The sequence below is a fragment of the Peromyscus maniculatus genome, chromosome 4, assembly GCF_049852395.1.
Source record: "Peromyscus maniculatus bairdii isolate BWxNUB_F1_BW_parent chromosome 4, HU_Pman_BW_mat_3.1, whole genome shotgun sequence".
NCBI lineage: Eukaryota > Metazoa > Chordata > Mammalia > Rodentia > Cricetidae > Peromyscus > Peromyscus maniculatus.
In genome coordinates, this window is record NC_134855.1 from 129,702,213 (window position 1) to 129,773,078 (window position 70,866).

The 70,866-nt window shown below is 52.2% G+C and overlaps 1 protein-coding gene across 1 annotated transcript; it reads left to right on the forward strand.

Moving 5' to 3' along the window:
• Positions 1 to 13,827: 13,827 nt before the first annotated feature.
• On the forward strand, positions 13,828 to 50,892 carry Angpt4 (angiopoietin 4). Its single transcript, XM_006985512.3, has 9 exons — positions 13,828 to 14,294; positions 31,444 to 31,599; positions 33,431 to 33,552; positions 35,612 to 35,850; positions 39,770 to 39,885; positions 42,162 to 42,263; positions 44,631 to 44,797; positions 48,788 to 48,918; positions 50,046 to 50,892. The coding sequence occupies exons 1-9, from the start codon at positions 13,971 to 13,973 to the stop codon at positions 50,204 to 50,206; spliced, it is 1,518 nt and encodes a 505-aa protein (XP_006985574.1). The 5' UTR covers positions 13,828 to 13,970; the 3' UTR covers positions 50,207 to 50,892.
• Positions 50,893 to 70,866: the final 19,974 nt, after the last annotated feature.

The following is a 70,866-nucleotide window of genomic DNA, read 5'->3' on the forward strand; positions in this document are numbered from 1 at the left end:
CTGTTTGGAAATACAGCTGCTGGCCAGTGTGTGCAGTGAGCATCCTAGGGAACTGGGAGCTGGGAATGGGAAAGAAATGGTCCAGGAGTAAGTAGATGCATGAACAGAGTTTTAAGGTTTGCCTGGAGCCCCTTCCCCAGGCGTCTGGCGGGTAGTAGTAGCAGGAAGAGGGGAAGCTGGGAAGGAGGATAGGAGAGTTGGAGGGCTGGAGCCTTCCAGTGGGTGTATTGAGTGCTGCCGATGGGCCAGAGCCATTCTCCCAAGGGAGCTTTATCGTCCCATTTTCCAGATGGGGAAGCCGATCCTAGAGCACTTACCTCCCTTGCAGCCAGCAAACAGCGGCCGCACAAGCCACACAGGCTGGCTGCCACCGCAGCTTGTGCTCCCAGCCGCTGCTCAGCTCTGCCCATGAGCCATGACCAACTGCCCTCCAGTCACCGGCCAAGAGCCTGAAGCCTGGCTCCGGGTCTGCTCTCGTCCCTTCCAGTGGAGGATGAGGGCAGCCAGCAGCCGGTGGCCGCTGAGCCAAGACGCCTGGGAGTGATTAGGACCAATCCCAGCGCGCTGGACACAGGCGCCTTCTGCATTTTAATTGCGTTTTAATGGAGCTCCGGCCATAAAACCCACAGGCAGGTCACTGTTCGGCAGAAGAGCAGGGCCAGCCTTCAGGAATGAGAAGAGAAAGTGCCTCCCCGTGGGAGAAGAGGGGCAGGGCCCAGGTAGAAAGACTTTAGGACAAATAGGAAGACTCAGTCCTGAAGATGTGATCTGTCCCCACCCCAACCCTAGGTTGAGAATCCAAATGTCATTAATCACCCTCCTACGCACTGACTACTGAGCCACCTATCCCCCCCCCTTGAAACCAGAAGGGACCCAGGTCAGGGTCTACATTATCCTGACGACAGCCTTAGCAACAGCCATAGAGAGGCAAGGGATGGGAAGAGCCCACAGTGACTGATCAGCTACCTCATGGTGACCTTGGGACCAGGCCATCCTCATTCCACAGCTGAGACAGGGGCTAAAGACTCACTCAGAGACAGACAGCGGCCAAGCTCAACTCCAGCCTAGCCCCTCCTGAACAGTGAAAAGGCAGGCCCAAAGGGCACGGAGCAGCCCCAGGTCACAAGGGGAGTCGGGGCAGGACTCTCAGACTGTCCCCTTATGTACCAGGCTCTTTGGGAAGATGAGACTGTGGTGTAGGTTCTGGGGGCCTAGATTCGGGCTTGAGTCTCTCTCCTGAGTCGCTCAGCCTCTGACATAGACATGGAGTGAAAACAAGAAAAAGGGCAGGGAGGGACCAGCTTGTCACATGGAGGGCACAGAGACATCCCTGTCTCATCTCCTCCAGTGATTCTCCCTCCTACACCCCCAAGGCTGGCTTTCAGGTAAGGCCTTCTTCCACTGCCGCCCACCAGAGCTGGCCTTTGCCACAGCCCAGGCCTGACAGTCACACTGACTCCTGCCTTCTTCACTCAATCCTATTGCCCTTCCTTCCATCCCATGACGACAAGCTGTTCAACCTCAGGACCTTTGCACTGGCTATTCCCCCTGTCCAGAGCATCCTCCTCACCAGTCTTCCTGGGGTTCCCTCTGCCATAATGTCTAAGCTCCAGGATCACATGTGGCCCCCAATGTGGTGGAGATCCCCAGACCCTTCCTGTCTTACGTCTTAGGGGCTTCATGGCATCCATCCCCACCAAACTCCTAAGGTTCATTTACTTGCCTATATGTTCTGTCCCGCCTTCCCCTGCTGGGCCTTGTGTCTGAGGAGGTCCTGGGTTTTCTTACATTGTCCTCATCCTGTGAGCTTGGCTGCAAAGGTACCAGGTCTTAGCCCACAGATCCTGCTGGCAGCCTGGCCGGGAGCGGGCAAAGGCAGAATGCTCAGGGAAGGCTCCGCCCACCCAGGACCCTGTCCTCTCCTCTGTGAAGCTGCCTGCCCTCAGGCAGGATTGGATGGCCTCAGCCTGCCAGCCCTGGCCCCTGGGTGCCCTTCCATGCTGCAGTGGCTCTGTGATTACCATTGTTATGGTTAGTATCCTGCCTTGTCGCCAGACCCTCTGCCTGCCTGGGCGCCGTCTGGCAGTCCAGGCGGGGGAAGGGCTCAAGAAATGTTTGGCCTGGGTGTCACAGAGCTGTCACCAGGGTTCTTCTTGCCTGCCCCCACCCCCACTGATGCCAGTGAGGAGACCCTGGGATGGGCTGACATCGTTCTGCAGACTTTCGAGGGCTCCAGGCAGAGGGTACAGGGCGACATGAGGAAGCCAAAGGTGCCCTGTGCCAAACCTGCCAGTGTCCAGCAAGACAACCCCTGGAGAAAGAATTAGCAGCCCTGACAGACCCCAGCCCAACCCCCAAACCCTGGTTCCTCAGGCTCCCCCATCTTCCGATGGGCCCCAGGAACAGGGCGTGTCTTGGTTAGGGATTTTATTACTGTGATGAAACACCATGACCAAAAGCAACTTGGGGAGGAAAGGGTTTATTTGGCTTACACTTTCATATCACCGCCCATCACAGAAGGAAGTCAGGTCAGGAACTCCAGCAGGGCAGGAACCTGGAGGCAGGAGCTGATGCAGAGGCCATGGAGGAGTGCTGCTTACTGGCTTGCTCCCCATGGCTTCTCAGCCTGTTTTTTATTTATTTTTTTTTATTTGTTTTGTTTTTGTTTTGTGTTTTTTATAGAACCCAGGACCACCAGCCCGGGATGACCCCATTCACAATGGGCTGGGCTCTTCCCCTTCAACCACGAATTAAGAAAATGCCTACAGGCTTACCTATAGTCCAATCTTGTGGAGGCGTTTTCTCAGTTGGGGGTCCCTCCTCTCAGCTGATTCTAGTTTGCATCATAGCCAGCTCAGAGAGGGAGGCCGGTGGACTGGAGCTCGGTCAGAGACCCCTCTTCAGCAAGGCAGGCAGGGATGAGTCCCAGGGAGACCTGGGTGGGGTGATGCTTCTTTAGATGTTCCCAGCCTCAGTCCTAGAACCGCAGGGTTGCTGGGCAGAGTTTAGAGAGCAAGCGCCCACAGAGCAGCTGCCCGGGGGGCCTCCAGGGCGGGCCCTTGGCGCTTCCCCTTGCCACGGTACCCGGAGTCACAAGTATAAACAGGAGCATGGCACAAAGACTGCCCACCTGCGTGAGATGGCAAAGGGAAGGTTTGAACTCAGGGCCATTTGGCCCAAGAACTCCATAGGGAGAGGGATTAGAAGGTCAGGAGAGGGGAGTATAAGGAAGGGGTGGAGCTGGGAAGGGAAGGGGGTTCAGAGAGGAGATCCTCAACCTTCCGTATCCCAAGGACTGGAAAACATAACAAACAACAAAACACCAGTGTGACTCCATGACCAAGCAAGGCCACACTGGACCTGGAGGCCGGAAGGACTCTGTGCACCCTGGCTTCTGATGCACATTATGCAGCTCAAACTCTGTTCCCAGGGAGATCCCACCCAAAGGGGAAGCCTGGCGGAGCCGAAAGCCAGAGCCTCCGTGTTCCAGGCTCTGTGGTAGGAACTGGCGGCCAGGAACAAGGTGTTAACTATCCCCGCTGACCCGGGATGGGAAGTGCGGCCCCACACCACTCCTCTGTGGGAAGACCCTCCTTGATTCTATGCTGTGGACTGTCCGCACACACTCACCTCCTCAGCAAGGGTGGCCACTCACAGTCAGGTGTGTTTGTGTCTCTGCTGGTCCCATGAGCCATTGTAAAATAGGAATCTGTCCCACAGAGAGAAGAAGCCTCTTGGTTGTGGTGGTAGTTTTTTGTTTGTTTGTTTGTTTGTTTGTTTGTTTGTTTGAGTCAGAGTCTTCTATATTCTAGGCCAGCCTTGAACTTGCTATGTAGCTGAGGATGACCCTAAATTTCTAATTCTCCTGCCTTCACTCTTGGAATCTAGGATCCCAGGCATGCACCACCATGCCCAATTTATGTGGTGGTGGGAATTGAATCCAGGACTTCACATGTGATAGGCAAGCACTCTACCAGATGAGCCACATCACTCTACCAGATGAGCCACATCCAAGCCCCCGAAGGGCTCACTTGATTCAGCATGAGAAAGAGCGGCTGGTGAAGCTAATTAGTGTCTTTCTAGGGGGTTCAGGAGGTGAATCCCTCCGGATGCTTTCTGTTGTCCCCAAGAGGAATCCTGCGTGGTATTGCAAAGTTGAGTTCAGATCTCTCTTAGCTGAGAGTGTGGCCTCAGGACCCAGCAGTTTTGTTTTGTTTTTCCTGTGTGTCCCCCACCCCCACCCCCACCCCCCACCAACCGCTGCCACCAGCCCTGCTTTCTGTCAGGGTTGCAGGATGGTGTGCAATCTAGGCTGCCTACTCATATTCAAGACGAAGCAGGGAGGCACATCTCCAGACTCACCTGCATGGTCCTCGGTCACGGAGTCCCTAGCCCATGGGAAGTCCTTGGTAAATGTTCTAATGGCCAAATGACAATAATAGCAATGCCCAGAGTGTGAATCTGGCCAGCCCTTGTTCCAAGCACTGATGGTGTTGAAAGCAGGTTTACTATCATTCCCCTATAATAATATAAGGTTGGTGAGTACAGGACTAGACCCATTTTACAGGCAAGGAAACTGAGGCTCGTGGACACCAAACCCAATGAGCTGAGAACCTGTTTTCCTGACCTTTCACTCTCTCCCTGTCACTCTTGTTTGTCAGTGTCCAGCACTGACTATAGGAGTACAGCAAATGCCAGCCTCAAATGCCAACACCCAGAATGCCATCTGAGGGCCAAGAGCTGGAAAATGCCAGTGCCTCTCAGCCCCTCGGCACTGCACGCTGCCCCCCAAGAGCTAAGCGGCAGCCTCCTGGGAGAGAAAATGGACTGTGAAGAACCAGTGAGGGCAGAGTACACAGTACAGTCCCCTGGGCAGGGGCTTGGAAGCGGGGCACGTGATAGACCTTGCAGGGACCTAAGATCAAAGTGTCACTGCCCAGCCAGAGCCCAGGACAGATTTCCAGAGAAGGTCTCCATCGTTTTGGTTTGGTTTTGGTTTTGGTTTTTCAAGACAGAGTTTCTCTGTGTAGCCCTGGCTGTCCTGGAACTTGCTCTGTAGACAAGGTTGGTCTCGAACTCATGGGGAGATTCACCTGCCTCTGCCTCCCGAGTGCTGGGCATAATCTATGAGGTTTTTTTTTTTTTTTTTTTTTTTTTTTTTTTTTTTTTTCGAGACAGGGTTTCTCTGTGTAGCTTTGCGCCTTTCCTGGAACTCACTTGGTAGCCCAGGCTGGCCTTGAACTCACAGAGATCCGCCTGGCTCTGCCTCCCGAGTGCTGGGATTAAAGGCGTGCGCCACCAACGCCCGGCCAATCTATGAGGTTTTTAACTGTATGATCCACTTTGAGTCTTGCTCTGGGATATGGAAGCCCCTGATTTTGCTACAGTCTCCTATCCCACCGGGAAGAGGAGGCTCCAGGCAGATAGAGGACAAATCGCCACAGGCATGGGTGGGGAGTGGGGAGTGGGGAGGGGGCTTCTGGTTCAGGCGGCGGCTGTAGAAGAATCTCCCCGTGGCCACCCACCACACAGGTGTCTCTCGGTGTCTGCCCCTCTCCTCTGTGTAGAGTGGACATTGCCTGGAGAGACGCTGGGCCCATGTGGTCGCACAGTCCGCAACTGAAACAGAAACAGGAGTGAATGGACATGACATACTGAGCCGGTGCCCAGGAAGCCTCACAGAGCCCCCCCCCCCCCAGGGGCGGGTCCTCCCTCCTCCCTCCTCCCTCCTCCCTCGGTAGCCATATTAGTCAGTGGATTTTAGCGCATCCCTTTCCCAGGCTACCTGAAGTGCCACTGAAGTACCACCTGAAGTGACAAAAACGGGGTCCCCCCGAGCTTTGGCACCAGAAGTCTGTCGTCACGGCGCCTCTGTTCTCCCTCTGGGACTCAGACCGTCCCTCCCTGACTCTTCCCAGCCTCTGGTGGTGGCCATGGTCCTGGCTGCCTAGAGCGTGCAGCCCCATTGCTCCATCTTGGGTGACGTCTTCATGGGCAACCCTGTCTGCTGTCCCCTTGCAAGGACACCAGGTGAAGGGTTAGGGCGGTGAAGGGGGCGGGGTGACGGCTGTTGAGCCCGAGGAATCACCGGGGTTGCATTTCCACGTCTGCACCTTCCAGAATACTTAGTCAGGCAGCAAGCTCCGAGCAGAACGGTCGAGAAGCAGCAGGAAGGTCACTTGTCATGTCTGCAGCTTGACAGTGACAGGAACCGTGGGGACTGAGTCCGCCCTGCGTGACACCCACATGCACCGCTCACTCCTCCCCAGTGACAGCTGGTGGCATGCTTGTGTTCACCCACTCACAGAGACCGAGTCTCAGCCTGTGGACTGGCTGGCCAGAACTGCTCTGGCTGTTTCCTCACAAACCCCCAGGGTGGGTGTCTTGAAGAACCAGTGTCCTCCTCTGTGGTCCACGTGGGCTCCACAGTTCAGGATATTCTATCCAGGCTGTCAGCCTAAGGCAGGGTGATAGGAACACTTACTTGGTCATATGTCTTGCCCTCTGGCAGGCTAGCTCAGCCTCACTCACAAGGTGGCCACAGGGTTCCAAGGAAGCGGCCAGGCCTCTGCATGCCTCTGTTTGAAAGTGTCCCCTGGCCAAAGTGGGTCACGGGGCCAAAGTCAGACGCTGCGGAAGAGGGCCTACCTCTTGATAGGTTGAGCCAAGGGCATGGGGGCAGGGAAGAGGAATGCTCTCCTGAGCTGCGAGGAAGTCTACCACAGAAATAACCCACTGTCCAACAATAGGGGCCACTTAGAAAACTCCCACTGGAGGCTTGGAGGCCTAGGCCACTACGAACGCAGTTATAGAAGACTGTGCTCAGGAAAATAGGCCCTTGTGTGTCATCGAGTGGGAAGAGAGAGCTAGAAAAGTGCCCAGGTCCTTTCCCAACCACCAGATTGTCTCAAAGGTAAAAGCGGACAGTACCAGCGGCAGGTGGAGCCGTGGCTCAGGGCAGTGGGAGGAAGTAGCCTGTGCAGCCGCATCCTAGCAGGACAACCCTTCACTCAGGCCCTTAGACACTGAACCCTTGCTCTGGGTCAAAAGGCTCTGGAGGGGAGCAGACACAAATTCACTAGGAAAAGCAAAAGTTCCTGAATGGAGCCAGCATCCATCTGCCGGACTGAAGGAACACAGGGAGGGTATAATTACAGGACGCAGCACCTCCCAGCAGGAGGGAAAATGACCCAAGGCTTGGGGCCAAGCCAGGATATGCGATCTAGACCGACCTGGAAACAGTGAGCTGGAAACAGCGGGCAGAAAAAGCACATCCCACAGAAGACTGCCTGTCTGCCTTCCGAAAATACAAAAGTGTCTATATCAATTGCGCGTGTCTACAGGGACCGAGCGGCTCTGTAAAGGTGCAAAAGGCATGCCTGCGTAGCCTGACTGCTTCAGTCCTTTCAAAGTTGAAGACAAATACAAAAACTCCTGATCTAAGTGAAGGGTGTGTGCCCTGCGGGGTGGCTTGTTATGACGTTTTTCCAAAAGATAAATCTGAAGTAAGTAAAATAAAATTTAAAAATGGTTTAGAGACTAGCCCTCTGCATCTGCGTGTGCATGTACGAGAGAGAAAGAGAGAGAGAGAGAGAGAGAGAGAGAGAGAGAGAGAGAGAGAGAGAGAATGTGTGTGTTTAGAAAAACATCACTGAAAACCTATGTGCATGGAGAAATGACTGAGGGAAATGACTGTGGAGCTGCCCATGGACTCTGCCCCAGCTGGGGAGCACTTTCCACCAGGGACATACTGTGCTTGTTAAATGAAAATAAACAGAATCCAGAAGGGGCTGGTGGTTCTCTGGGTCACAGGCTCCTCCAGACCTCTGCAGGGTCCCAGGTTCCAAAATAGATCTATACCCGCCCCCCTACCGCCACCCCGACCTGGCAGGCCTGGTCCCCTCATCCTGGAGGAGAGCCAGAGGCAAGCTGGGGCTGAACTCCTGGCCTGAGAAAGGACAGCCATGGCCGTGGCCCAGGCTATCCAGGGCCGAAAAGACACACGCCTTCCACTGTGGTCTTCGGGGTCTCTGGCTTGGCAGGACCAAGGTAATGCTATTGCTCAGGAGTTCAGGAGGGAGACAGAGGCCAAGAGGACCTTCCACAGAGCTCATTCGGCTGCTCGCAGAAGCAATTGTGTCTGAGGCCCATCTGCCTGGGTTGGTGCTCATCCACTGGGGAACTTGGGACCCAGCAATGCAGTCTCTAGGCCAGTTTCTCCAGCAGCGTACGTGGAAAGAATTCTACCTTCTATTCACCTTTGGTGTCACGGGGACGATTTGGGGCAGAGACGCTGGCTCTTTCCAACACCAACCCAGGTGACAGAAGGCCATCTGGAGTTCTCTGGTGCTGACACTTAAGTGGTGCTGCCTCACCCCACCCTGGGGTGGCCAACATACCACCCAGAGATGGCATGGTACCTCACATCCTGTTCCTCACTAAAGGGTGGGTCTCCTCTGCTTGACCTTAGCTACAAGGCCTGAGGGACTTGGCTGCTTTCTCTCTCACCCTCCCCGGGATCCTCTGCCTTGGAAACCAAAGGGCTGCCATGTATATGAAGCCTAAGCCACTCAAAGACCAGACTGTCTGGGCCAACAGCTACAGGTAAGGCTGCACGTAGTGAGAGAGGAAATGCTTTTTTTCCCTCTCTTTCTGGTGTGTGTGTGTGTGTGTGTGTGTGTGTGTGTGTGTCTGGAGGTACTCATGTGACATATTGTTGTCCTGGGTGAAAGATTATCAAGTACAGCATGGTGCCTGCTGCATGAAACTTGGCCCCTGGCTCCCTGACACTGACAGACCATCCTCCAGGGTTGTCACCACGCCCAGAGCTTCCTGCCAGGACTTTACCATGCCCACCAGTGCTGTGGGAGGTGCCCAAGTAATGACCGCTGGGAGGTGGGTAGCGCTGTGAGGCCAGGCCGGTGACAGCCCTCACTCACTACCCGGAGGATGAAAAGCAAGAATCTGGGGGACGTCATCTGGAAGGTGCAGGGTGACCATCAGTGGGGATCTGGATTGATGACATTGTCTTCTTATTGCTCCAGATACTAAAGGAGGCCGAATGAGCAAGTGACTCACCAGGTATGGCTCATTTCTCACCTGAGTTCTGGAGAGCAGAAAAACCAGCTGTTTTGGACCACTGGCCCTGTGTTTGGCTTTGGGTGGTGGCCTTCCTCTCCTGCACTAGATATCAGCTCCCTGTGAGACAGATGCAAGGCAAGGCCCAGGACCCCACAGGCTCACCAAGGAAGCACAAGGGCTCCCTTGGATGGCTGAGTTCCAGTGGAGATGGGCAGGTGGGACAAGGACTCTGTGCCCCCTTGGGTTTCCTGGAAGACTACCAGGGTCTCAAGAGGCCAGGCCCTGTTCCACTACTGCAGCCTTCAGCATTCAGGGCAAAGTGACTGACCCATTCAGTCCTCCAGCTACAGCAATCGGTCCAGGAATAGCTATGTGCCCTGAGCTGGGACGTTTCCAAAGCCGTCCGGAAAGAGACTTTCTGTTTCTGAGGGCCGCTGAATTGAGAGAAGATGGTGGTGGCAGTGGTGGGCACTGTCAGAGGGTGAAGCCAACAACAACAACAACAACAACAACAACAACAACAACAAAACCCTGGAGAAGAAAACACAGTCTCCACTACTGTCTAAACCCCTAGATCCAGCCATATCTTATGCTAGATCTTGGCTTCTCAGCTGTATTGCTCCCCAAATTCTCTCTTTGACAAACATTTGAGCAAAAGTCAAAGTGCCAAACAGCAGACGTGTGTTCTCCACACTCTGCCTCCATGCTGGCCAAGTGAAAATACACCTAGGAGTTGGTGAGTTCTCTATACTTGGAGGCAGGACACTCAGAACGACCAGATGGAAGCTTCCAGTCGCAACCCCTGCCCTGAAGGAGAAAGATGACACCCAGATTCCTCTTTGGGACTGCCCAATGGTGAGGATTATCCATTCAATAAATTTTTGTGCACGCTTCTGTGAACCTGACCTTTGGACAGGCACCAGGACACTAAGACAGAAAGAACGGCCGTGGGGAGGGGGGGGCACTGAGCCTGAGTCTTTATGAGGCAGGGGAGTGCTTTGATAGGGACACTTAGGCCGGGGCATTGGAGCAGTAATTAAAGGGATAGACAAGGCAGGCCTTCCAAGGAAAGTACAGGGTGGCCCTGGGGTGACCTTCAGGTACAGCTTTATACTGGAATATGAGCCTTGAGGCTTCAGGTGGCAGAGCACACAGAGAACCCAGTCAAGTGACAGACAGCCCCACAGGGGTCTGTGAGTGACCAGTCTAGACTTCCAGCCAGAGGCTCAGAGCACAGAGGTTGGGCCCACGTGTGTGGAAGAGAGCACTTGATGGGCACCTTGGAAACAGACTAGATGCCTTCCCAGCAAGAGACAGGCAGCCCTCCACGACAGTGACAGGACAGTGTTCTGGTCCACGCAGGCTGAGAAGGAGCAGAAATCTCTGACTCTCAGTTCTGGAGCTCTTTCAGGAAACCCAAAGCAAGGTGCTGGCTGGAAAGGCATCTGGGGACAACGTTCTGCACTTCAGCAACCCCAGATGTCACTCAAAATCAATACACCTCTCTCCTCAGCGACCACCACCACCACCAAGAACCAAACCCTAGGCTTGCTCTGCCCTTCTGGACCTCTTTTCCAAAGGTGTTGATCCTGTTCATGGAGCCCTGCCCTGCCCTAGCCCCCTCCCCAAGGCCTTTCCATCTGATACATAGGCTTGAATAGGTGCCAACCTACGAACCCTGGCAGCAGACAATCCTCAGACCACACAGAGGAGTGATGGCTGTGCTTTATTTAGCATGCACTGTGCATTGACTATGGGATCCCTTTTCTAACTTTAATCACTATGAGGCAATGGTGGCTATTAACCCCACGGGACAAAAGAAACAGTCCAGGTGGGGTGATGTAACTTGGCCATGGACACAAACAGACATGCAGACCATGAGAATGACATACAGGCCAGACAGGCCTGTGGGCTCAGGGTACTCAGAACTGGAACAGAGAGGTATGTGCCAAAGCCAGTGGCAAAGCAAAGCTGGCTGGATGTGGGGCCAGTGCAGAGACATTGAGGGAGAGCATGGCTCCTGGGCAAGCCCAGCTACACAGCCCAGGCTCCCACACGGAACACAAGCCAAGCTCTTTGTGCTTTCATTGAGAATTTTAAGACGTGATACAGCATTACACCCAGCTTAGTGGAAACACTTGAAATGATTTCTGAAGCTGAATGGCAAGAGGTTGTTTGGCCTTCACCTGGCTCTCTGGAGCTGTGTGCCTCTGTATCCTTCAGTGGCCTCATGGGAAACCTCAATACCTGAAGCCACTATGCTGGTGACGTCTCTGAAGAGACCTAGGGAAGGTCAGCGGCTAACACATGAGAGAGGAACTCTTCAAATAAAATCAGACCAACCATCATGACGCCGTGGGGAAGACAGGAGCAGAAGGCCTCAGGGAACACCCACACGCCTGGCCTGAGAGATGATAGCTGTTACTGTGTTTAAAGCCACCAAGCTGAATGAATGGAGGGGCAGAGTTGGTGGGCAACAGTGCTCCGAACAGAGAATGTGGCCTGTGCTTGTGTGCAAAGACCTCAGCAAAAGACTCCTGGGCACTACTCACAGGGAGTGCAGCTGATGGGTAGCCATCCCAAGGTGTCCCCTGGAGACCCAGCTCTTCTTTTGGTCTTGCCGGTGTTCTTCTGGGAAGTATGACTGCCGCCTCTTTCTGCTGAGAACTGTTAGCATAGGCCCGTGTCTACTCAACAATCCCTGTTCAGAAGTGAAGTCACGCTTCATCCATCCGCTCATTCATTAGTTCCCTCCATCATTAAAGGGGTCTCCTGTGAAGAAGGCTTTCCACTATCGTCTGGAGTCCACACCTCCACCCACAGGAGGTGTAAACACTATTCCTGTGTCGGCTTCAGACAGGCTGGGACACCAGAGGGTCTTGCCCACTCCCGGGGGGGGGGGGGGGGGCGGGGGTAAGAAGCAGAGAATGGTGGGACTGCCGGGGAGGGGGGATGGGGCGTAGAGGGGAAGGTAAGGGCTGCTGAGCCTGCCCTCTTCTCTATCCCCGCCCCCGTCCGGTGCGAGGCCTCTCAGACGTGTGTCTTTGAGCAAACAACTCAATTGCCCTGGGCCAGGTTTTGTTTTCTCTGTGGTAAAATGGGAAGGAATCCTGTGGGGCTCGTTGGGGTCAAGAAGTGTGTCATGACCATAGCTGCCCTTTAGTCTGCATTCCTGTGTGTCAGGTACGGGGCACACAGGAGGCTGGGCTCCTAGTCGGAATTCATGGGCTTCCTCTTCCATGGAGCCATCTGCAGTCAAGGAGACCAAGGCAGAGGTGGCCCGCTGAGCTCTGACCGGCAGGCAGGCATCTTGAATGCTGGCTGCTGTCCTCATCTGCAGCTGTTTTTCCTGCCAGAGCCTCACACCTGGTGCAAGGCTCAGGTCCAGTAAGCTCTTATTCATTCATTCATTCATTCATTCATTCATTCATTCATTCACTCTTCATTCATTCATTCACTCTTCATTCATTCATTCATTCATCAGGAGTTCAAAATACAAAAGAGAAGAAACACTACCATGAAGATGGGCTGCCTGCACCCTGAAGGGCAGAACCCAAAGGCAGCCCACTCAGCACAGCTACCAGCGCCCGGTGGCCATGCCCCCCCCCTGCGTCCCCCTGTGACCATGGCCCCGGGGACAAAGCCCTGCACTCTGGGGCTTTCCTTGCTGTATCCAGAGGAGGGAGAAACACAAGCAAATGGTGACACCGGGCCTCCCTAGTGCGTCCCTGAACGGCATGGCCTGACTCAATTATGTTCATGCTCTGTGAAGTCGGTACTGGTATTTTTCTTGCTCAAGAAGAAGCCAAGGCACAGAGCTGAACCGACTTGGTGACAGCCACACAGCTGGGAACCGGTAGAGCTAGATTTTGAACAGTAAACTGAAAATTCCTCCAGTCCCTGAGCCAGGACTTCTTCCATCCAGCATTCCTCAAACAAGAGCTGGGCTCTGCTCTGCGTTTGCAGTAGGAGTGTGAGATTTAGGGCCAGCCACCTCTGATTCTAGGGGTACTGGCCAGGATACTCCCCAGCCCAAGACTTACCACCCAGAACAGGAAGTCCTGGGACAGCCTACCCAGGAGACTTCTGATTCCCGGCGCCACCACGAAGCCAGAGCCACCACAGGGCAGAATGCCCCCGCCCCAGGCCCCAAGGGAGAGGAGAGGCCAGGAGCCAATTGTGCTGGGCACCCACAGGACTCCTCCAGCCTTGGAAGGCTTTCTGTCTCCAGGCTGCTTCTCCCCCCTCGCCTTGCTCCCTCCCTCCCCAGGCTGCTCTGGGGGTCACCGCCTGTGTTCCAAGCCTAACTTGGAACCAGAGGGGGAAGGTGGAGGGGCCGAAACTTGAGAACCAGGCTTTGGGGGACAGGGGTGGGGGTGGAGGAGAAGAGAAAGCTGGGGAGAGGAGATGAAGAAGGTTCAGAGGCTTCCCATTTGGGAGGGAGCCTTGCATGAGCTGTGGTCCAGCGCGTGCGTGCATGCATGCGTGCATACGTGCGTGTGTGTGTGTGTGTGTGTGTGTGTGTGTGTGTGTGTGTGTGTGTGTGTGTGTGTAAGGGTGGCCTCAAGCCTGGCCAGGGAGGACAGGCCCCACAGCACAATCAAAGCCTCGGAGGCAGAAGGAAGAGGCAGGAAGGGACAGAGAGGACAGAGGTGCCTGGGGGGTGGGAGGGTGGGAGCAGGAGGCGAGGCCTCACAGGGGAAGCCAGCAGCTGTGGCTGCCCCGAGTATAAATAGCCCAGAGGAGCTGGCCCTCAGGACTTACAACGGTAGGACTCTGCAGCCACAGTCTGTCTTCACAGGCCCCAGCTGCTCAGCACATCTGTGGCTGTGGGTGGGTACCCACCCCGGTACCTCTGACGAGATCACCTCACCACCACTTGTTCCCAGATGCTCTGCCAACCAGCCATGCTGCGAGGTGGCCTCCTCCTGCTGGCCACCGTGGCTGCAGCCCAGCAGAGAGGGCCAGCACCCAGTGGGCGCCGCCAGATTCACCGGGTCCAGCATGGCCAGTGCAGCTACACCTTTGTACTGCCAGAGCCTCATATCTGCCAGCTGGGGCCCGTGGTACCTGAGGCTTTTGGGGGCTCCAACAGCCTCCAGAGGGACTTGCCTGCCTCCAGGCTGCCCCTGGCAGACTTGCGAGCCCAGCGGGCCCAGCGTGTGAGCCAGCTGGAGAAGATACTAGAGAATAACACCCAGTGGCTGCTGAAGGTACAGCTGGGGTCGCGTGATGGGCTAGGGGGTGGCTAGGGGACTGTGCTATCACCAGGTAGAGCGTCAGCCCAGAGATGTTCATCACAGGACGGAGGGGCAGGGCTCTGTGTTGTAGCGAGCCTCTGGGATGTGGGGTCCAGAGAGGGCCGGCGATGAGGATGGTTATCAGGCCTTATAGGCAAGGCTGAGTGAGCATCATTTGGCCAGGAAGCCAGGCTTCTCACAGATGTTCATTCATTCATCTAAGAGGAATTTGCTGAATGCTGACCATGAGTCAGGACCATTCTAAGTGTCGGGCATCCCCACAGGAACAGAACAATACATTCTTATCTAATGGGCTGGGGAAAGGGTGCCAAAAAAAAGTTGTCTGCTGTGTGGGGCAGTGACACATTATGGGGGCAGAGACAGGAAGAAGGCGCAGGCTGGCTTCCCAGGTCAGATCCTGGCAGAATCTCTGAGGAAGTTAAGAGAGCAATGGGCACCCAGAGGGCATCCTAGCAGAGGTGAGGGCACAGGAGCACATAAGTTGGGGGTGGGCACAAGGCATTCATGGAGGGATGAGCAGGCCACAGAGGCCCTTGGGACTTTGGCTTCTCAGTGACTTGGCTACCACAGCGTTGTGAACAGGCTGAGACTAGTGGATTTGGTTTAAGTAGAAAGCACATGGGGTAGAATGTCCAAGTGTGAGGTCTCCATGGATACTGCAGGCTCCATACATGAGGGTCTGGAGGCCTGCAGGGTGGCTATCTGATTCTGATTTATTCTGGGGCTCCCCGATAAACTGGCAGTCAGATGGCCAAGACCAAAAGGTAAGTATACCATTGCAGTTTGGACCCAATGCCAGGGCCAGAAGGGTCTCTGGCCATCCTCTCGACACAGCTTATGCCCAGTTTATGCACTGGGTACAAGGTTGAAGAAGACAAGCTGGGCTAGGAGCCTGAGGGCAGATCCCGTCCTGTGGGTCCAGGATGTGGCCAGCCAGAGTCCCTAAGGAGGAGTCACCTACCAAGAAAAGAGAAGGAGACCTAGAGCCATGTGGGGAAGGGACTGAACCAACCCATGGAGGTTTAAAACAAGGTAGACAGCAGTCATGCCTGGCAGACAATGAGCCAAGGACGATAATGGTCATCCAGAATGCCCCTCTCACCCCGGTGGTTTCCAAACTGTTGGAGTTTTTTTAAATTCTTATTACATTTATTAACTTATTTATCTGTTTGTACATGTGTGTTGGCATGCACATGCCACATGTGTGGAGGTCAAGGGATAGCTTCCGGAAGTTTCCACCTTCCACCATTTGGGTCCCAGAGTTCAAACTTGGGTCATCAGGCATGTCAGTGAGTACCTTTATCTGCTGAGCCATCTTGCCAGTAGATAAGGGTACTTCTCAAATCATACACTCAGTTGGTAGGAAAGGTTTGCTCTCCCACAGAACATACACATTTGGTCTTTTCACACATGAGCCCATATTTATCTAACACACCCCTGGATGATCTCCCTGTAGTGAGCAGACTCTACTACATGCATTGAAACCCTGTCCCCCACATGCTTTCACACCCCCACTCCCACCACCCATGTAGCCTCCTGTCCCTGCTGCATCCCAGCTGCTGCTCCTTCCCTCCTGCCCCTCGGCACTTCTAGGCCACCCCCATCCTGTGTCCGCGTCCCCCTGGAAGGCTTTCTCAGCTTCCCACACTGACTGCTCCGGGCTACGTGGAGCCTGGTTCTGTAGGCAGCAGCTGTCCCCGAGTCCTATGACATGTCTGAGTCAAGCCTTCCCCTCTAACGCTGCCCTTCCCCTCTCCATCCACCTCTCACCAGATGTATCCCGGGCTATAATGAACAGTAGAAAATATGGGGATCGAACAGTAGAAAATATGCCTCGCGGTCCCCAGATCATCCTCAGGCTCAGAGGGGACAGGGCCCCTCAACCTCCTCACCTCCCCCACTCACGTCCCTAGGAACTTTCCCCTCTCTGTCGGTCTACTCCTCAGCATTTAATCATCCCCAAGCATCCCCCATGTCAGGAAGATGGAGGCATTGGAAGCAGCAATAGCTATAGCCCAGACTCTGCCTCCCAGGTCCCAGATCCTAGGACCACAACTCAGCTCATCTTCCTAGACTTCAGCACAGTGCTGGCAGCCAGCAACATCCTCTTGGGTCTGCCCGGAAGCACTCTTCATGTGCCCAGTCCATCCGTCACGGCCCCACCTGTACCAGCTGTTGGCTTCTCTGTGCTCACTTGCCCAGGACTTGCTATCTCTCCTTTGGGCACTGCCTTTACTTCCTGCTAGCTCTCTACCCCAAGTCCCACCCTCTTGTCCCTTGAACCCCCCAGTCCTGGTGTCTGGGAAACAGATGAGTCAGTAGAAGAATTTGCCTTGATGATCTTTGAGACGAGTCACTTGGCCCAACTCTTTCTATGGTACGGGATCCTTCTTGGGTGTCATCCGCCTAGGCTGTTAACCCAGGGAGTCCTGTGGGGCTGAGGAATGTTGAGAGAGTCCTCCAGCCTGACCTCACATTGGTAGGCCAGAAGGCACTGATTAGTCACGTGGTTGTGGTTGAACAAGCTGGTTTCCTCTCTGACATAGGTCAGGTGGCGCTGGGAACACTGTGAGACTCTCAGGCATCCTCTTTGCTGTGTCCCAGTGGTGTGAAGCTCACCAGGCGCAGCGCCGGTGGGTTGATGGGTTTGTAGGCCCTCTGCACAGTCCATACGTGAGTCACCCCAACTCTGAACTCAGTCATGGTCCCTCTTATTCACATGGGACAAAGGGCGGTGAGATATCCATTGGGGAAAGGAACAGGTTCCCAACCTGGGCCAGTCTCTGGTGGGCAGTCTTGCCATCTTCTGGGTAAGGGGCCTCGTGGGTTGAGCACTTCCTTTCGCATCCCTCAGCATTCATGTCTGATCACCCAGCACCTGTAAAGCCCGCTACACATCAGACCATGGACCTACACACACCTGGAAGTCACTTGGCTTGAATGTCACCTTCTTGGGTAGCAGCAGAGCCCAGAGGGGAGAACTCTGACCCTGAAGTTCCAACTGTACCTTCCCTTCATGACTGAGAAAAGAGGCCTTGCCTCCCCAGGCCTCACTAAGTAACAGCATTGCCCTCCTCTAGTAAAATTTAGCCAGACAATGCACAGGACATCCTCTGCTCACTGGCTTCTCGGTGAGTCCAGGTCGTTTGATCTAGGGTCCTAGGGTGTGCAAACAGACGTGAGTGTGAGTCCTGAAGGTTTAAGTCTTTCATTGTCCCCAATTGAGATGCCTCTGGCTCCTTTGAATAGACACACACACACACACACACACACACACACACACACACACACACTCACACACATTGTCCAATACACGCTCATACCCCTTGAACATGCTTCTCATCCCAGGCAGGGATGCTGTGCCTTCTGTGACAGCTGGGACTCTCTTTAGGCTCCTGTCTCTACCTGGCATGCCTCGGAGCCACCAAAACTCAAAGTCTCTTCTTTGGCCTTTTGTTAAAAGAGTTTGAAAACATTCCCTGATCACGCTTCACCACAACAGCACAGCTAAGCCTGCCCAAGTTCTCCACCTCGAGGTCCTTCCCCTGAAGCTGCAGGGGGGCCCCCTCTCTGTTGCGAGCTCCAGCACCTACCTACATGTCTTTAGCTCCCTGCCTGTTCCTTCAGTTTACCTATGGGGAAACTGAGGCAGAAGTGGGCAATGGTTCTCCCTTCAGCTGCACATGCCTTCCTTCTCCTGACTGGAAGCTGGGAGCTGGAGGGCGATACTAGAGGGAGCCTGTAAGTCACCATGTCCCCATTGTGTGGCTGCTGGGATCCTGACACCCACACTCACGTTAGCCCCAGCCTCACCTCTTGCTCTTCCTCCCTGCACCTCTCCTCTGCCTTTCTTTACTCTACTCACACACACCCCCGTTACCCCCCCCCCTCCTAGCAGAAAGCTTCTGCTCTGTGGCTCATGGCCCACAGTGCCTGTCGTGGGCTGTAATCAGTGCTCATTTCTGCCCCGTGCCTCCACCTGGGTGAACTGTGTGGCCAGGAGGGATGAGGGACAGGCATGGACAGTGAATGGAAATGCTCCCTGCTGACCCGTGTGGTTAGCCACAGACCTCCCGGGTGCCCAGGGACCTTTACTTGGGACAGCAGCTATAAAGCAGGACAACAGAGGTGGCTGCTCCTCACCTGAGCCCCAGCCTGGCCACTGCCGCCAGTCCACAGATCTACCTCTCCTTACTGGAGTTCACAGATGGTATTTACTGGTCTCAGGTCTTTCAGCCATAGAGCGTCATCCTTGACCTCTCCCTGTTCCCACATCTCTCTGTCTATGAAGGAGGAACACTCAGTCCGGACCCCAGGGCTGGGCCCTAGCCTGTGTCCACTGCCTGAGAGCAGCATACTGTCCCGAGTCTCCAGGGCCACAGGGGAAGAGTAGACACCACCCACTGAACTCAGGCTCTGCGCTTCCTTACCTGTTTTGTGTTAGCGCTGCTTTATGGTTCTGGGGTCTGCCCACTGCCCCAGGCTCTGTCTCCTCTCCCCATTTTTATCTGTCTGTCTGTCTGTCTGTCTGTCTGTCTGTGTGTGTGTCTCTCCTTGTGTCTGTTTCTCTTTTTCTCTTTGTTTCTATCTCTGTATCTGTCTCTCTCTGTCTTTGTCTCTGTGTCTCTGTCTTTGTCTCTCTCTGTGTATCTCTCTCTGTGTCTCTCTGTCTCTCTCTCTGTCTTACTCTCTCCATCATCTTGTGCTTCTCTCTCCTCCTCTGTCTCTTCCTGTCTCCTTCAGATGCTCCCCCAAAGTCCCCCAAAGCCATCTCTCCTGCTCCTCTCTCTCTGGGTGTCCAATCTGGAGACCTTGGACCCAGGCCCCCAAGACTGGTGCCCACCCTCAGCCGAGCAGCTTGGCTGAGGTCCTCTGCTCTTGTCCACAGCCACAGAAGGAGGAGTCGGGCTCCACTGATGTGCAGGCTCCTGGCAGCAAATAGATGATCTGGGCCCCCTCAGCCCAGTGGCCTGGCCTACCGGCCAAGGGTCAGCAGGGCATTCAGCAGGAACCCAGTGTGGGGTCCTGGCCCCACTCGAGACCCTCCCAGGCTGACAGGAGCTCCCAGCAGCCCTGGCCTCCCCAGGCTGCCTGTAAATTCTTGGCATTTTCAGCCTTCGGTTATGCAAACAAAAAATAAATCTCAGTTGCCACAAGAAATAAATCTTGGTTGCCGAATGAAATAGCTTGGGGTTGATTTCCTAACCTCTCCGCTGGCTTTCTGGGCAGTCGACGCGGGGGATGGGGTGGAGCAAATGGCCCCTGCCTCTCAGAGGAACAGGATGATTCTTCCAAGAAGGGCTTAAAAACTGCTGCTCCAGAAGTCCTGGCCTGGGGATGAGCAATTGGCTGATATTCAACTGGAGGCAAGAACAGCGGTGGCCTAAGGCACGTCCTGCCCCAGAGGGACAGGTTTATTTGTTCGTGTGGCTTGGCCAGTCAGCCTGTGGGCCAGGGCCACGTGTGTCTAGCTCCCTCTCTTCCAATGCCTAGAGTGCTCAGGCTAGGATGTATATCCTCCTCATCTCCCGAGAGCAGGAAATGTAAGCCCCAGACGTGCCCATGAGCTGTACTTCCTCTGAGACATTCGGTCACCTCAACCTCAGCCACGTTCAGTTATTTCAGCCTCGGAGTGGCCCTGGAATATACCTGTGTTGGCCTTAAGGGCTACCCAGGGCCCGGAGCAGCTGAAGTTGTGATGAGGAGCGTGTCCTAAGGGTGCATTGGCTGGCTGTGGGACCCTGGGGGAAATCACCTATATTTGGCTTCTCTAGGAAGTGGAAATCATCTCACTCCCTGCCTCCCAGCATAACCAAAAGATAAGGACAGGAGAAATTAAGGTTGACATTTCCTGGGCACTTTCTGTGTACCACACAGTTGCGCTGGGTACTTGGTATAGATTTTAGCATTTCATTCTCACAGTGGCCCTAGGAGATGAGATTGTCAATGACGAAGAAACTGAGGCACCAGGCGATGGGATGGCCCATCCAAGATCACATGGCAGGAAACATAAGATCAGATGAGAGCCATGCTTTAAGCCAAGGCCAATTTCTCATAGATGTGAAGGCTTGAAATCCAGGGAGTCAGACCTATGCCTGGGGGTCCCAACTGTAACACTCCATCCTTGCCTCGGCCACAGGATGGCTTGTGACTGACTTCCAGCTGCATGCTTGCCTCCTGTCTTGGCAATAGCTTGGCCTCTCTGGTTCTGTTTTCTGTCACAGGAGGGGGCACTGAAGTGTCGAGATCAAAAAGATTGATCCACAGGCAGGGCATGTCTCCCAGGAAACATCACCTTGGAGCCTGGAGAAGGCAGGGAATTGACATTGGAGTCAGGTACCCAGGTCAGCTCAGGTCTCTCCACTTACACAGAACCCTTTAAAAAAAAAAAAAAAAAAAAAAAAAAACTCCCTGAGCCTCAATTTGCTCATCTGCGAAGTGGGGATTATAATAAATTTGTCCAGTAAAGACAAAGTAAAGTGAAACCTGAAAATATTTGGTGGGGTCTCAGGATAAAGAGATACCTAGGGACCCTTAAAGCTGGAAGTACAGCCACCTCCCTCAGGAAGTTAGGCCAGCAGAGCCTGGTGGACCCCTACTCCTGACTCCAACCCAGCCTCCACTGGGCTATAGCACACAGCAGGAAGGACCACCATGCAGGGGTGAAGGAAGATCGTTTCTGAGCAGCTGTGGGCACCTCCCTCAGAAAGCTCTACAGAGGTATGACTTGATCTCCGAGGGAGAGGATGGGGAGGGGGGCCAGCAGTGTCCGTCAGCCTGGCATAGGCTGCTCCTTGCCAGCATTCTTGTCCATTTGCTCAGCTTGATAAACTCATAAAGCCTCCCTGGTCCTCCTCCTCGGCTCCAGCTTGGTTTCCTTGCATTCCTTTGGGCACTTTCAATGTTTGTTGAAATGGTCCAAGTGCACAAAAAGACAGGGAGAGAAAGCATCCGGCTAAAAAGACAAAGCCTCACCAAGGCCATCATGCTCCTGCCTCTGCCTCCTCCTTCCAGCATAAGAAGCTATTCTGAATCGGAAGAGGGGATGGGATGTATACCCTCTTCCTGTCTCCTCCAAGCAGGAAAGGCAAGCAGTTGGCCCCAAAGAGCCTGTCCATGAGCTGTACATCCTCTGCCACATACAGTCACGTCAGCCTCCTCCATGGCCCTGTGCCACACACACACACACACACACACACACACACACACACACGCACACGCACACGCACATGCACACGCACACGCACACGCACACGCACCTGCGCGCTCTCTTCTCCAGTGTGCCATCTTCAGGGTCTGCCTCAGCTGCTGATGACTCAGGCCAGGCCTGCAGAAACAGTTCTGCCAGTCTAGTAAAAGCCTCGTTCACTGGCTTTGGAGAGTTTGACTCCCAGCTTCAGTTTACTCGTTTGCCAAGTAGGGCCGGTCACACTTTCCCTCTGGGATGCAGGGGACCAGGGTAGCTAAGAGCCTTGCAGGAGCTGAGCTGGCAGGAAGGAGGGTGCTGGAAGCAAGGTGATGTCACTACAGGTGACGTCACTACAGGTGACGTCACAAGCAGGGCTAGCGGAGGCCAGAGACTCCCGTCTGAGCATTTTTAAAAGCCCTCTCTCTACTCAGAGATTCTCTCTACTCAGCTCAGATTCTTGACTTTGTTGCACGAAAGGATTCAGGATGAGCCCATCTGAAGCACAGCTGGATTTTTACTTAAAAAGAGACTTTGAGCATGAGGTCAGCAGAAAGAGAGACCCTGTAGGGAAGGAGATGGCGCGCTCAAATGTGGATGCTTAAAGTCTCGAGCAAGTGCCTCAGCAGAAGCCATGTTTTCGATTTTGATGGTTCTAGGGTGACATCTCAAAAGGTCTCTAAGAAACTTTCTTTCCCTTCTTTTTAAATAAGTGGGGTTACAGGGTAGTTCTTGGGGTTCTTTGGATGGGAAACAATCTAACAAAACCATGGGTCACAGGAGTTGAAAGGGGCTTAAGACATTCCTTTGACTGTAAACGGCATTTCTTGTGAGATTCCTAGCAAATTGCAGGTTTACAGTGGGGGAGGAGAAAGGTCTCATGTGCTTAGACCTTCAGTGTGACTCACCGCTATTTTGACTTTCTTATTTGAAAACATCTTGATATCGAGACAATACTGTCTGTGTGTTGGCAACCAGCGTTCACTGTGCTAGAGCTGTCGGCTCTCGGGGGAGGCGGGAAGCTCAAGCTTTGTCCAGACCCCAGAGTGAAGTGTCCCTTTCCCTCTGCACCACCCAGCAGCTCTGGCCCACGGGGTCTTGCAGCGCATGGCCTGGCAGAGCATTCCTGTAACTCAGCCATTCCCCTCGGGAAAGAAGTACTGAGTAAGCGGAGAGCAGGGGGTGTAAACGTGGAAGGCCACTGGGACCTCTCTCCCAGTGGCCACAGCAAGAGGGATTGCAGCTGGACAGGGATGGGGGACTTGCTATTCACACTCTTCCTCTTGGCTCCTTGGGAGTTTGAACCATGTGTTTATGTCTGCCTTCAAAAAGAGGTTAAAAGTGTAGCCTAATGTGGAGCACATCTGTAATCCTAGCACTTGGGAGGTAGAGACATGAGGAATTGGGTGTTCAAGGCCAGCCTGAGCTACATGAGACCCTGACTTTAAAAAAGCGTATTAAAGAGTTAAAATTACAGACATGTGCATTGAAACCGACACACACACACACACACACACACACACACACACACACACACACACACACACATACATGGAGCCGCTGAAGCTCCGCCCCCCCAATTCTCAGAGGTCTGGACCACACTTGGCCGTTAGCTCCAGAGTACAGTTCTTGCTATAGCTTCTGACTGCATGTGGCTTTTAAAGAGTTCAGCATGTAGTGGCTGAGGGAGCACACCAGTAGCAACGTGCTCACCTCCTGTCACAAGGCCCAGGTTCCCCTCCACCCCCAGCACTAAAAAATAAAAATAAATAAAAATTTTAAAAAGGAAAAAAATTGAATGTGCAGGGCTGGAAGGCAGCTGGAAAATGGGTTGTACAGTGCTTTGTTGTAAGACTTGAGGAACCACATTTAAATGCTGGGCATGGGGAGCGGGAGGGAGGGAGGGAGGGAGGGGGAGGGGAAAAAGAGGGAAGGAGGGAAGAAGGGAGAGAGGGAGAGAAAGAGGAAAAGAAAAGTACCTGAGGAGAAACATCTGAGTTAACCTGTGGCCTCCACACTCAGGCACATACACACACACACACACACACACACACACACACACACACACACACACAACATGAAATGTTTCAGGACAAAGGAAACAAATTGCCTTGTGAGTTCTTACAAACAGAACTATCTGGTACAGCCCAGTCCTGCTTCTCTATTCCTCCTTGGACTAGTGGGACCTAGCACAGAGCAACTCCATTCTGGACACAATGTCCACAGGCACACGATGATCTAGGGAGGGACTCACGTCCCTTCCATTACTGGGAGCTGGGGGCACACGAACATTGTAATGCCCACAGATGTGTGACATGTGAGTATATCCGTCATTTCTGCTGATGACAGAGCACAGTGGCCACCACTCTGGTCGCTCCTGGCCTATTTCCACTCACATTGGAAAAGCTCACTTTGGCAAGAGATTATTGGTGGGGGGGAGGTCATTTTTTAAAACCAAGTCTGCAGATTCCCTGAATTCCACTAAGAGATCCTTTGGGGGCCCAGGGACATCGATGAAGAATAGCTCGTGGAGGGGCTGGAGAGATGCCTCAGAGGACCAACGTGCATGGTGATCTCCAAAAGGACCTGAGTTCAAGTCCCAGAACCCATATCAGGCAGTCCACAACTGCCTGGAACTCCAGCTCACAGGGATCCAATGCCTCTGGCCTCTGTGGGCCCCTGCACTCATACACACACACACACACACACACACACACACACACACACACACACACACACACTTAGAAATAAAATAAATCTTTGAGGGGAAAAAATGAATACCTGGTGGTGTCAAGCATGGTGGTGCACCCCTGTGATCCCAGTACTCAGGAGGCAGAGGCAGGAGGATCACGTGTCTGAGGCCAGCCTGGGCTACAGAGTGAGACTCTGTCTTAAAGAACCAGAAGACTATCTGGCATATATGCTAGCTGCTAAATACATTAATTACACCTGTATTCGTCCTCATTACACTTTCAACACTTCTTTATTTTAGGGTATGTGTGGAGGTCAGAGGGTAGCTTGCAGGAGGAGGTTCTCTTCTACCATGTGGGCTCCTGGGATCACTGTCAGGTCCTCAGCCTTGGCTGCAAGCTCCTTCGCCCACTGAGCTGTCTGGCCTTTCCGTATACTTTTAAAATACAAACATAGATGAGATGTGTAGTACAAATAGAAGATGCTGCTCCCCGTTGTTACTCCTCCCCAGGGGCTGGTCACTGTGGCTCGAGGCATCTTCCTTCCCCAAGAGTAGGGCCGCGCCGTGACACGAGTGGACCTCCCACCGTGACAGGAGCGAGTCCACACTGTTGATGGTGTTTGACCATGGCTGCGTTCACTCACATGCATCCGGAACACCTCTCTAAAACAGCAGTGATAGGACTCAGTCATGCTGTCAGCCAGCATTGCCATGAGGGGACCTGTAACACACAGGCACTGGGGTTTGTCACCTGCTGGTTACACAACCGCCCCCGAGCTGTTTACCCCACCATCAGTGCTCCCAGCAACCCCGGAGGTAGAAGCTGTGGTTGTCACTGTTTAAATGAAGTGTCCCAGGGAGGTGGAGACACTTGTGTGAGGCCACCTAGCCACAGGGTGAGGATGGCCACCATTGATGCAAGGCATGACCCCCCTCTCTACTAACAGATGCCTTTCTGAACCCTGAGCCTCATGCACCTTTCCCCCTGAAAGACTCATGGAGTCTATTGCTGTCGCCAATCTCGATTGTCAACCCCACACACACACACTCCCATCTACCTCGGGGCCTTCGTCCTTGCTTTTCCTCCACCTGAAACCCCTCCCCCCTGGCTTCCCTCCAACTGCTGGGATCCCATCCTCTCAGCCCAGATGACCCTGGCCAGCTTGCCTTGAACGTTCATCCTGGTTTTGTTCATGGTGCACATCACTACTACAGGCCAACTCGTTTGTCTAGCAGGAGCCTCGGAATCAGAATATTTGTCGATTTTGCTCATCCCAACGCCCTATACCAAGGGCAGGGCCGGTACCTAGCAAGAAAGAGTTTCAACAAAAACTCCTGAGTGGATGTGTGCCTGAGAGTCAAGGTCCCACCTTGATGTAAGAAAAACAGTTCAAATTATAATACATATTTATATAGGACACTTTCTAGAACTTTGTGTTGGCGGGGTTCTTTTTTATTGAGGCATAATCCACATATAGGAAAATCCATGTACTGCCATCTCATGGTCTAGGGTATTGCCAGCATCCCTAAAAGTTCTCATGTCCCTTTGCAGTCACACACTCCCACTCAAGGCCTGGTGAATGTAGATTATGACTTGCTAAAATGTCCCTTTGGTGGAATCCCACATTTGCAGACACTGAGTCTGTGTTTTTCATTTTGGAAACTGGTCACTATGGTTGGGCACACTAAGGACTCATTTGTTCCTTCTCTTGGTGGAGTGGAGCCCACGGGGTGACTGGGGCTCAGCTATTCAGCTATTTGCCAGTTAAGACCCATTTATATAGATAACACAGCAATAAAACAGGCTACATTTGGACCTGCTCAGCCGCCGAAGCCACACACCCAGGTCTGCATGGAGGACCCTTCCTTTCTTCCTTAGTCTCTGCCTACTGAGAGGCTTGCTCTCCTCTCCTCTGCCGTTTCCACACGCCCTCCTCACAAAAGAGAAATGTACTTACTGCCTCCATAGAGCATATTTGGAAAGCGAGGCCCGGGAGCATGCAAAACGCTGCCAGGGCCCACAGACCGGGATGCAGCAGAGTTGGAACTTGAAGGTGAAGGAGTATGCATGGGCAGAGGGGATACTGCTAGCTCAGGTATGAGAATTTGCTGCTCCAAGGTGCTAGAAAAGGTGCCGATGGTCTGATCCTAAAGGGCAGTAATGCCTGGAAGACAGCAGAACGCTGCCTGGGTCAGGTTCTCAAGAGGATTCCTTTCCACACCCACTGGCTGGTGCCTCGGCCTGCAGCCAGCCCCAGCTACCTATCTGGATTGGTGTTGGTATCCAGAACCCCTGCCTGGCTGAACCAGGCCATCTGGCTGGGATTATCTGCCAAGGGCCCAGGCCAGTGGGTGGGCTAGTGGACTGGGTAACAGGATCCAGCTGTGGATGGCTTATGCCCCGCCCAGCTACTTACAGTCACAGGCCCACTGGGGAAAATCAGTGAGTCTGCTTTTAGGGAGCCCTAATCACTCAGGAGGGCCCTAACTCACCCCGAGTCCTCAGTCTGGCTCTGCAGACATGAAGGAGGCCTTGTGGAACCTGGGGTTTCCTGTATGTGGATTATAACTTGGAACCTACCATGGGTCGAAGAAGCAGTTTTGGCTCTGAGTGTGGAGAGGTGTCTAGAAAGTTCTCTACTCAGAAATGAACTTGCTGCTGACTGTCTGAGTAGAAGCTTGGGGCCCTGGAGTCTGCATCTGACTCAGGTTCCAGAAGGCGCATGCTGAGCAGAAGAGTCTAGGGCAGAGCTGGCAGTGTTCTGTGCACCCTAGGCACTGGTGGGCCCCAGCCAGCCACTTAGTAGTGTCCCTGGGGAGCTGAGGGAGGAGGCGAACAGACTGGAAGTTCTTACTGGGATCTCAGCAGACAGACTTAATAGCAGGATGTGTGGGGTGAACAGAAAATAAGTCAAGATTAAGGTCTGGATCTGGGGCTTCAGGATTGGGTGGGGCCATTCACTGACATGATCAAAATGGAAGCAGGCTGAGAGCTCCCCGGACATGGAGAGAGGTGGGACTCAGAGGCCTGTGCTGGGTGCTGGGAAAGCTAGTTGTTTGGCTAGTTTCTCTACTCATTTGTTTTTGAGATGGTCTCAAAAGACAGGACCTCAAGGTAGCCCAGGCTGGCCTTGAATTCACTAGGTAGCTGAGGATACCCTTAAATTACTCATCCTCTTGTCTACCTCCAAGTGCTGGAATTATAGTTGTGCTTTGCTGTGGGATGTCTTCCTGTACGCTGTGAATATGTGTTGCTTTCATTGGTTGATAAATAAAGCTGTTTGGCCAATGGTGAGGCAGAATAAGGTTAGGCAGGACATTCAAACCGAAGAAGGAGATGAATAAGGGTGGAGTCAGGGCAGACAATTTGAATGGCCTGAAAAGCAAGATGTGAAAGAACCAGTAAGCTATGGACCACGTGGCAATACATAGATAAATAGGAATGGGTTAATTTAAATGTAAAAGCTAGCTAGTAATAAGCCTGAGCAATAGGCCAAACAGTTTGTAACTAATATAAGCCTCTGAGTGATTATTTTAAAAGCAGCTACGTGACCAGGCAGGACAGAGGAAAGCTTTCAATTACAGTGCTTCACCATATCCAGTTTTAGAGATGCTTGTCTGAAACCTGTGTAGATATGGAGAGGTGTTCAGGAAGAATTCCTCATAGGAAATGATAAGTCATGAGCTGTGAAACTCCCAGGAGTGCTGAAGCACACGGGTGGCACCCCGGGGTCTTTGGAGCACTGAGCCCTTCAGCTTCTGGCCCCAGAGAAAGCCTATGATTTTCTTAGAAACATATATAATCAACTAGGTATAGTGGCACATGCCCATGACCCCAGCACTCAGGGGGCTAAACCTGGAGGGTTGCTGTGTGCTCAAGATCAGACTCCCAAGTGCTGGGCTATAGAGCAAGACCCTGTCTCAAAAGGCCACACAAACACACAAGAAAAACTAAAGTCAAGGCCCTTGGAAGAGCATCTACTAATACTGTGGCCATAATCCAAATATTAAAGACCAAATTGACAGTGAAGTCATTGCCGCATCCAGTGGTGGGTTGGTAACTCCTATAATTCCATAGCCACACTGAGTGAGGGGGAAAAAAGATTCTGTAGATAGCCTGCTAAGGATGTAGGCATACAGAATTTCTCTCTGCCATGGTGTCACGGGGCCTGCTGGGCCAGCTCTTCTTCGTGACCTGAGCTAAAGTTGATGGAAATGTCTAATTGCAATCACAAATCCAAATCCAATGTCATCTTGCACTCACTGAATGTCATGGACTGCTGAAATCTCTTCACAGACCCTCCGGTCCCCTATTGAGGACCCCCCCAGCCTAGGGAAAGAAGGAATAAGAAGGCAAAGAGACCAGGAGAGGCAGGATTCGGCAGTGGTTCGGTTGTAAAAGGAGGGTGTATTTGGGTGTCAGCTATGCTGGTGATAGTTCCAGTATGAAATAAAGGGTCACGGAAATCATGACAAGGTGAATTAGAGGATCATGGACAGGACTGGAGAGACAACCCAATGGATAGAGCCCTGGCCACACAGGCGTGAGGATCTGTGTTTGGGTCCACAGAACCCATGGAAAGCAAGATGCAGGAAGCACATGTCCATAATTCCAGCACTCCTACAAGATGGGAGAGTGAGATGGGAGAATTCCCCTAGAAACTCTCAGGCCAGTTAATCAGCAGGGGTGAGCAAGAGACCCTGTCTCAAACAAGATAGAAGGCAAGGACCAACACTGGGGATAGAGAAAGCAGGAGGCAGCTAGAAAGGGTGGGGCCCTAGTGTTTAGATGGATCTGTGAGCACACATCCTCCACGTGTGTGGAGGGTTAGAACCCGTGACGATGCGGAGGAGGAAGGAAGGTGAGGGCAGAGGCCTGGAGAAGCTCCACGCTGGCCCCCTCTTCTTCCTTGTGATCTCCACTGCGAAGTCTCAGTTTTAGCTGGAGGCTTATGAAAGAACACACAGCTGCCTCCCCAATGATTCCACATTCAGCAGTGTTGGCCCAGGTCTGGAAACCCATGTTTCTAACCAGCTCCCAGGTGAGGTTGATCCGTGGGCCACACTCACGAATTTCCAGCGCTTTCCCAATGCACCACAGGGACTTGGCTGGCAGTGGAGCATGCAACTTCCGAAGTGCTCGTGGCAGGATGGGATGGGTGGACAGAGGAAAGGACAAGGGAGGGTGGACAGAGAAGGGGGAAATGAAGGAAGAATCAGCCTGAGTGAACGTGACCCCCAGTCAAGACCCCCATCCCTCCCTGAGAGCCCTGACCTTCCAAGGGCCCCTTTGAGTGGCCCCAGTAGATCTTAAAGAAGCTTGAGTTCTGGCCTGAGAGACAGAGGAGGGACCCAGGCAGTGTGTGCAGCCAGGAGCAGTGACGGAGTGCCTCAGCCTGAGGACTCACTGTTCACCTCTCCGACTTGATCTTGGCTTCTCAGCAGACCAACGCCATGGCCAAAGAAAGAAAGCCAGCTCAAGGGGTCCAGGGCTCTTGGATGCTGTGATTTCTTCTCTGTTTGGCAGACAGCGGGGCTAAAAGAAAGTTCAGTTTGGCAGATGGACCTGGAAACCTGTACAAGGGAAAAGACGGGAGCCCACCCCACCCCACCCCTGCCACAGGCTAGCTCTCCCCTAACCCCATCCTGCCCCTGCCACAGGCTAGCTCTCCCCTAGGAAGCTGGGGGAAAGGCAGGGCATGAGAGCTACACTCTGATCCATGCTGTACCCGTTTCCTAGCAATTCCTTGTCCTTGGACACAATTATTGAGCACCCACTGCGTACCTGGTGGTGTGTTAGATATGGAGAATGGAATATAGAGCAAGACTGTACCCCTGGCTTCCTGTAGTTGACATTCTGGAGGGTAAGAGATCAAAAGAGATGCTCAGCATAAAAGTAAGGAATGATAAGAGTGTGAATGAAATGTCCTGAGGGAGTAAGCCCTGTGAGTGGGGAGAGAGTACTGGGGGGATGGCAATTGCAAAGGACCTAAGGTGGCTGCATGGTTGTATGGGAGGGACGTGTGGAGGCATGGATATAGTTGGGTTTTGTTTTTGTTGTTGTTGTTTTTTCATTCTTTGGGGGCTTGTCATCCAGCTTCCAAATAAATACATGGAGACCTATTCTCACTTATGAATGCCTAGCCTTAGTTTGACTTGTTTCTAGCCAGCTTTTCTAACTTAACTTAAATTATCCTATTTCAAATAAAAAAAAAAGGCTGGGTGGTGGTGGCACACGCCTTTAATCTCAGCACTCAGGAGGTAGAGGCGGGCAGATTTCTGTGAGTTCAAGGCCAGTCTGGTCTACAGAGTGAGTTCCAGGACAGGCTCCAAAGCTACACAGTAAAACCCTGCCTTGGAAATATATGTATATGTATATATATATATATATATATATATATATATATATATATATATATATATATATATATATATATATGTATATATATATGTGTGTGTGTGTGTGTGTGTGTGTGTGTGTATCTCCTATTTCTCTTCTTCTACATTTTGCCTCTGAGCTTTTTGCCTTTCTTTATCCTATAAACCTTTCTTATCCTTCTCCGTGGCTTGCTGTGTAGCTGGGTAGCTGGCCCCTGGAGTCCTCCTCCTTTTCTCACCCCTCTGTCTTCTCTTCCCAGATTTCTCCCCCTATTTATTCTGTCTACCAGCCCTGCCTATCCTTTCTCCTGCCTCGCTATTGGCCATTCAGCTCTTTATTAGACCATCAGGTGTTTTAGACAGAGAAAGTAACACAGTTTCACAGAGTTAAACAAATACAACATAAAAGAATGCAGCACATCTTTGTATCATCAAACAAATATTCCACAGCATAATGGAATGTAACACATGGCCTCTGGAGAAGAACGAGAGATGGAAGGAAGGGTGGAGGGAGGGGTAGGCTGGCTAAGGAGGAAACTGAAAAAAATCAAGCTTTTCCTGTGAAATGGAAACCCGGGAATAACACAGAGCAAAGGAGGGGTGTGGCTCACATAGACACTTCTGACTGCTCAGTGGGAGACAGACTGCAACAAGACAGAATAAAGACAGAGGCCAGCAGAGGAAACCTAGGAGAGGGGAGCAGTGCCCTAGCATGGCAAAATCTCAACCGGGCATCTACCCCTAGCTGCCGCTCTGTGCTCTGCCATGGAGCTTTGGAGGGTGGGGGGGACAGGAGGCTTCTCCCAGCCCCTGCCCTCACACTGCAGCCCTCTGTCTCCCTACAGCTGGAGCAGTCCATCCGGAGGAACTTGAGGTCAAACCTGGCACAGGCCCAGCAGCACACAGCCCAGAACGAGACAGCCACCATGCTGACACTGGGCACCAACCTCGTGAACCAGACCACGGCTCAGACCGACAAGCTGACTGCTGTGGAGGCACAGGTAACCGGAGGGCCACCGGGAGGCCAGGCTGTGCCTCAGGCTTCCTTTCTCTGTTCTGGTGTCTATGCCACTGTCCCGGTGAGGGGTATGTGTGTGTTGGGGGGGTGCCTCTCTGGGCCTGAAGGCCCCTGGCCTCCTCTCCCTGATGACACAGTCACATAACCAGCCATCTCCCTGAGACTGCCACACTGGGTCTGACCTCTCTGCATGACCTTGATGACAAGACTGTGCTGGGCACTGGGGGAAGGTAACATTGACAAAGCCTTTGCTCCAGGGATTAGGGCACACAGGGAGAACTGGATGATAAAAGACCTTGTGGCCTCAACAGGCCAAGCAGGGAGTGAGGGAGTGGGGAGAAGGAAGGGGCAATTGTTTGCTAAAGCCCCCCTGTGTGCCGGACTCGATGAGAGACCCTGGTCCCAGTTTAGTGCAATAAGTGAGGTATCTGTTGCTTTGGTACCCACCAAGAAGGCAAGCGAGATACACAGCCCCTGTAGATTACTCCATGGCCATGCCAGGGAACCAGCGCAGCGCAGAGAGAAAGAGGAGTGTGCTGGGTGCATGGGTAGGATGGGAGGCTGTGAGTCTGGACAGCAAGGTCGGAAAGACACTGGGATGCCATGCTCCTACAACCTGGGCCAAGTTGCTAGGAAGAACACACCAGCCAGGGAGGAGAACAGCGTGTATAAAAGCTCAGGGGTAGAGCCTGCTGGCTACTCTGGGAACATGGAGGAGAGCGATGTCCTGGGAGACAGAGCAGGGAGGTACAGAGGGAAACTGAGTCATGGGCCCAGTGAGGGTGAGCTTTCCACAGAAGGATTCTGAGCAGAGGGGCCACAGCATGAAAGGCTGCCTCTGACTGCTTTGTAGGAAAGGGGTGAAGGGCATAAGGCAAGAGCAGGGAGCCCTGGCAGGCCAGTGCAGGACACTGAATGAGAGACAGCAGACAGTGAGTGAGTTGGCTCTCTGGTTTTTTATTGTTGTTGTTGTTTTGGTTTTTCAAGACAGGGTTACTCCGTGTAGCTTTGGTGCCTGTCCTGGATCTCGATCTGTAGCCCAGGCTGGCCTTGAACTCACAGGGATCTGTCTGGCTCTGCCTCCTGAGTGCTGGGATTAAAGGCGTGCGCCGCCACCGCTGCCACCACCCGAGCTGGCTCTCTGTTGCTATGATAAACAACACCGTGACTGAAAGCAACCTAGGGAGAGAAGGGTTTATTTAACTTACACTTCCAGATAACAGTCCATCACTGAAGGAAGTCAGGGCAGGAACCATGGAGGAAAACTGCTTATGGCTAGCTCTCCATGGCTCACTTTGCTTTTCTTATACAACTCAGGACCACCTGCCCAGGAGCAGCTTCATTTGTAGTGGGCTGGGCTCTCCCACATCAATCATCAATCAAGAAAATGCCCCACAGACATGTCCACAGGCTGATCCGATAGAAGCACTCTCATACTGGGACTCCCTCCATAACTCTGGGCTGTCAAGTTGACAGCTGAAACTAGCTAGGAGAGGCCAACATCCCATACAGCCTTGGAGGGAAAGGAAGTGGTTAGGGGCCATTTGGAAGATGGGGCTGATGGGCTGATTGCATGTGGGGGTCAAGGATATGTCTCTGGAGCCCGAAGAGCCTGAAGATTGGCACCGGTGTGCAAAACCAGTGATGAGGAAGGGCAAATCAGAAACCAGATAAGCCAGGTAGGGCCGGTGGTAAGCTAGTAGCTATGGAAACTAATAGCTTAGGACTCGGCAATGGGTTGGCAGGCTTCAAGTAGCAGGCCCTTGGGCCTATATAGCACATGCCCCCACAAACCTCCTGCTTTGTGGGGACAGGCCCTCAACCAGACATCACACATGAAGATCCAAATGCTGGAGAACTCACTGTCCACCAACAAGCTGGAGAGACAGATGCTCATGCAGAGCCACGAGCTGCAGCGGCTGCAGAGTCGCAACAGGTGAGCAGGGGTGAGAAGCTGGAGCTGGGGCGAGAAGCTGGAGCCGGCCAGTGTCGGCATGGGACCGGGGCCTGGATTTGCACTGGGGTGAAGGACCACTGTGGTATGGACCTAGGACTAGGGACAAGGCTGGGGTGAGGTTAGGGCTAGGTGAGGATCAGAACTGGGCTTAGAACCCAAACAAGTGCTGGTGATGCTAGAGCAGGCTAGCCCAGGCCTGGCCCCCAGCATTTGGCGTCAACAGAGACTGTGCATTTTCCTTGGATTTTTTTTTCTGCCCCACTTTGCTTCTTTGTGTGGTACTGGTGATCGAACCCAGTTCCTTGCACATGCTAAGTAAGCTCTCTACCTCTGAGTCAACCCTCAATATCCCCTGTCATCGTCGTCGTCGTCCCCCCCCCCACACACACACACACTGTCCTTGTTTGGAGTTTTTGTTTCTGTTTCATCAGTTTGTTTTGCTTCAGCCGGATTTTCACTATGTAACCCAGTTGCTTCAGACTTACTATCCTCCTGCCTCAGCCTCAGGGACTGGCATGAGGCTTGTCCCACCACACCCATCTCTCTCTGTTTTAAATTTTCAGTGCTTTATTAAGATACAATTTTCACACCTTACAATCCACAGTGTGAACTTTCCCTGGCTTCCATCACTGTAAGTGCACAAGCCTGACCTGATTCGTCCACATGCCCTTCCTAGACAAAGCGGTTCCCAGCATCTGTCCTCATTGTCAGTCTGGTGCTCTGTGCAAGCATGCACTGGAGACACCTGAACTTACACAGACAAAAACAGTCTTTACCCTGGAGCAGAGACAAGGCAGGAAATCTGACACCTGGGGCCCATAACCTGCTTCTGCAGTTGAATGATGTACACCTTGTTCCGTTCTCCAACTTCCCAGAGTTCCTCAGATGTCAGTGGACATCAAGGTCATGTCCAGCGCTTTACTGATCTACCCAGTGGTACACCAGTACTCTCATCTCCCACAGACAGTAGAAAACTCCTAAAGAAGGAGAGCTGAGTGGAAAGGTTCCTTTTCTTAAATGTGTCTTTGCTTTTTATACGAAGATATGCCTTGTGCTTATTGTGCTAATAGACCCACGTGATATAAAAACAAGTGGCCGCTCAGCTCAGAAGTGGAATATTCACCCAATATGACCCAGGGCCTGGGTTCCACCCCTAGTACCAGGTGAACAAATATAGAAACGCCAGCAGTGCAAGCCAGTCACACGTACCTGTTCTATCGGAGCCCAGCCTTGTTCCTCTCCTCAGGCCTGTGTGACTCCACAGCCTCTCAGCCTTCCTTGATTTGAGCTACTGAGCACCTCTGAGCCTCTGTGGTGTGTACAGTTGTCATACTCAGGGTGTCTGTCTCATTCCTTCCAGACATCCACACGGAGGCTCTTAGTGTCTTTCCACACCCTGTCCGTCTGTCCCCAGCACCTCCATACTGCCATGCATTCCTTTCTTCTTCCTCTCTTTTTTGTCTCCCACACTTGGGGTTCCACCAGAGGCTCTGCCCTGCCATGTTAGTCCCCACCTCCTCTTCCTCGCGCCTCACCAGTACCTCCATCCTCCACCTCCATCCTCTCCGTGGCTGTAGCGCAATCCTGGGAGCCCCAGAACAGAACGGACCCACCAGTCCTGGCCGTTGGGCATCTCCTATGCCTCCATTTCTCACATATGAGCAGTATCATGCTCACACTCCCTAGAGACTGGCTCCTTTGAGGGGAGGCACACCAGTCATAGACACAGCTTCCGGGCTTTGCTTGTGACTACTTGCTTGTTGCTGGGTCCCACCCTGCTGACCTCATTTCTCTACTCACTCCTATTCATGTGACTCCACAGCCTGCCCCCCCACTCCCCCCCCCCCCGCCTCGATCTGAGCTACAGTGGACACAGACTACCAGGCTGTGTGACCCTGTGGCAGAGTCACACGCTGAGCATCTCTGAGTCTCTACACAGTGTGTGGAGCTGTCATACTCAGCCCCAATGGAAGCTGGGGATGGGGTGAGCACTGGGGGTAGAGAGCCTGGGCTCACCCCTGTGTGTCCCACCTGGCAGGGCACTGGAGAGCAGGCTGCAGGCTTTGGAAGCCCAGCACCAGGCCCAGATGAACAGCCTCCAAGACAAGAGGGAGCAACTGCAGAGCCTCCTGGGCCACCAGACTGGAGCCCTGACCAACCTGAAGCAGAATCTGCAGGCCCTCAGCAGCAATTCCAGCTCCCTGCAGCAGCAGCAGCAACAGCTGGTGGAGTTGGTACAGCGCCTGGTTCGCATTGTAGCCCAGGACCAGCACCCTGGTGAGCAGGGGGGAGTATGCTTGGGCGGGGGTGGAGAGCCACAGAGGGGAGGGAAGAGACCTTAGCCATGCTCCTGTTTCACTCCTGGCCTCAGTTTCCCCATCTGCTGAACAGAGATGAGATAACAGCCCAGACAACTGCAGCCTACACTGACTAGTCTGTGTCCCAGCTCTTTTTTTTTTTTTTTCTTTGAAACAGGGTCTTATCTGATAGCTCTGGCTTGGAACTTCTTACGTAGACTGGGCTGGCCTCAAAGATCTACCTGCCCCTGCCTTTCAAGTGTCAGATTAAAGCCATGTGTCACTATACCCAACCATCCAGCTCCTCTTGCTTGGCTTGCTACATTCCTCCCTGAGCCTCAGTTTCCCCATAAAATGGAGGAAATGACACAATGAGTCCCAAGAATTTGCTCCCCGTAATGCTCCTGCTCCTGGACTTAGAGAGCTATATGGAAGTGGGAAGAAATATGGCATCCCCAGACTGCCATCGAAAGGAGAGACATGCCTTCCTTGCTCTACAGCCCTCTTTGGCATGCCCGGTTCCATCAGTCAACAAGCATTTATTGAGCACCCACTGTGTGCCAGGCAGGGCTTGGGTGGCAGGAACCCAGCAGCACACAGCTGCTGTGGTCTCTGTCTCCTGAAAACTTTCCCACTGCTTGGCAGGTCTCAGTGGGAAGGAGGAGGAAATGCGTCTTCACTGAGGGCCCACTGTATCCCAGGCACTCTTAGCTGTTCACCTACAGCTTCCACAGCTCAGAAGGCTAAGGGGCTGAGCTGGGAAGAGGGCACTTCAGCCTAGGGCCAGCAGCAGCACAAGAGGAGCGAAGTGAGGTGGGACTTCTTTTAGAAAGCACAGACTAGTACGGAGTGGATACTGGCTTGGCAGGGGAGATGACAAAGGGCTCCTGCTGTGGGACAATCTGCAACCACCTTGGAGGAGCTGGGCCTTCAGTAAGGTCCCCAGCTTTAAGCATGTGAAGGGGTCCCAGCCTGATAGGAAACTGGAGCAGAGGATCTGGCCATGACTTCTCCCTAAGTCCAGCAGGCCACGGAAGCCATGAATAGGAGAGGTAGATGCCTTCTAACCCAGAAGTGACCAGGAGCCATTATGGGGGTTCTGTACAGCCCTGGCAGCAAGACAACCAGAATGAGCCCCATGGTTTCTTGCAGTCAGGGACAGGGCCTGGGCTGGTGCCTTTCTCTGCGGGTCCACAACTCTACCGCCTCCCACTGTGGCTGAATGTCTGTTCCCGGAGCCCAGTGGGAGATTGTGTCAAGCACTCATCACTCGCTGTCCAAACACCTGTCCCTGACTGTCACCAGGAAAAGACTTTCCGGAGTTCCTTTTTGCCCTCTGGACAGATGGAGAACCCATGGGAGATGGTGAAGGGGAGCTGAGCAAAGGATGAGTCAGGGCATGCTGAAGCCTGGTGGAAAGCCAGTGTCCTAGATCTGCAGAGCTTTCTCCCAGTCAGTGGTACCTGGGGAGAAGAAGGGGGAAGCCCAGCTGTCTCAGGGAGTCAGAGGCACACCGTGAAGACAGGGACACATCCTTGCCCGTGTGAAAGCAGCATTCATCAGCAATCCATTTGCCCATCTCCCTGTACTCAGCTCTGACACCCAAGCCCAGGGAAGGATAGAGAGGGGAAGTGTAGCTAGAGTTTTCCTGCTTGGCCCACAGTCAGGACAAATCTTTGTCACCCGTCAGTCCCACAGCCGCTCAGATCCAACCAAGTAACACAGAGACTTATATTGCTTACAAACTGTATGGCCATGGCAGGCTTCTTGCTAACTGTTTTTATAGCTTAAATTAATCCATTTCCATAAATCTATGCCTTGCCATGTGGCTCATGGCTTACCAGCATCTTCACATGCTGCTTGTCCTGGCGGCGACTGGCAGTGACTCCTTCTGCCTTCCTGTTCTTTCTTTTCTCCTCTCTGTTAGTCCCGCCTATACTTCCTGCCTAGCCACGGGCCAATCATTGTTTTATTTATTGACCAATCAGAGCAACACATTTGCCATACAGAACATCCCACAGCAGGGAAGGACCAGCCAGTGGAGAGAGCAGGGTTCAAGCCTGGCTGCTTCCCTCACCTCTTTGGTCATGTGACCGCTCACCTGCACGGTAGGACAGAAGCCTCCAGCCCTTCTGTGCAGGGAACACAATGAAGGCCACACTGACAGGGGCTCTGTGTGGTGCCCAGGGCCAGGAGGGAGTGGAACTGGACAGGGTTAGCACCCAGGCACACATTCCATCAAACTGTTTCATGGCTGTATCAGTCCTGTTTTATTTTTATGCCGTCCCCTGAATCATTTTTTTCTGGACCCCAAGATGCTCGCAACAGACCCTGGCTCCTAGGAAACCCTCCAACACGACAGTCCCAGGCAAAAGCACTTTTATTGGGCTGTTATTGTTGCTCCTGTTCACTGAGGAAATGGGCTGTGGACAGAGCCTCGGAGAGTAGCTAGAAACCGGAGGCCAACTCCCAGCTCTGCCCTGATTTGATAGGTACAGCATGGCCTGTCCCTGCTTGTGTCTAAACCATTACCTCCCCTGTATTTGTCTGCCCCCCCATCCCTATGGGCTGTGGGGATCTAGGGGCTGCTGACATGTTGGTACTGGAGACCCCTGCTCAGAAAACATTCTAGACATTTCATTTGTGATATGGAAAAGCCTCCTTCAAATGTGTCTTTCAACAACAGTATCTGGGAGCCACCATCCAGGTACAAGGCCCAAACAGGAAGTCCCGCCCCTGGTAGCATCCTGTCTTTTTATTTGTATTGATAACCATCCCTCCACAACTTCAGCTCTATCCTTAGGTCCCTGCCTCTCAGAGAGATTGGGTTCTAGTCGAATCTCATCCCAAGCCTAAATGAGATAGACAGATGACTTTTAACTCCCTGTATACCCAGAGGGTCATGGTAGATTACAGTCATTAAATTAATAGCTCTCAAGAACACTTTGCTTAGGGAATATACATGGGCCCTTGAAGGCCAGCCATCAACTTCCAGAAAGAGCAGGATGAGTGGTCTCTAACCAGGGCTGCAGGAGATCCAGCCTGTCGGTGAGCCATAGGAAAGCCCAGCTCCCTCCCAAAGGCACTCCAGGAAGGGGAGGCTGGGAGCCCTTAAGTCAGTCCTCATACTGTGCTTCAGTTTCCTGCCCTGGGGCATGGGAAGTGCCTCAGTGAGAGGCAGGTGTCACCTGCCCTCTCCATGTGCTGGAGCTTGGCAGCTTGGGCATCCCCTGCTCCAGCCCGATCCACTCGGGCAAAGCACTCTGTCGGAGCCCTGAGTCAGGTCTCTCTGGCTGGCATTTGAAGCTGCTGAATCTGCAGAAGGCCAGGCTTCCTGCTGTTCTTCCTCTCCTCACCCTGTCTGTGCCAGTGCCTCTAATCTCAGGGTGGACACCGATGAGCCTCCCTTCACCGCATCCCCTGCAGAGAGCTGCTCCTACCCGGGGATATTGATAACATGCTGCTCCCTCTGCACAGATACCCACCCCCACCTTGCCTGGATGGTCACAGCTCACCCTCCCCTCCTGGAAGAGACCTTCTTCATCTCTCTGTCCCCATCCCTCCCCAGTCAGAATATGCACAGAGCAGGCAGGTGTGCCAGCCTGGTCTGCTTGCGCTCTCTCTCTCTCTCTCTCTCTCTCTCTCTCTCTCTCTCTCTCTCTTTTTCTCTCCACTCACTTCCAGCTGATGTTTTCTCCTCTCTCCCTCTTTCAGTCTCTCCCTCTCTTCCTCCTCCCCTTCTTTCCCTCCTTCCTTCCTTCCTTTATTTTGAAACAAGATGTTATGATCCAGGTAGGTCTCAAATTCAGACGCTCCCACCTCTGCTACCCAGTGCTGGCCTCCCGGGTGGGCACTGCCATGCCTGTGTTACAGCTGACGTTTGCTTTGTTCCGCTGCAGTCTCCTTAAAGATACCTAAGCAGCTGCTCCAGGACTGTGCAGAGATCAAGCGCTCCGGAGCCAACACCAGCGGCGTCTACACCATCCGTGTGGCCAACATGACAAGGCCTCTCAAGGTTAGGCGCTCCTGGACAGGGTCTTTGACATGGTGCTGAGCTGAGAGCTTCTCTGACAGACCCTCTCACCGCATGACATCAATGCTAGGCTTTATTCCCCATCTGAGAGCTTAGAGAAGGCAGGAGCCCTGTTTCTGGAAACTCACACCAGGCAGGTTTCTGAGGAAGGGATGAAGCAGAAGTTCACAAAGCTGGCACCTAGACATATACCCTGTCACCAACTTCACCAGAACCAGGTTTCTAAGCCAAGTCTCAGGAAACTGTTCTTTGTTGGTAAAGACAGCCGGCCGCTCATGTCACAGATGGCCCTGGGCACTCCTGTTTGTCTTTGCCCAAGCAGGTTATTCTGTTCGCACAGTCCAGGAGAAGCAGGAGTTAGGTCTGTGAAGCTGGTGATGGGCTAATGGTAGGGGGAGGGGGTGCCATCCAGTGAGAGGCTCCAAGGGTGCCCTGAGCTTGACAGTCATCTGTCTGTCTGTCCATCCGCCCCCCCCCCCCCCCGCGATAGGGGGTCAGGGGAAGTACAGATGCCAGGAGCGAGGTTTGGGGCAGGCCAGAGAGAATAGAAGCGATCCTTTAGGGAAAGTTCCAGTCTGACTTTTCTGCATGCGTTGGGGGCAGTAGCCTTGTTTGACCCCAGATTGACTTTTGTGTTTCTGCATAAGCTGCCACACTCCCCTTTCCACACAAAGAGATCAAGCCAAGGATCTTGCCCTGGCCAGTCTAGCCAGTTCTTCAGAACACGCTTGCTTTCCTGGTATTTACAGGCATCTGGATAAGGCGAGTGTCTCTGGCTTTCCCTTTACAATACTGATAAGGCTTCCTTTCCAATGGGCTTTTACCCTCTGGGTGTGAGCACTTCGAAAGTAAATGTGTCCTGGGAAGTTGAGTAAGTTCAGCTGTGGTGGAATGTGGGCAGATGTGAATGGCTGGAATTTGGAGCCACTGGTGGAGAGACAGGAGGTGGCCTGGGAGGCACGAGTTCTGAACACAGATCTCTGTGTCTTTGGTCTCTCTTAGCTGCACCACTTTGGGCTTCCCTGAACCCTCTGCACTCACCACAACAGCTGCCTTCCCTTCCCTCCCTCTGTGGGCCACCTCCTCCAGGAAGCTTTCCAGGAGTCTCCAGTGACTACCTCCTTATAGCTACCCAAGCAGTCATTACTCCCAGTAGTCAGCTTGCCCTATCAAAGCCTCCCCCAAAGCCAGCCAGCCCTGTGATTTATCTATCTCCGATTTACCAATAATGCATTTAGTGCGGGACCAGGCAACATACCCATGTTCATTGTCTGACGAACATGTACTGAACCATTTGGAAGAATGTGTGAGCAAATCCAGGCTGAAAGATTAAGCTGAGCTAGGCTGCAAACCCTCTGAAAGAAAGGACCTTTCATCTGTTCACACATACAACCCCTGCCTTGAACAGAGGTTAGTGCGTAGGTGCTCAGAAGACATTAATCCAGTCTGCCCATAGGAATAGCGAGTCCTGCGTCTACACTGCATCCAATTCCCTCTGCTTACTATGAGGTCATGAGCCAAGTACTTGGTTTTTGGCTAGTGGTGCTATTCTGGAAGGTTCTGAAAAGTATAGACAATAGAGCCTTCTTAGAAAAAGTGGGTCAGTAGAAACAGTCCTTCTTCACTCTCTGCTTCCTATCTACCATGAGTCAAAGCAACACACACACATACACACACACACACACACACACACACACACACACACGCACGCACGCACGCACGCACGCACGCACGCACGCACACATGCTCTCACCACCATGTTTTGTCCCAAGAAAGAATGCCGAGCAATTGTGTCCCAAAAACACTCTTAAGCCATGAGCAAAATAAGTCCTTCCTCCCACAAGTTGTTCCTGTCAGGTGTCTAACATGAACTTTGACCCTGGCTGCACCCCTGCAGTACTAACAAATCAGAAGCACCTCGTGTGTGTGTGTGTGTGTGTGTGTGTGTGTGTGTGTGTGCCTCTATTCGGAATGTTTTCCATCATTTGCAGAGGAAAACTGGGGCATAAAGAGTTCACAGTATTAACATCCCCACTTCACAAACGAGGAGGAGGTTCTTAGAGGGTGCCCTTCTTCTGCCTCTCACCTGCCTCCTTGAAAGATAATCGAAGTGAGCGGGGAGTCTGAGTCTGGATTTTCCTGATGCTCTTGACCTCAGGCTCACTGTTGCTGGAGAAGGGCAGAGTTCAGTCAAGTTACATTTAGACTGGCTTATGGCACTTCAAGAGCTTCCAGCTGTGCTGTGTGTCCCCTACCAGGTGTTCTGTGACATGGAGACTGATGGAGGTGGTTGGACTCTCATCCAGCGCAGGCAGGATGGAAGCATGAGTTTCCAGAGGACTTGGGAGGAATACAAAGAGGTAATGTGCTGTTCTGGGGGCTCCCAGCCCAGAGCCTGTGAAGGGGGTGCTGTGGGTGGGGACTGGCTTGCCCTTACCTCTCCCCAGGGCAAAAGCCCAGCTCATCTAAAGCCAGGCTCACTTGCTTTTCCAGACCCCGACCTCAAATTGAGCCATCTTTTGACATGTCTCACATGTGTCCTAAAAATTAAACTTTATTTTTGTTTTAATATTTGCAAAAGTAACACATGCATATTGGTAAAGCTTTTTAACAACTCCCAGGAGGGACTTGGGAGGTAGCACAGTAGTGAAATGCTTCCTGGGTGAACACAGGACCTAAGTTTGATCCCCAGAGCCTATATAAGAAAGCTGGGAAGCATAGCACAAACCTGTGATTCCAGATCTGGAGACAGACAGACAGATCCCTGGAGCTCAAAGACTAACCAACCTAGTGAATCAGCGAGCTCCAGGCCAGCGAGAGATCCTATCTCAAAAACAAGGAGGACAACTCCTGAGGAGTGACCCTTGGGATTGACCTCTGCACTACACACACACACACACACACACACACACACACACACACACACACGCACGCACGCACGCACACGTGCGCATATGCACACACAGCACATGCTCCATGCACACACACATACATGAAAGAATAATGCAAAGAATGAAATGGGAAAAGATAACTCCCCATCATCTCTGACTAATGACTTTAATGAACTTTTCTTCTCCTCCTCCTCCTTCTTCTCCTCCTCCTCCTTCTCCTCCTCCTCCTCTTCCTCCTCCTCTTCCCCTTTTCTTTTTTTTACATAGGGTCTCTTTCTCTATAGTACTGGCTGTCCTGGAATTCACTATGTAGACCAGGCTGGCCTAAAACACACCTGCCTCTGCTTCCTGAGTACTAGAATTAAAGGCTCTATGAAGTTCCTCTTCTTTGTACACATCTGTAACACATCTACAAGACAAATTTCTCTTCTTCCTCCTCATCTTCTGGATTTCCGGTATTTCAAGTTGACCTCAAAGTCTCCTTGTAGTTGAAGATGACCTTCAACTTCTGATCCTCCTGTCTCCACCTTCACAACACTAGGATTATAGGGGTAATTCTCCAAGGTGGGGCTGCTGCCTCTAGGAACACGTGTATTGTATAGGATGGCAGTGAGTGCTTAGCTGCCTTCCAATTTTACGTTTTCAGTTAAATTTTGAACACGGGATTTTTGGCAAGCTGACTTAAAAGCCCTTAAAGTTTTCAAAAGTAAAAGAAATAGAAAAAGATATTCACAAGCAATCGGTGTCCACCAGCCATCTTCCAGATAAAGACTTAAAAGCGTTAAGCAGCCAGCAGATCAAGGCAACAGCAGACTCTGTGTGCCCCTGTCCTTGGTCCTGAGAAATTTCTCTGCCAAGGTCATCCGTTTCTTGCTACCTTGGAGCTTGGGTCACAAAGACACTCTGAGGACTTATGGCCTTGCATTTCTCTGTTGCTGAAACTATTGGGCCTCTCTCCTGCCTCTGGGAAAATGTGCTCCTGCCACTCCTGCCCTGCAGCTGGCTCAGCCGCTCAGCCGCTTCCTTCCTGCTGAGGCTTAACTTGCAAGCAGCTGAGTCCGCAACTATAAAGCAGAAAGCTCTGTGAATCCCCCCACAGGCTCACCCATGTGACTGCCGTTCACACCTAAATACCCAACTTCCTGGAAAGCCCCCGGGGCCCCCTCTCCCTAGGTGTGTCCCCAAAGGTAGTGGCTGTTTCTTTCTTATGTTTATTTTATTGTCTGTGGGTGTGAGTTTACTTGTGCCATACACACACACACACACACACACACACACACACACACACACACACACACACACACACGTGTGGGTTTGTGCTTCCAGTCACGCTTCCAGTGGAGGGTGTCAGGTGTCCTGCTCTGGGACCCCCTTTCTTACTCCCTTGAGTCAGGGTCTCCTACTAGCCTGGAGCTAGGCTGGTGGCCAGCAAGCCTCTGTGGTCCTCTTGTCTCTGCTTTGTGCATGGTGTCGGGGATTCCACCTCAAGCCTTCACCTCAAGCCTGCCCAGCAATTGCTCTGCCCGGCTGAGCCATTCCCCTGCTATTCCAATCTCCATCACCACAAATGAGTTCTGAGTGTTTCTGACTTGGGAGGAATGCGATTTCAGTTATTTTTAGCGGGTTTGAATTTTACAAACACTTTATCTTTGGTCTCTGGGAGGGCGCCCCTTCCCCAGGCCTGTGCACACTGTTCTTACGAACTTGCTCATCAGGCACTGACCTTGGATAAGTGGCCATGGAGCCTGGGCTGGCCCAGCTCCTCAGCCACAGACGCCCCCACCCACCCCCATCCCTCTTCAGCACACAGCCACCCTTCCTTCTCCTCCCCCACAGGGTTTTGGTAATGTGGCTAGAGAACATTGGCTGGGCAACGAGGCTGTGCACCACCTCACCAGCAGGACGGCCTGTGTGCTGCGTGTGGAGCTGCAGGACTGGGAAGGCCGCCAGACCTCCATCCAGTATGAGCACTTCCAGCTGGGCAATGAGAGGCAGCGGTACAGGTGGGCTTGGGGCCCAGGCTTGTGGGTGGTTTGGGGTCCCAAGGCAAGTGGCTGCAGAGTCTTCACCCAGGGTCATTCCCTGGGCGTCTCCTACTTCCACCATCTGGGCCCCATTTGGGTGCACGTCACGGGACCTGGAGGTGGCTGCTTAGCACTCAGCACATCTCGGCCACTGGGTGGGGTGAAGAGACTGTCACTGACGCCACCGTGCCTAGAGCAAGAAGGGATCTTCCAAGGTTAGTCACCCCATTTACAGACAGCAGGAGTCGGGGCTGACTTCCCAGTTTGTCCTGGGCCCTGTGGTAAGGTGCGGAAGTCCCCGCGCAGGGAGAAAGGAGAGCCCTCCCCCAACACTGCCATTTGCAGCGCTGAACAAAACTGGGGCACAGCGAGGTCAGCGTCCTCTGTGCCCTTCAGCAGTGTTGGGAGTGAGGCTATGGTCAAGCCATCAAGGTTGCCGCCCCTTCCTCTGCCGGGTTTATGGTGTGTGGTAAGGAAAAGAAGCATTTCCCAGGTACCTGCGATGTTCTGGATACAGTGTAATTCTCTTCTCAATCTTATGAGACAGTCATTACTATACATGGTTTAGTGATAAGGAAATGGAGCCTTTTATCTAAAATGACGAGTTAGATGGATCCTGGATTTGAACTTAGTTCTCTCCCTGTTGTCAAACCCACTGTCTCCACTCTCTGATGTCACCCCTCTGAGACACCACTGATCTTCAAATTAAGCCAGTGTCTTGGCTCTCTTTGAATCAGGCCAGAATGAGCTCACGGACTCACCCATGGGGCTGTAAAGATGCCCCCTGACATCTGTCCCCTCTACAACTGCAGACAACTTCCGGAAAGCTGAGGAAGCTCTTTCTCCCCCCCCCAACCCCAGGGAATTTCCAAATGACTCTCTCCCTATAAATTTATACCTAGGGACTCCCCTGGCATCCCTCCCCATACCTCTCTTTTCTTATGACATGTCCCAGCTTCCTCCAGCGGAGTGGACCTTCCGCCCACCCTGATGCTTGAGGTGCAGGAGGCAGAGCTGGAGGGGGCATCCCTAGAGCTGTGCAGGGCTGAGCCGGGAGCTCCAGATCCTCCGAGCTGATCAGGGAGAACTTGACACACCCTGCTGGTGCCTACTGATGCCAATGACCCTTAAAGGAAAGGCCATGTCCCACCTGCACCCCTTTCTGAGTGACCCTGAGCAAATCCCTCTACCCTTTCATTTGCCGAGTGGATGCCCTGATCCTCCTAACCTATGGTAAGGCACCTAGCATTTGGTGAGTGTTGGATAAATGTTGGAGATCTTTAAATGCTAGATTCAAAGGCCGAACTACACCACCCCAACATCTGTCTAACCGTCTACGAGGTTTGTGTTCCACCACACCAAGTTGTGCTCAGGTCTCTGCCTTCCCTAAGCTCTTGCATGCAGAGTGGTCTTTCATACACCTCTGGCTTTGTCTCTGAACCATGGAGAGCTCCCTGCTACCCGCTCTGTCCTGCCTCAAAGAGCAGCATGTACTTAATAGGCTGCAGGGCCCTAATGACAGGGTATTGAAACTCGCCCTATGTCAGGAGTGCCCTGGTCACTTGGGAAAGACTCTGGCCTGGACCCACCTCCTCAAAGCTGCTCATATCCCAGTGTGGTAATAGTGTGGTATGGGGTAGACATGTTCACAGGCAACCCACTTCCTCCAGAGAGGCAGTAGCTGCCAGGGTCAATACCCAGGGGCTGTATCAGGACAATCAAAGACGTCTCCTGGGAGGAGCGAGGCTTCTGTTTTGGAGGGGAATCCCAGAAAGTTAAGTGTCCTCAAAAATGGCAGAAAGGGATGGAAAGATATATCAGTCAATAAAGTCCATGCCTTTCCAGCATAATGATCCAAGTTCAATCCCAGAACCCAAAACTTTAAAACCAGGCATGGAGGCACATGCTTATACCCCGAGTGCTGGAGAAGTGGAATCAGGAGGCTCACTGGAGCTCACTGGGCCAATGAAATAAATACCATGTCTCCAAATTTTTTTTAAAAGTGCCTGAGGAAGAACACCCGAGATTGTCCTCTGGCCTCCGTATGCACACAAACATATATGTACACTTGTATACACACACACACACACACACACACACACACACACACACACACACACACATCTACACATGCACACACATACATCCAACTGGATTATACATCTAAACCTGAATAAGATGTTCCCTAGGGCTTCTGGGGCCATAAAGTGTCCACTTATAAAGGAAAAGCCAGAAAGACTGGCTTGGAGGAGGGCATGGGTGCCATGGAAACCACTGGAAGGCCTGGAAACTGCCGAAGGAGGAGGGGGGGCGGGGGGGGGGGGGGGGATGACAACGGATGACAGCTTGTACTGGGTCCCAACTCCAGGTCAGCAGCTAAGGCAGGAGGACCCACAGAAAAGCCCAGAGGAGGGGATGAAGGGGCTAGCAGCGACAGGCAGGAGGCGCCCTTGTTTGTCAGATGCAGTGACAGGAACCCTCTGAACATGGTGGGACACACTTCATGCTCTCACTTGGGAATTCACAAGAGATTCAAGTATCTGGGTTTCTTCAGGCATACATGATCAAAGTGAGGTTTCCTGGGCCCTGAGGCCCCCAGAGAATCACTGACTCCCGTTCTGGGTCCCAGAAAGAAAAGGGACATGACTGAGTTTAATGGCCAGAGGAAGAAGCCAGAGCCTGTAAGTGGGTGGGCAGCCTGTGAGTCCCCACCCTGGAGACCCTAGATGGTCTCACCTCTATGCAACACGGGTCTGCAGGACTAGAGCAGCACATGTAAGGACATGTAAGGGCACACTTGGGCCTTCGTGGCTGGTCATGAATGCCCTGCCTTGCCACAGACAGATAGAGCTTCTGGGTGAGAGGCATGGACTGAGCCAGCCATATAGAGGCCCCATGCTTCCTTGGGCCCGCAGGGCTGGCTGTGAGGTCCTACCCTGGCTGTCCCGGCCATCTGCTTCCCTCTACAATGGAAGCATCTTAGTGGCTCCCAAGTCAACCCCTGACTCAGCTGCTCAGGCAAGATTTTTCAGCCAGGCTCACCTGTCCCAAGGACTGAATCCCTAGTCCCGAATGTGTAGGGCTCTCACAAAGCCCCCCCCCCCCCAGCCTGCTGATGTCACTAAATCACAAGGTGAACAAAGTCACAGTAAGTCTCTTGGCACCATTTGAATAAGTGAAGACACGAAGCCTCAGTGGGGTGAAGATGCTTTCCCAAAGCCAGGCAGTGACCAGCCGACCATGCTGGGGTTTGAATGCAGGCACTCAGCCCTACCCCCATCCCACAGCCGTTATCACCCTGTAGGCTTGGACATAGTCACCAGGGATACAGAGTCCGGCAAGGAATTAGAAGCCCTCTGTTCCCTAGCTGGGGGTTTTCTGAGTGTTGATCCATTGGGGGCTGGTGTGTCCAGGGAAGGCTTTCAGGCAGAGGTGTGGAATAGAGCGGCTGCAATGCACTGAAGTTACAGGGCCGTCAGCTGGCAGGCAAAGGATGCAAGCCTGCCCATACCAAGCCACTCCAGACTGGACCAGAGCTCTGACAGTTACTGACTCTGAGGACTGAGCAGCTTCCTTTGGCTCTCGCATCCCCACATCCTCATGTAGAAAAAGGTATTATGAGGTGTAAATGGAAATGAGTTAGCCCTCTCAAGACATTGTAACAATGCCTAGCCCGGAGCCGAGAGGCTCAAAAGACTGCTGGCTGCTGTCCTTATTCTGTGCCTCCCACTCAGAGCTCTCTAGGACCCAAATTCAGCAAATGAGAAAGAGCCAGCAGCAGTGAGTGCTGTGACCCCAGGGAAGTGAGGAGGGTCACCAGGAGGGACAATGGATGGCCTGGGCATCAGAGCAGGCTGTTTCCCCTGCAAAAACATCAGGAAGGAAACGTTGCCAGAACAAAGCCCTTTAGGGAGCACCAACCTGACTCTGCACCCCTTTCTTACCCTAACCCCTCTCCTGGGCTTCCAGCCTCTCTGTGAACGCAAGCAGCAGCTCAACGGGGCTCAAGAACAGCCTGGCTCCACGCGGCACCAAGTTCAGCACCAGCGACATGGACAATGATAACTGCATGTGCAAATGTGCTCAAATGATGTCTGGAGGTGGGTGAGTCCAGATGTCTGGAGGTGGGTGTGTCCAGATGATGTCTGGAGGTGGGTGTGTCCAGATGTCTGGAGGTGGGTGTGCTTAGATGACGTCTGGAGGTGGAGGAGGATATGTCCAGATGATGTCTGGAGGTGGGTGTGTCCAGATGATGTCTGGAGGTGGGTGTGTTCAGATGTCTGGAGGTGGGTGTGTTTAGATGACATCTGGAGGTGGAGGAGGGTATGTCCAGATGACATCTGGAGGTGGGTGTGTCCAGATGATGTCTAGAAGTGGGTGTGTCCAAATGATGTCTGGAGGCAGATGTTCCTGGTGACGCTCCAGACAAACCTCCCTCTTCCAGGTCACTGGAGTCCCCATGGGGTTGTACCTCCTATAGAGACACCCCTAGATTTCCTTAGAGACCAGCTGGGAGACACCAAAGAGTAGCTCCAGAAAAGCATAATGTCTATCAATTGTCTGAGGATTCCCCTACTCCCCAGGCTAGGTGGAAACAGCATCGGGGAGAGCAGAGGCAGGAAAGGCAGGTCCATTCCACACCTCTGTGTCAGGCAGTGCTCTGGCAGGAGCAAAGGCCGGGGGAAGGAGATGGGATAGGAGAAACACAGATGGAAGAGACTCAAGTCATAGAGAACAGGGCCAGAGGAGGCCAACAGTGACACAAAGTGGCAGAGGCAGAGAGGTGCAGATGAGGGCAGACAGAGCAAGGAGAGGAATAAAACCCAACAGATGGGCAGGAGGTGTGCAAACCACACTGGAGACGGAGCCCCACGGAAGGACAGTTCCACAAGGACAGAAACCACACAAGGAAGATGACACAGACAGAGGACACACAGAGACCTCTAGAGGGAACAATGGGAAGACATGACAGAGCATGGTAGAAGGTTGTCAAGGACAAAACAGGGAGATAGGGGTGTCGGAGAGACAGCAGGAAGTCACAGAGGGGCCTGAGCTGTGACCAGAGCCTCTGCTGCCCTCCAAAGCTCTGGCTTCACCTCTGCCCATACCCAGCCCACTGCCCCCAGCAAGCTGGCACCCCAAGACGACAGTCCACCAGCCCTACCCTCCTAGAATCCAGGCCACCACATCCCACCTCCCCCAAACTCTGTCCTCCTTCTTCCACTAGGGTGGTGGTTTGACGCCTGTGGCCTCTCCAACCTCAACGGCATCTACTATCCAGTCCATCAACACTTGCACAAGATCAATGGCATCCGCTGGCACTATTTCCGGGGCCCCAGCTACTCGCTGCATGGCACACGCATGATGCTGCGGCCCATGGGTGCCTGACACACAGCCCTACAGAGACTGATACCGTAGGAGGATTCTCAACCCAGACGGCTCTGCGCAAGCTGGGCCCCACCCAGAAATCAGTGCCCAGGGCTCATCCTTGACATTCTAGGACACCAGAGACAGCTTACCTTGCCCCCAAATTACAAAGAGTCACCTGCCTCCCTGTGTCCATCCGTTGTGAAATGCTGGGTGCTCGAGGCACGGCCTCTGTGGTACCTACACTCTTCCTCCTCTTGCCAACTGCAGGGACGCCTTGCCATGACCTGAGGCAGACTGAACTTGATACCTCAGAAGATGGGGTTGCAGCAGGTGGGAGAAGCTTGCAGGCTGGGGGTGCCCTCCTCCAGGGGAGGTTGAGAGTCTATTCTCCTTCTCCAATTCCAAGTCTCCCCAGCCTTGAGATGACAGCAGACTCTCTTTCCAAGACTTAGACACTGTTCCCACTCCCCTACCCATGACCCCAGGGCTAGCCATTATTTCCCAGTGCTCTGGGGCGCCTGGACTTCAATGGCTGACAGTCAGGTCTCTCAGAAGCTTCTAGAAGTATGAGAGGGATCTTTTTACTCCAGTGCACCCTAGAGTGTGTTCTACAGTTAATAACGAAGGCTCTTCTCTAAAGTATGTAGGATTAAGTGAGAGAGAAACAGAGGGTCAAATAAAAAGAATAGGCTTTCTCAACTGCAGGACTTGTCAGAGCCTTTCATGTGTCCCCAAGCCTTGAGGCCACCCATGAAGGGGCTGGGGGAAGCAGGTTTCTCCAAATGTGCTTATTTGAAAATGAGGACTGGGAAGATGGTTCCATTGGTAAAAATTCTTGCTATGCAAATATGAGGATCAAAGTTCAGATTCCCGGCACCTGTAGAAGGCTGGGTGTGGCCATTAGGACCTGTAATCAGCGCTGGGGAGGCAGAGACTGGTGGATCTCCAGAGCTTGCTGAGCAGCCAACCTGGCTGAGTCAATGAGAGAAAAAAATAAGGTGGAGAAGTAGCTGGGGAAAATCTGAGCTGACCTCTGGCTTCCACATGTACGTATACAACACAGGAAACACACACACACACACACACACACACACACACACACACACCACATTTTTTTAATGAAGCTATATTTGTCCATCTCAGGGCCATGGATTCCCTTGGAAAAGCTGGTCCTCTCCTGTCATGAGGAAGATCCCTAGGGATGTGTCCCCCACCTCCAGCTCTACCCCACCTTTACTGGCTACAAGGATCATAGGGCAACCTCAGACAGCCTCAAAAACACAACTAGAAGGAACTTTGCATTAAAATAGACACATGCCATTAAAGAAGGTTCTAGAACAGAGATCCTGTCGGTACTAGGAGTTCATCTCCTCCAGGGATCCTTCTGCCACAAGAAGCTAGCCCTCTGCCTGAGTGGCTGCCTTCAGAGTTCCTCAGTTACCCTGGCTCAGTCAAGCAACCATCAGCCCTGACACCAGTACCAAGGGATCCTTCCCGCCTCACTCAACACAGCACTGCCCCTCTGTCCCCAGAGAAGGTGAGGCCTCCGCAGTCACAGGGTCCCCATAACCTCCCCTAAGACCTCTCCCCATGACCTCTAAGAAGCTCTAGCTGAAAATGGGGGGGGGGGGGCACAGTCACTCTCTTACCTGGTGCGTCACTGTGTTCCCTTCCATGGTCCTCACAGTGCTATTGTTATCTCCTGACACCCAGACCAGCCAGGAGTCACCTTCCTGAGGTCTCCCAGGCAAGCTAGGCCTGCAGGGATGGCTCCATCCTCCCTGGAGTCCAACCATTCAGGGGCATTTCCTGCTGGACTGGAAAGGACCTGGGAACAGGATGCTGCACAGACAGCCCAAATCGTCTTACTCAGCATTTACCCAGCAGAATTTTATTTAGCGTCTACTGTATGAGACTGGGAAAAGTTTGGCAGGGGGGTCATATTGGCGCTGAGACCCTAGGCCAATGGCTCAGCTTCCCATGGCCTTTATTGTCCTGCCTGAGAAATGGACCCAGTAATGCCCCCTTTCTAGCTGTGCTATGGAGGCAGGAAGCCACACGTACCAATGTCCTAGTCTCCTGGCAGAATGCTAGTTCCTGAGTTGAAGAGATGGCCTCATCAGTGAAGTGCCCATGTGGGCACAGCATGAGAACTGGGCACAATCCCCAGAACCCATGTGAGAAGATGGCACAGTGGCTGGCTGCTCCTGTAATCCCAGCCCTGAGGAGGCAGAGACAGGTGGGTCCCTGGGGCTCACCGGACAGTCAGTCTGGTCTAATGGGCAAGCACCAGATCCAAATGAAAACCAATATCCAAAAGAAAGGATAGCTCCTAAGAGATGACATCTGAGGTTGACCTCTGGCCTACACACACACACACACACACACACACACACACACACACACACACACACACGCATGCACGCACGCACCATGTATGCACATGTTAGTTCCCCGAAAGGAAAAAGGAGTGAGGAAGGCCACCCATTTCCAATGTGTACTACTTCTCCTGGTCCTGGCAAGCAGGGAGCATCCTGCTCTTGTGTCCACACCATTTACCTCTGTGCCGTGATGTTTCTAGGCTACTGCATGCTGGGAAGTAGAGCAAGCAAAACTGTGGGTCCCGGGAGGCAGCCCCTCCATCGGTTTACCTTTGGGACTCCTGCTTCTAAATATCCATAGTGCCCCCTCACCCTCCTTCCTCCTCACCAGGTCACAAAAACAGCATCCTGAAGTTGGGGTCGCTCACAGACACGGGACAGTTTCAGTTACAGCTAGCTCCACACACTCAAGTGATGCCTCTACCTGGAACTTGTCATACCCCTGGTCGACTGCATTCTTAGCAGGGTCTCTGATGCAATGGTTCCGGCAGCCTCAGTTCATGTCCCAGCTCAGCATCTTGAGTCAGAAAATTGCTCTGGCCCAGAGATCCCAATCAAGGAAGATCCTCTCTGGCCAGCACGGGTCTCGGATTCTGACTGACCAAAGCCAGGTTACACATATCTGACCAGGGTAGGGCCGCTGGGACCAAGCCAAGTCTTGTTTGCAGGAGGCAGGGAGGCAGGAGGAATTCTACTTCCTCTTCTCTGTCTCCCCACCACTGCCCCTGCCCCAGCCTCTCTGTCCCTAAGGCTTGCTTCAGGTGTCATGTGAGCCCCAGCTTGCCTCAGATAATCGAGGACCTGAGGTGTCCTGCCCAGAGATGCCAGACATGGTTCTGAAGAGCCATGGTCCTCTGTGAGCCTCAGTGTCCCACGAAGCACCCACCACCAACCTCTGCCGTCAGCCTGGGGACGGCAGTGCAGACTCACTGCTGCTGCTGAAGGAGCCGCAGGGACAGGGGTGACTTGGGGATCAGGCTGCATCTCCTGAGGCCCCAGTTCCTGGGAACTGGATCAGCGATATTAGGAATTCCTACACCAAATCTTTGCCACCTCTCCTTGCCTCAGCTCGGTGTCCTTCCACTCCTGTGGTGACGGAAGAGAGTTTCGTCCAGGTGAATAGCCACTTACTCCAGCACACACACAGCCCTGAGCTGCCTCCTTCCTTGAGCTCTATGGAGATACCTGCCATAAAAATGCTAAACTGCTGTTCCTGCTGCCCATCACAAGGGCTAAAGGAATTTTCTAGAAAGACCTACATGACCAGCCTGTCCTTCTCACAGGTGCCTGGCGAGTCCTGATGGGTCCTGGCGGAGCCAGGCAAGCAGCACACACTGTTCCTGTGAGCACTGTGTGTGGTCAGAAAAGGCTGTTTTCTGTACTGGAGTTCACGGTGTTCATATCAGGGACCCAACGAAGGGCGACAGGGAAGGTGGCCCTTGGGGGACAGAGAGAAAACGGGCAGCCCTTGTGGAAGGTTCAGGAATGAATCCTTCTCTGGGAACTGGATCATGCTGTCTGTGTGAGCCTTTGCTTCTCTCTTAAAGATGCTTTGGAAAGCAGGCACGGTTGCCTTGGCCACAGCAGCAGTGGCCTCTCTAGTGGAGCAGCTTTTCAGACACATGCAGCACTAGACCTGGTGGGTTCATCAGCGTTCACTCATTCCTTCATGGGTGCACTCACTGGCACAGCTGTGATTGGTTGAAGACCTACCTGGACCAGGGCCTGACTGTGTGATGGGGATGGAGCAGTGTATGGACAGATGTCTGCAGTCCATCTCACTGAACTGAACAGGCTTAGGGGAAGGCGGCAAAGGAGCAAATTAAAAGTAGTCAAGATGATGAGGTGAATAAAGAAAACACCACAAACGTAGACAATGCACAGGACAGACCAGAGACGATTACAGAAGAAACAACTCAGAGACCTCTAAGAAGGAGACCTGGTGTGTGTGTGTGTGTGTGTGTGTGTATGTGTGTGTGTGTGTGTGTGCCTTTTCATGTGTGTGTCTACTGGGAAGACCAGAGGTTGACATCAGGCGTCTTCCTCAATTGCTGTCCATGTTGTGTTTTGAAACAGGGTCTCTCAATGAACCCAGAGCTCCCAGACTGACTGGCCAATTAGCACCAGGAACCTTTCAGTCTCTGCCTCGCCCATGCTGGGATCACAGGCATGCACCATCATGTGCAGCTTTTAATGCGTTGCTAGAGATCTAAACTCAGGTCCTTGTACCTTACACTTGTGTGTCAAGCACCTTACTTACTGAATGAGCTATCTCTCCAGCCCTAAAAAGATGATCTCTTCTTCTTCTTCTTCTTCTTCTTCTTCTTCTTCTTCTTCTTCTTCTTCTTCTTCTTCTTCTTCTTCTTCTTCTTCTTCTTCTTCTCCTCCTCCTCCTCCTCCTCCTCCTCCTCCTCCTCCTCCTCCTCCTCCCCCTCCTCCTCCCCCTCCTCCTTCTCCTCCTCCTCCTCCTCCTCCTCCTCCTCCTCCTCCTCCTCCTCCTCCTCCTCCTCCTCTTCTTCTTCTTCTTCTTCTTCTTCTTCTTCTTCTTCTTCTTCTTCTTCTTCTTCTTCTTCTTCTAGATTTTATTTATTTTAGCTGGTAAATCTAATGCCTTTGATCAAGAGGCAGAGGCAGGCAGATCTCTATGAGTTCAAGGCCAGCTTGGTCTACAAGGTCACAGAGTGAGACCCCGTCTCAAAAACAAATTTTAAAAACCTACATTATTTTATGTGTGGGGGTGTTTTGCCTGCATGTATGTATAAGCACCATGTGTATTCCCAGTACCCAGGAAGGTCAGAAGAGGGTATCAGATCCCCTGGTGCTAGAGTTACAGATGATTATGAGCCACCATGTGGGTGCTAGAAACTGAACCTAAGTCCTCTACAAGAGCAACAAGTGTTCTTAACCACTGGGTGTCACTCGAATCCTAAATGGTCTTATAATAAAAACCCAGAGCCAGATATTGGAGTAAATGTTGAAAGATCAGAGAAAACAAGCCACAGCCATGTCTCACCTCGCCAGCTCCTCAGCTGGAAAGAAAAGATCATGTCTCCATGAATCCTCAGACTGAATGCTTCTGAGTTCTCAGCTGAAAGGGACTAATTCCTGTCTCCTCCCACCTTATAATCCTTTCTCTGCCCAGCCATATCACTTCCTGTCTCAACCTTCCTAGTGCTGGGATTAAAGGCATGTGATCCCAAGTGCTGAAATGAAAGGTGTATGCCACCACTGCCTGGCTGTTTCCCTCTCTCTCTCTTCCCCCCTCCCCTGTTTTTCCGAGATAGGGTTTCTCTGTGTTTTATTTGTTTTTGCACCTTTCCGGGAAACTCACTCTGTAGCCCAGGCTGGCCTGGACTCACAGAGATCGGCCTGGTTCTGCCTCCTGAGTGCTGAGATTAAAGGTGTGCACCACCACCGCCCGGCTCTGTTTCTCTTTTAAACTGGATTAATCTCATGTAGTTCATGGGTGGCTTTGAACACACAGAGAGCCAGATGGATCTCTGCATCCCGAGTGCTAGGATTAAAGGTGCGTGCCACCATTGCCTGACCTCTATGACTAACTCTGTGGCTGGCTCTGTCCTCTGATCTTCAGGCAAGCTTTATTTCTTAGATTAGAAATATATCACCACAGCTGAGCCACCTCTCCAGCCCCTAAGGAGACAATCTTTACATCAAGGACTAAGCAGGTGCAGAGGACACAGGCAGCTGAAGAGGTGCAGGAAGAGTAGCCTACTAGAGAGAACAGCTGGTACAAAGGCCCTGAGGTTGGCATGAGCTTGGTGAATTTGTGTAACCACAGGAGGCCAGTGTGATGAGGCTAGGGAGCAAGTGAAGGAAGAATGTGGCCTTCCAACCATGAGAACAACACCCCCACACACACACACACCCCCATCCCACCCCGACAACCAGCTTCTGCTGTTTCACTCCTTTGATTCACTGCAGGTCTGAAGAAGATCTGCTGTCTAGACCTGCAAGCAGCAAAAGAGGAAATCCTCCAGATGCCACTGCTGGGGTCAAAGGTCTACTCTGTCTGCTGTATGGAGCCAGGGTATTAGAAAGAGCAAGGAAATGTATGCCATGGCCTTAGGCTAAAGAGGGCCAGAGATAAGCCAGGAGACACATGGGGTAACTACCTTTAGCTGTGTGTTCTCAGTGCTAACTACCTGAATACCATTTACCTGGACCCTGGTAGGTTCTGCTGCCCTGTGTTCCAGGTGTAGACACCGACACTCAATGGAGCCAGAATTCGGTGGATTCAATAGACCAGGAATGGAACAACCAGGCCTAGTGGGTAGCTCTGCTGTCCCCAGCCAGAGCTCTCTTCCCTGGGCAGGGAACTGACACACAAGTACCATCTCCTAACTGGCAGGAAGGGAAGCAGGCCATGTAGCCTACCTACCCTCTCTAGCGGCACCCTCCCAGCCAGCCTCATCCCTTAGCCTCCTAAGAGGACCCTGCCTCCCTGTGCTCCTCCTAACTAAAGCCCTCAGTGGCTCTCAAGAGTAGAATTTCTCTACTAAGAAGAAATTCTTTTTTCCCCCCCTGGAGCTAAGGACCGAACCCAGGGCCTTGTGCTTGCTAGGCAAGCGCTCTACCACTAAGCTAAATCCCCAACCCTAAGAAAAAATTCTTCTCTTCAGCCTTGAATCAGAACTCTTTGTGACCCCTGCAGCTCTGCCTCTACCCACTGTGTCCACATGTGCACATTACTTGCAGTTCTGTGTGTGTGTGTGTGTGTGTGTGTGTGCGCGTGCGCGCGCGCGCGCGCGTGCGTGCGTGCGTGTGTGTGTGTGTGTGTGTGTGTGTGTGTGTGTGTGCGCGTACGTGTGTGCGTGCGTGAAGAGCTACACATTCTTTGACAGTCTTCCATCAAGGGGCGATTCACCACCTTGGCGGGAACCTCACTGGAGCCTTGTGACTGCTCAGACCAGTAGAGCAGGGCAGAAGAGGTGTTGTAGGGTGACCTGGAACAGCACGCTGCAAAAGACCACAAAGCTTGTACATGACCGGTCTGGAGTAAGAATCTGCATGTTTGGTGGCTCGGGGCCTGAGCTCAGGAGCCTGTGCATTTTTTCAATGTTATTCGTAGTCTTCAAATTCCCACACTTCCTCCTTGGTCTCACGTTGAGTCACACCCCAGTCCACTCTTCACACCCCAGTCCACTCTTCACACCCCAGTCCACTCTTCAAAGGGGAAAAGGTCCACTCGAATTGGTGTTGATGTCAGCTGAGAAGGCAGGAAACAGGTCAACTTCTGGGAGCTGAACTCAGAAAGGTACTGCCAGGCTCAGGTGTCCCTGCAAGATAGTCGGAGCCTCACAGTTGACAGGTCTGGCCTGTGTGGGGCATAAGGACCTCACATGACACCATCAAAAGTGATACCCTTTTGTGGCTGACGAACTGGACAGAAACAAGTCCTCTCCATCACTGTGTCTGTACAAAACCCAGCATGACCACATCTAGGCCACAAACCTAGCTTGATTTCTCCAAATTGTGCCCAAGAGGAGGGACCACTGTTTCCATGTGGGTTAGCTCTGGTCTAGATCCTGTCCTGTCTGCCTGCACTACGGAGATTTACTAAGAACACCACATCACCCCAACATCTCGATGGTATCCAACCCAGAGCAAAGCTCATCCCCCAACCCTCCTCGAGATCACCCAGGCAGCCCGGATCCCATCACAAGCCTTCCCTAGGACTGTCCTGTTGACCCGGATGGGTCCCCAGCCAGTCGCCTTTTGCAGCTGCAGTGATCCTTCTGGTTAGAAACTGTGGGGTGCTCCCCAGGGTTTTAGGCGAGAGATTCCCAGGCTGAAAATAAACTAAAATAATTGATATATACTAAGAAATACATAGAGAGTACATACTAAAATAAAATGAGGTGTCGGCCCCCTCAGCCTAGCGCTCTTAGCCGACTGAAACACTGTAACCATTATGAATGTTGCAATTTCCGGAGTATGTCTTTTTCTCTTTGAAAACTGCATACATGTATTCAGTGTGCTGTGTTCATATCCACCTCCCACACTCTCCCTCCAACTCCCCCTTCCCCCAACATGTCTCTTTCTCTGCTTCTATCCATGTATGCATAATTAACAATATCGATAATAATTACCGTTACTTACCTCACCTCTGCGCACATACTTTCCCTGCTTCATGAATTCAATTCTCATAACTCGCCCTCCCTGGAGCAATGTAATTCCTCCTGCTTCCCATGAGGCTGGATTGCGTGTAATGGAGCATTAAAGCACATGCTTGAAATCCCAGCACTCAGGAGGCTGAGACAGGAGGATCCAAGGTTGAGGCTAATCAGAGCTACATAATGAGACCCTGTCTCAAGAACAAAAAGGAAAATTCAAATAGCCCTCATTTAGCAGTTAAGCTCTTGCTATATTACAAAAAGAAAAGAAACCGGGCCTTTAGTGGCTTATGGTGTTTAAAAAAGAAAAAACAAACAAACAAACCAAAGGCATGGTGCTAGAGTGTGGGAGGCCCAGGGTCTGACCTCTGGATTTGCCTGGTTCTGTTGGCTGTGTGGACAGTCTCTGGGGGGCCAGCAGGTTCTGTCTGACCGTGCATCTGCAGGCCAGTTAAAGGGCTGCTGTACAACCTTATCCCCCACAGCCTGGCTGAGGCTCATGGTACGTACCAGTATCTAGCTTTGGTCTTCCCTGTTAGTTAGTCAGGGCAAGATAATGTGGAGGTCAGAGGGAAGGATAAAGAAAGGCCAGGCTTTGAGAGGCCTCTGCAGAGTCATACTTCACCAGGTAGGTGAGAAGATGGAAGGACTCTCACGCTGCTGCTGGGAGATGCCCACCTCAGGGTGTTCCTCTCCCATGTCAAGGAGTCTGCAGAACCAGCTGAAGCCCCTAAGGACCAGACAGCATCCTTTGCACAAGCCTGGAGGGCAGCAGTGGACTCCAACTTCCCAGATAAATATGTATGAGTCATGTCTACATAAACCAATTATGAGATATCAAGAAGAGATAAACTCCCACGAAGAAGCATTCTGCATGTGCATGCGGGCTACCCAGACTAGCCGGATGGAACTGCCCACTCACAAAACATGGACTGCACTTAGGACAGAAGAGGATGAAAACAGGGTGGCACCATGACAGACAATCTACCAGAGGACTAGGAAGTCCTTCTGAGAGCACACCCAAAGGCAGCAAGAGGGGAGGGTTCTGCTGGCCCTCTCCAATCACAGAACCCAAACACAAAGAAGTCATCTGAAAATTCACAAAGTACCCTGCCACATCCCAGAAGAGCCAAAGGAGATGCAAGAGCTGGATGGAAAGCAGTCCAAGATGAACCCTCGGCCCAGGGCCTTAGGGAGGAAAAACTGAGGAAATATGATGTGGTATAAACATATCAGCTAATGATAATGTGACAATATTGGCTAATTGTGATACATGCAGTATAATGTTACTGATGCATGCAGTATACGAGTTCTTAAGGTCTGAGCCCCGGCCCTAACAAGCCAGGTTTGGACCCCCATCCTCACTAGGCCAGTTAAGGAGACAAGTCAGAGTGGAAAGCAGAGAAAGGAGATGTATTCAGTTCACATGGGGAAGAGGAACAAAGTCATCAGTGACCACTCAAGTCCCCTCCCCACGGGCCCTTCCTGGGGTCCCAACATGAGACTTATATTCAAGCGGAAGGGCAGAGGTATGCGTAACCCAGCAGTGAAGTCTCTCTCTTGGAGGCAATTCCTCCTCGGCTAGTACCAGCCTTCAGCCTTGTCCTTGTCCCAGCATGAGACTCTTGGGGAGATCCCAATTTCTTAAGGACCACAATTTCAATAGTGTTGTAGCCCAAAGGAGGGGCATAAGTGTCTCTCCTTAGAATAGCTTCACCCCTGCCAGGGGCCCTTACATACTAATATGCTAATGGTAGGGGAAGTGCTGTAGAAACTCTGCACTAGCTTTGAAATAACCCATTTGTGGTTTTTTTTTGTTTTTGTTTTTGTTTTTTTTTTTTTTGTTTTTTTTTTAGACAGGTTCTTTCTACATAGTCTTGATTGTCCTGAACACTCCCTCTGTAGACCAGACTGACCTCAGACTCACATAAATCCACCTGCCTCTGCCTCCAGAGTGCTGGGATTAAAGGTGTGCACCACTATGCCCAGCTTTTGGAATAACTTTTAAATGCAAAATTGTTCTAACACAAGTTTTTTTTTTTTTATTTTTACGTGTCTGGGTGTTTTATCTGCATGGGTGTATGCATATCACATGTGTGCTTGGTTTCCACGGAGGCCAGAAGAAGGCATCAGGTTCCCTGGAACTGGAGTTATAAACGGTTGTTAGCTGCCATGCGGGTGCTGGGAATCAAGCCCCAGTCTTCTGGAGGAGAATCCAGTGCTCTCAGCACTGAATCATCTCTCCAGTCCATCACTGGGTATTGTTGCTGTTTCTGGATTTATTTTACGTGTTTGAGTTCTTGTCTGCATGTATGTGTGGCAGCAGCACATGCATACTGCTGCCTTGGAGGTCAGAAGTGGGGTTAGGGATGTTTGTGAGCCACCCCACCATGTGAGTTCTGGGAAGTGAACCCTGGTCCTCTGCAACAGCAGCAAGTGCTCTTAACCACTGAACCATCCAGCCCCCAGCTGTTCATCTTTTAAAAAGAAGTGTAGAAAGAGTCTGAACAGAGCTGATCCAGACTCCACGCGTTGTCAACCTCTCAGTTCCTGCCTAACCTCAGGTTGCTTCAGCCTGACTCAAGGGGTTCATTTTTAACCTTTTGATCCACGACGGCAACTGGGCTCTCACCATCATGCCTGAGTCCTACGCAGGAAGAGAAAGAGAGGCAAAGGGCCTTTCCTCCCGGCGGTACAAGCCTCTCCTGGGGATATTTCAGAGAGGGTCTCACCTAATGACTTGCATTTTTCTGGCGGTCAGTAGCCTCAAGAGCGGCCAACACTAGGGCCTGTTGAGGAGGTTTGGGGAAATAAGGAAGCAGAGGGCAGGAAAGCGCAGCGGCAAGCAACAGCCCTCGGGGCTGGTCTAATTCTGTCTTAGAGATGAACGCGGTACGGGTTGAGTTTTTTCTCAACTTGACACAATCTGGGGTCATCTGGGAAGAGGGAACCTCGGCTGAGAAAATGCCCCTGTCCCACTGGCCAGTAGCCAAACCTGTGGAGCATTTTCTTGATTCCTGATAGATGTGAGGGGGCCCCGCCCACTGTCAGTGGCGCCCCCTCTGGACGGGTGTGGTACTGAGTTGTATAAGAAAGCAGACTGCCTGTCGCGGGGAGCAAGCTGGTAAGCTGGTAAGTGGCATTCCTCCAGGAATCTGTCAGTGCCTGCCTCCAGGTTCTGGCCCTCCCTAAGTTCCTGCCCTGACTTCTTTCTCTCAGGACGGACTATGATTGAAGGACCGTGACTGGGATGTATAAGGCAAGTGAAACTTTTTCTCCCCAATTTGCTCTTGGCCGTTCGTTGTGTTCACCATAGCAACGGAAACCAAACTAGGACAAACACACTGAGGGTCAAGAGAACAAGTGGCTTCCCCATAGCCTGGGGTCCAGACAAGGAGGATGTCACATCTAAACCCTGACTCCTGGGTGCTGGGGAGAAGGTGAAGTGTTTGCTGTACATACATCAAGACCTGAGTTTGGATTCTCAGCACCCACATAAACAGTAGGTCATGGTGCGCATCTGTAACTTCAGTACTCGGGACTGGGGGATAGAGAGACAAGTGGATCTCAGGGGATCTAAACAGCGAGCTCCAAGTTCAGAGGGAGACCTGCCTCAAAAATAAGATGGGTGCCAGGCATGGTGGTGAACCCTTTTAATCCCAGCACTCAGGAGCAGAGGCAGTCGAATCTCTGAGTTCCAGGCTGGTCTGGTCTACAAAGAGAATTCCAGGACAGCCAAAGCTACACAGAGACACCCTCTACACATGCACCATGGCGTACACATGTGTGTTCACGTACACATACACACAACACACACACACACACACACACACACACACACACACACACACACACACACAATAACACATTAATTACAAAATAGAGCAAAGAGCAACTGAGAAAGACAGTCAACATCAACCTCCGGCCTCCACATGCACACATTCACACACCACACCCAGGACCTGACTCCCGAGCACAAGGCCCTGACCATTAGACCACGCTGCCCTATCTTCAATGTGACAGGGTTAGCCAATAACATGGCAATGCTGCTTTGCTGAACTTGACCTGCCACCAGCAGCGTGGATGTGGGGCAGTCAACAAGATGCCATTCCATCCCAGGTCATTCCACACTTCCACCCAACCATGCTGATGACTCTGTGCTCCCATCATGTGGCTCTATTCCACCCACAGAGAAATTTCTTCCAGCCGCCTACCTCTGCACCACACACCTTCTGATCAGTAGGAATTCGTCTGTGCATAGCAAAGCCACCTCCAATTTTTCCTTTCTACCCTTGAGCCAGTGGCCAGTGGTAAAACCCACTAGGCATGATCATAATCCTCGGTTTTAGATCTTGGCTGTCCACCTTGAAGCTAGTGCCTTAATCTCTCTGGGCCTTGACTTCCGATCTTGAAGTGAAAATGTTAGCAGTCTTAGAGGGTTGTAAGACTTCAGTGAAAACGGGAGAAACACAAAGCACAGTGCCTAGCCCATAGTTCACAACACACACACACACACACACACACACACACACACACACACACACACACAAAGAACCAAATGCAAGGTCAGATGGGATCCACACTTATACTGATGGTTTATGGTATGGTGTCTGTGAGTTACTGTTTCAGGATTCAACTCCACAGAAAAGCAAATAATTTAAAAATTCCTGACCCAGGCGATAGTGGTGCACACCTTTAATCCCAGCACACAGGAGGCAGAGGCAGGTGGATCTCTGTGAGTTCGAGGCCAGCCTGGGCTACAGAGTGAGTTCCAGGAAAGGCACCAAAGCTGTACAGAGAAACCCTGTCTCAAAAAAACAAAAATAAATAAATAAATAAATAAAATAATAAAATAAAAAATTCCTTTGTCAGGTTCACAACCTCCCCTCACGTCCCAATTCCTGTTTAAGTTCTGAGCAAAAAGCACCCACTTTTTGGTTCTGCCTTGGAACTGTAATTCAGCCATGAAGTGGCAGTATAACATTGAACATGTCCTTGTCCCGTTTGCCCAGCCAGATCATGGGACATTAATACGATTGCCAGAGCAAAGAACTGCACAGGGACCCAGGGTTTGGGGGTTTAGGGAGGAATAAGCTTCCCAACCCAGGAGGGGGTCTTCAAAGGCAGGGGTGGCTCTCTTGGATCTACCCTAAACCTGGGGTGTAGCTTTGAGCCCTCCCCTGTATCTTTCACTGTATCTGCTCACTGAGGTTCCCCATTTCTACCCCGACTGTTCCATTCCACACAAACAGTGATTCCTCCCCTCCCCCCCAAAAAAAACCTCCCAGCAGTATGTCCTGGAGAATCAGATTCTAAGATCAGTACTCTTCCCAGAGATGCATGTGACTGCTTGCACAGGTCAGAGGCTACTAAGATGTCCTACTTCGCCCCCAACAATGCTGCTTCTCTGGCTACCTTGGCCAGGGGGAGCTGAGTGGCACCAAATTGACTGACCCAGAAATACGGCTATAGTTCCAAGTCAGTGTTCCCAGAATGGATCTGGGTGAACCCTGGAGTCCAGCATGCTACTCCCCGGGCAAGAGCAGGATAGAACCCCTTGGGAGACTAGCCAGAGCCTGTGGCTTGCCTCTGCGGGGCACCAGAATGCCATGGCTCTACCCACCTCTGCCATCCTGCCCTCACTCAAGACTCAAGTGCCCAAGAGAGAATTGGCATCTGTGAACCCAGTCAAGCAGCTGCGGGTAGCAGGGCCTCTGTAGTGACATCCGCGCCGTGGGTTCAGCATGTGCACAGGTGATAGCCAGTGTTCTCAAGGGAAGCAGATGATCCTGGGAGTTAGGGACAGTCTGTTTCTTCCCCCGTACTGCCATGTGCTCTGACTCCAAGTGCTATGACCCGGGGCTAGCTGCACCAACACCCAGAAGGCCAGAAGGAAACTGGCTGGTTTAGTTTTCCCAGAAATACGTGCAGGTCTCCTAAAGCCCAGCCCATGGCACTTGTCTCCATGGAAATAAAACTGCTCCCAACCTGGGAAGCTCTGCTTACTGTTCCTCCTGGTGGCGTGATGATGGTGATGATGCTGCTAGCTGACCTTTGCAGGCCTTGTAGCATCTGATCTGCATCTTTCTTATCATGGTAGGTGTTATCGATAGTCTCGGCTTGCAGCTAGGAAAACTGGGGCTGAGAGAGCATGGGGGACTTCCCTAAAGCCACACAGCAAGCAAGAGGCAGAAACAGAACTTCAGACTTCAGATGGTCAACTGTTAGAGAGGCAAGTCCTGCCCCAACACTCAAATCCTTCAGCACATGTAGAAACTGAGGCTGTGGTGAGGAAGTCTGGAGCACACACATCTATGAAGGTCTCCAAAAGTTTCACTGCCTTAGCTCCACAGGCAGGGGCTTTCACTTGCTTTATCCCCCCAGGGCCTATTTGAGTGGGTGCTTTACTATGTACAGGAAAAATGGAGGGCGGGAGGAAGGAAGGAAGGCCGGACTGGTGTGCATAGAGCCACAGCGGCAAGTTGAGAGCCTGTGAAAAGTGGCATCTCTCCATCCCTCTCGGACAGGCTGCTTCATCCCTCAGGTATTTAGACCACGCCATTCCTAGGGCTTCGTCATACCCACAACCAGCCTTGGCGGGCACCCAGCAGAGAACCTGATGCCCATTGGCTGGGTTTTCCCGTGGGTGTGAAAACCAAAATATTACCCTAGAGGTGGAGCCGCGTAGCCAAGCTGGGCCAAACCCAAAAGGCAGTCCAGGCGTCCAGCTGGGCCTGTCTGTATTGAGCTTCTTGGGTACTTGCTTTGAAATCTATTTACTTTTTCTGCATAGATAATAAATTTATAGATGATCCCAACTTCCAAAGGCACAAAAGGAAGAAGTCTCCCTCCCAAAACTGACCCCAGCCAGCCAGTGAATTCCATCTCCAGGGGTCAGGGAGAGTGTTTATTGGAGTCCCCATGCCTTTGCAGCCATGTTCATGTCCCTGCAAGCATCCGTCACTGCCACTCAGCATTCTTCTGTGCTTGCAGACTAATGTGTGTGCATAGAGCACGTTTGACTCTATGCACGTAGGTTTCATGGTGCAGCTTGGCCTGAGCTTAGCAGTTTCTCAGACAGCTGCTTTTTTATTGCTAGCACAGCAGTGGGGTGAGAAAGGATGTTGCACAGTTGTTGGAGGAGTCTGTTTGTGCTCACCCACTTGCCCACTCTGAGACTGAGGGGGACACCAGGTACTGAGCATGGTCTAAACCCCACTTCTCAGGAGGCGGTGGGTGCTCTGAGGTGGAGACAGAGGGCTGGGGCAGGCTTCTTCATTTACCTCCATCACAGACCCACATTTGTGGAGGGATCCACAGATAGCCAGAGTGACCAAATGAGGCAGGGTGTGTGTGAGCCTTTGCCCTACCTGTGACCTCAAGCACGTGACTTCCCCTCTGAGACCATAATGGAGCCAGATCTACTTTATGCTGAACCTGTACCCCACCCTGCTCTGTGGGTGTCTGTGGTTACAGAGGAATTCATTACTGAGTGGGTATATGGTTTTCTTTCCAACACTTCAAGTGTTTAAATATTGACAACAAATCCGAGTTGAAAACCCCTGTGTAGCACTTAGGATATTCATCCTGACAGTGTCAGGGATAGTGGTACTTCTCCTTTGCTGAACTTGACAGCAGGGGTGGGCAGTGCACCCTCTATGAAGGTACCAAAATGAGATTTGAATTCAAACTGCCTATGGGACTCCATATGCTCCTGGCCACCAACCTCACCAATCCCGAGAAAAGAAGGCATTTTTTTGAAAGAAAGACACACACACACACTGGCAGAGGTGAGCAGGCCTACCTGGGCTCCAGTGACAGGGATGCTCTGTCCCAGAATACCACCTCAGTAAAGCAGCCTTCCTATCTAATCCCATGTCTCTACCAGCCAATCAGTGTAGGCGTGAAGTCGGATCCCAGGCAAGAGCAAGCTTTTCAAACTGCAGGATTAAGGGATTATTTTACCCCCTGTGGTCACAGAGGAAAGAGGTCAGGTGGGGAGGAGGCCGGTTTGCCAGGCAGAGTCTCAGAACAGGGGCCCAGCTGTCAGGTGACCTGGCTCCAGCAGGCTCCAGCCCAGCACCAGGCTGGAGGCTCCAGAAAGATTCCCCCTTCCCCCCCCCCAACCACCCTTCGCCCCTTCCGCAGGACACCATAGGAGGGTAGGGGCCTCACTAGGGGCCATGCTGTGCTATTTTCAAACCCCAGAGGTCAGGCAGGAGGCCAGCTCTGTTCTCCCACAGACTCTGCTTCTGAAAGCTTGGGGCTAAGTGTCCCAGTCCAGGGCTGCTCTCTTGCCTCACATGACTGGGAAAAGAAACAGGTAGAGGAAAGACCCAGCTAGAACCTGAACCCTCCGTCACTCATCCCTCGGTCACTCATCCCTTCATCCAGCACCTGCTCCACCCCAGAGGCTCGGGACACCAGAGCAAAGTCTCTGCCTCCTGGAGCCCCTTTCTAGAGACACAGACAGGAGTCACAGCATGTGGTCTGTGTGTAACACATCACAGTGTGTGGCCTGTGTGTAACACATCACAGCATGTGGCCTGTGTGTAACACATCACAGCGTGTGGCCTGTGTGTAACACATCACAGCGTGTGCAGAACTAAAGCCAGAGAGAGGCACAGAGGCCACTGCTGACGGTTCTGCTGTGAGCTCAGGTGTGGACAGGGAAGAGCTCTCTGAGGAGGTAACACAGACACTGAAAAGCAGAGACAATCCATCCTGCGGGTCTCCATAAGGAGACAGCATGTGCGAAGGCCCCGGGCAGAAATGTCTGGTGTGCTCCTAAAACAGTAAGGAGGTAGCATGGGGTGTGGAGAAAGAGGGTCCAGGTCATGACGGCCTGGTCAAGCACAGCGTGAACATGAGGGTGTAGTCCAGGCTGTCTGGCAGGACAGACTCTCACATTATTCAAAGGCTGCCACAGCTCCTCATAACCTGGCCTGGTGCTCCAGGTCCAAACCCACCTTTTCTCCAGACTTCAACCACAGGGGCCTTGCACATGGCATCTAGAATCCTTTTCTGTTTCCACCCTTCATCCTGGTTAACTCTTACCTAATCTTCACATCTTTGCTCAAACATCTCAGGCTTCCCTGTTCCAGGATGGAAACAAATTCTCAGTATACCCCTACCCATCTGACCTGCCTCTTCTCAGGGTACTTCCTCTGAACCCGTTCCCCACCTCCTCCTGCTCACTTGCCATTACAGCCTCCTCTCTATCCCATACCCCTCTCTGAGGCCGCCAAAGGACAGGGAGATCATTACCATATCTATACATGTAACACCCAAAACCTAGCCCCAAATCCTGCAGTCAAGGGCTGGCTGCAGAGTGACTAGATGATCCCCCTTTTACATATGAATATATCTGGATTCCTAGGACTTGTGGGCTCTTTTTTTAAAAAAAAATTATTATGTATACAGTGTTCTGGCTGCGTGTATGCCTGCACCAAGTCTTATTATAGATGATTGTGAACCACCATGTGGTACTGGGAATTGAACTCAGGTCCTCTAGAAGAGCAGCCAGTGCTCTTAACCTCTGAGCCAACTCTCCAGCCCCCACTTGTGGGCTCTTACGAATGCTTTTCTTACATTGTTCTACAGATTCTCTTTTTCCAGTTTAAAGGACAGGCGGAGGGCTTGTTCAAAAGCATTTGAAGAGTTCCAGAAAGGAAACCGAAACCAATAACTGGGCTGCTGTCTTACAACTCTGGGGAAACTGAGGGGACTGTGGCCGGGTTAGGAGGCACCAGGCAAACAGGAAGAGCAACGCAAACAGCAACTCGTGGAAAAACAACAGCATGACATGCAAAGGAGATTTGCGATGTGAGACAGTATTTGTAGAGCTGTGACCTAAACATCGTATAATCACTTAATGAAAAGTTGCGGTGCACAAAGTTAGAGAAGTCAGTGAATAAAAAGCTAACTTCCTTGATATCAATCAAAAGGACGCATGGACAGCGGCCAGACTTGTGCATCATGCTAAGCACATGAGTGTAGGTCCTCCCAACAACTCAATCACCTGGAAGATCGTGACTGCTGACAAATGAGAAAACTGACCACATGGCCAGTGAGGGGAAGGGCTGAGCCCTGCTAGGGCTCACTACAAAGACCCCAGACGACAAAGCCAATTGATATTTGCCCCAAATCAACCAGTAGCAAGGGGGGAAAGCTCCTTAAAAAATAGAGGTAGGTACCAGCGGGGCGGGGGGGGGGGGGGGATAAATCACTGAAAGACCTGAATGTGGTTACTTTGGAGTATCAGGCTGGGAGGGGAAGATGTTTTCATTGTGGCTGTTTAGCCCATATATATGCAAAGAGAGTCTGCTGGTGCAAGCAGGACTTGGGAGGGGAGGGATACAGCTCACAGTGATGGTGTTGGGGTTTGGGGCACAGTACACACTTGGCTAAACTCAGAAAGTGAAGCCTTTTAAGAGCTGTGTGTTTCATTGTTATTAAAAAAAAAAAATACATAGGGGCTGAGGAAATGGTTCAGTGAGTGAAGTGTTTGCTGTACAAGCGTAAGGACCTGGGTTCGGATCCTCAGCATGGCAGGGGCACACACTGGGTGTGGTAGTGAATATCTGGAGCCCCAGTATGGCAGGGACACACAGGTGAGTCTCCAGGCCTTGCTGACTAGCCAGCACCCCTCACATGGGGAATTCCAGGTTCGGTGAGAAACCCTGTCTCAAAAAAAAAAAAAAAAAAAAAAAAAAAGGTGGAGAACAACAGAGGCCGGCTACAGATGTGAACCTCTGGCCTCCATGTGTACATGCACAGGCAAGAGCCCCTGTACAGACACACGCACTCACGCATCACATACAATAATATACCATACCCTGAGATTCACACTTTACTTTGAAAAGCGTTGTAAGAAGTGTTGATTTAAGGGATAGGTGGATGGGTGGACAGATGGACGTCAGGCAAAACAGCTGCAGTGGAACATTAAAGTGCATTTGGAGGTGGGTAAGTGTTCACTGTTTAACTCCTTCATATTTCAAGGTTTTCTAATAACAAGCTGGGGGAACTGGGCAACTGAGTGTGTTACTTGAAATATATAATAGTGTCACAAAACCTAGCTGGGGGCCTGGAGAGCTGGCTCCACAGTTTAGAGTACTTGTTGCTCTTGCAGAGGCCCTGGGTTCAATTCCTAGCATGGTGACACACAACCATCTAATAATTGCATTTCGAAAGGGTCCAGTACCCTCTTCTGACCCCACCCCACCCCAGGCACCAGGTACCCATGTAGTGCGCATACATACATGCAAGCAAAACGTTCATATTTACAAAATAAAATAAATCCAAAAAAGACAAAACTAAGAGAACAAAACAAAATGCCAAGCTAGCAGAGGTGCTCTGCCCATGCCTGGAGAGACCGAGTACCTTCTGTATATGAGGGGGTATCTGTCACTGTGTTCCAGCCTGTGTCCCCACTGTCCTGACTCCTCACTGCTCCGTGCTCCCCTGCACCCAAGATGCCAGGCCAGATGGAGGTCTGTCCTGAATCTCCTGCGATGCCTTGCTAGCAGCAATAACCATTTCCACCAGAGACAGCCCCCTACAGGCAGCAGTATTCCATTCTCTGCCGAAGGGTAAACTGAGGCCGGTGGTCTATGGGGCTTTTCCCAGGGGCCTTTTACATCTCCAGCACTGAAATGGATCACCAAATTGCATTCTCCCAAGCTGGCATGTGTATGGTCAGCTAATGGGGAGGAACAGAAAGGAGGTCTCATCTCTGCCTAATTAGGCACCCAGCAGCTGGGGCCAGACTGGCTGGGAGCCCCAGCAGCCAGGGCAGCAGCTGCTGGGCCTCTGTAGGGCTGAACAACAGCAGCACTTGGGCTGACTCCTGATTCTCACATGACAACAGAGGCAGAACAATGGAGGAGCAGGTGCCCCAGACACTATGGCTGCCGGCAAGAGGGGACCCTCACAGCCTGCTGCTTCCACAGACTCTTAGAAGACTGGGCGGGCGCTCTCCCAAGATCAGGCAGCACCTGCAGGAGAAATCGAGCCTGGTCCAGCCCCATTACCACTTCCAGAAACGCCCTCCAGAGCTGAGGTTCCTGGGCACAACAGCTCTAGATTCCACCAGATTACCTGTTCTCCCCACACACCGGGATGGGGATCGGGTCTGATATGGGTACCCAGTAGATGCTTGACC

What these genes read in the sequence shown, in the direction of transcription:
- Angpt4 (XM_006985512.3), top strand. Translation starts at nt 13,971, where the DNA reads ATGCTCTGCCAACCAGCCATGCTGCGAGGTGGCCTCCTCCTGCTGGCC. An exon ending in ACACCCAGTGGCTGCTGAAG is followed by an intron (nt 14,295 to 31,443) that starts GTACAGCTGGGG and finishes GTCTCCCTACAG; the next exon opens with CTGGAGCAGTCCATCCGGAG. An exon ending in CTTGGGAGGAATACAAAGAG is followed by an intron (nt 42,264 to 44,630) that starts GTAATGTGCTGT and finishes CCTCCCCCACAG; the next exon opens with GGTTTTGGTAATGTGGCTAG.